General features: G+C 45.9%; 1 protein-coding gene across 2 annotated transcripts; it reads right to left on the reverse strand.

Moving 5' to 3' along the window:
- Positions 1-6,953: 6,953 nt before the first annotated feature.
- Positions 6,954-33,862, reverse strand: HPCAL4 (hippocalcin like 4). Of its 2 annotated transcripts, XM_061597150.1 has the most exons (5): positions 33,683-33,862; positions 15,933-16,027; positions 13,640-13,809; positions 12,396-12,611; positions 6,954-9,815 (listed from the first exon to the last, which is right to left on the reverse strand). In XM_061597150.1, exons 3-5 carry the CDS (start codon positions 13,799-13,801, stop codon positions 9,618-9,620), a joined length of 576 nt encoding a protein of 191 aa, XP_061453134.1. In that variant the 5' UTR covers positions 13,802-13,809; positions 15,933-16,027; positions 33,683-33,862; the 3' UTR covers positions 6,954-9,617. The 2 variants fall into 2 exon arrangements, with proteins under 2 accessions (XP_061453134.1, XP_061453135.1); XM_061597151.1 differs by lacking the exon at positions 33,683-33,862 and having other exon boundaries at positions 15,933-16,149.
- Positions 33,863-72,089: the final 38,227 nt, after the last annotated feature.

Raw genomic sequence — 72,089 nt, forward strand, 5'->3', positions numbered from 1 at the left:
TCATACAGGGCGACCAAGGCTGTTTCGGTACCAAACCCAGGCCTAAAACCGGATTGAAACGGATCAAGATAATCAGTGTCATCCAAGAGTCCCTGGAGCTGGCCGGCCACCACCCGTTCCAGAACCTTGCCCAGGAACGGAACATTCGCCACAGGTCTATAGTTGTTCAAGTTATCTGGGTCCAAGGAGGGTTTCTTCAGGAGCGGTCTCACTACCGCCGCTTTTAGGCAGTCAGGGACCACACCCTCTCGCAAAGAGGCATTGATTACCTCCTTGGCCCAGCCGGCGGTTCCGGTCCTGCCAGCTTTCACCAGCCAAGAGGGGCAAGGATCCAGCACAGACGTGGTCGCCCGCACCAGTCCAAGGATCTTGTCAACGTCCTCAAGCTGCACCAACTGAAACTCATCCAATAAATGAGGACAAGACCGTGGTCTGGATGCTTCATTGAATCCAACTGCTATAATATTGGAGTCTAAGTCCTGACGAATGCAAGCGATCTTAGTTTGGAAGTGTCCAGCGAACTCATCACAACGGGCTACAGATGAATCTATAGTATCCTGAGGGCCAAGATGTAAAAGCCCTCGTACAGTTTTAAAAAGCTCCGCTGGGCGGGAGAGTGATGCCTTAATACTGACAGCAAAATAACTCTTTTTTGCTGCCCTCACTGCTGCTGTATATCGCTTAGAGCAGGCACTTACCAAGGCATAATTGCATTCGTCAGGAGTGCGCCTCCATCTGCACTCAAGCCTCCTCCTCTCTTGCTTCATCGCTCTCAGCTCTGAGGTATACCATGGGGCTGTATGAGCTCTACATAGGAGGGGGCGCATGGGAGCGATCGTGTCAACCGCCCGGGTCATCTCCGTATTCCACAGTTCAACCAGGGCTTCGACAGGAGCGCCAGTCTTCTCAGTCGGAAAATCCCCTAGAGCCCTTTGGAAACCCTCAGGATCCATTAGTTTAAAAACATAAACCATCCTAAATATAGATAATATTAACAGTTTTTAAAATAAACATAATAAAATGAAACATCTGGGTATGGTTATCTGAACAAATAAGGTATTTTAGCAGGCATCAAAATAGTACAACAAAGGCACCAGCCTAACATTAATATCAAAGCCACATTTACCCTTTCTGGGGATACTTTTTTTTAAAAAAACCACCCCTATATATAGACCCATCTGCTAGAAAGCCTGGAAGCCTGTAGATGTTTTAGATTACAATACTCTGCAGCCACAGTCAGCACCACTGTGGAGCTGTAGTCCAAAACTTTAGGAGGACACCAGGCTGGGGAGGCTATTTAGCAGATGCCACTAACACAATTGGGTTTCTTAGCAACCAGCTGTGGGGATTAATCTGTACTGGTTGTGATGAGGTGGCAAAAGGAGGCAAAGGATAGATATAGGAGAGGAAGAAGGCTGTAATATGGATCATATTAGGCAGACCACTGATTCTAGAATAAAATATTGTGTGTCCACAGCCATGTGCTTACGTAGAATCTGGCACTTCCAAAGTGCCTGGCATTTTGCTTTCTAAAATCAAGATTCCAGTCCTCATAGCCAGACAGAATGTCCAGGATTCAAGGAAATTTGGCACACCCAGTGGGACTTTAGGCAGTCCCTCCTGCCAAAATAGTTTATAATAATACTGTGGGACAGTGCTTGCGTCTGCTGTTTAATAGAAAAAAGTCAACCATCCCACAGTTCCTCATACAGCTCTTTGGAACCTGACCAATAACATGGAAACATCTCCATGCTAACTCTCCCCCCTCCCTTTAAAACACTTTAAAATGTGTTAAAATGTTTAAAATGTTTAAAACTCCCTTTAAAATGCCTTACCATTAGGCAGAGTGAGGCAACTGTCTCAGGTGGCAAATGCTGGGGGGCAGCAGAGTCCCCAATCATTCCTCTCTGTTGCCACATGGATGCGCCTAAACTAGCCTAGCATGCTGTCCACCTCAGGTGAGGAGGAGGAGGCTTCCCTGTTGCCTCTGTTGAAGATGACTCAGTCAGCCCAGGTGGCTTCTGTATGGGGAATGGGAAAGCCGTGATATCTTGTCCTTTGCTTCAGGTAGCACAGTGTTTTCAGCTGCCCCTGTTATTCAGGCACCTCTTTCCTTAAGCTCCCCCTCCCCTAAAATGCAGATTTTTGTTCATGACAGATGCTATTGGAAGTCACTGATTCATAGGGTCGCCATAATCGTAATCGACTTGAAGGCACATAACAACAACACTGAGGGCTAAATTATGTTTCACAAAAAGCACAGGTATGCAAGGATGTTGGTTGAACAGAAGGACATTTCACACAGCTGCCTGGAAAGGGTTTGTTTTTCCAATCCAGATCCCTTGCACGTGGGTTCACGCGCATGTGCTTGTGTGTGTAGATGGGGAGTCCTGGGAAACCTTCAACACTGGCATGCCTCAAGTGGTTTATTCTCTGTGCTGGCTCATCTCTATGCTAAATAATGGAACAGCACAGAGGCTGTTGCAAAACAAACAGCTTTGCACTCCAGTCACCAAAACATATAACAATATATATATAACAGTAAGATAAAATGTGTTTAAAAAATCAGTTATGCCTCAAGGCCAGATAGGGATCCCATGTGCAACAGCATAAGAACATAAGCAGAGCCATGCTGCCCAATCAGGCCAAAGAGGGCCCATCTAGTCCGGTATCCTGTCCTCCCAATGGCCAACCAGATGCCGCAGTGGGAGAAGCCCACCAGCAGGACCTGAGTTGACAGCAACTCCTCCCGCTTGTGATCCCTTGTATTGGCCCTCTGCAACTCGGTGCCCTAGTTGGATTTTTCCCTGGTCTCCAGAGCCCTCTAGTGGCTCTCCAAAGCCATGTCCAAAGAATACTGCTGCATGATTTATAAGGGGTTTACTGCGTTTTAGGGTGAAGACCAGCAGCAGTCACAGTAGATGCTTCTTGCCTGTGGAGGCTGGTCTATTTGGGTAAATGGGGCTCTGCCCCACCAGCCTCACTCTCAGCCAGCCCCCACCTGCCGTCTTTCTTTCTTGCACCCATTGCAGGCATGGCCATCGGCAACCTCGTCTCTTTTAGTTCCCTTTGTAGAATTCAGCAGGGAAGAGGATGGGGACAAAACTGGGATTAGTTGGCTCTGCCTATCATTGGCTCTGGCTCTGCCTACTGTCGGCCTTTCTGCCTTCTGCCCTACAGGTCCTAAGAAGCATGATCGTAATTTTTTATATCACAAATATTCTGATCCCCCCCCACTTTTCTTGCTCTATAGCCCACTATAATTACTGAAGCATTGGGGAAACACTGCAGAGCAATTAATAAAGCAGAATAATTCCACCACTAATGCACTCTTCTTGCAATTGTCAAGAACATGTTGCAGCATGCACCTGCACTAACACACCTGTCTGCACTCTGGAGGATCCCTTTGTTAGTTAAGGGATTTCAGCAGGAAGTTACAAGATATGCCCTGACTGGAAATGATGCAGTGCGACCACCCTCAAACTTTTGCAGGCACAAAGAGTATTGAAAGTGAGATCCCATATGGTGGTTCCAATAACACCATGAGAACAAATAATCATGAATGTGCAATTAAAAGGACATCTGGAGGACAGCATACACAGCAGCAAGTCTTAACAGTAAATCGACAAGTTCCTTTCCTCACCAAGGAAAGGTGGCAACCCTAATTTCCTCCTCTCACACATGCAGGGGCTGGTTTTTTAAAATATAGCTATATAAAATATATCTCTATACATCTAAGCCCCCCTCTGGGTGCCTACTCTGAGGGAAGCTCGGAGGATGGCAACAAGGGAGAGGACCTTCTCAGTGGTGGCCCCCAAATTATGGAATGATTTCCCTGATGAGGTGTGCCTGGCGCCAACACTGTTATCTTTTCAGCACCATGTCAAGACTTTCCTCTTCTCCTAGGCATTTTAGCATGTGTTTTCAAATTGTTTTTTAAAAAAATTGAATTGTTTTTAAACTGTTTTTTTCTGTTTTAAAATTTGTGTATTTGTTTTTAATGTTTTTAATTGCTGTAAACCGCCCAGAAAGCTTTGGCTATGGGGCGGTATGTAAATGTAATAAATAAATAGTGGCACATATATGTGCTTTCACCTTTCCCTATGTCATTATCAAAAACAGCTCTGGGGAGCTGTGTGTATACTGCTGGCTTTGAAAGCCCTATCCATTGGGCTGTCATCACTGGCAGCTTTTCCTGGTCTCGAACTAAGCCAGGCTAAAAAATGTGAAGTTCTACAAACTTCACTCCAGTGCAAAATAACTGTATTTGTGCTTGAAGGGTGGCAACAGAGCTGTCCACCACTCTCAGCTGCAGGAACACCAGTTGCTTCAAAAGCAGCAAGAATGTTTTTTCTGGCTGTGTTTAGAAATTAGTCTGCCCTTGGCTGGCCACACACCCCCTCCCCACTGCTGACTTCAGTCCCCTTTCACGACCACGCACAGCAAAATGTTGGGCCAATCACTGCCTCTGCTTGAGCCTACAGCAAAGTGTTTCCATTGGCCACTCCTGGAGGGGCAACAGGTTGATCTACCAATCAGTAGTAGTGTGCAAAAGTAAACATTTTGAAATTTATCATCAGCTATCATGTTCCACAACTGGCAAAATGGAGGCTTGTGTCGTGTTGGTGGTGGTGAATATCCATTTACATTTAATTTTTAACATAGAGGGCTTGTGGAAGAGTGATATTTACCAAAAGGCTTGCACAAGAATGACAAAGGTGTCATGGTCATCATGATCTCATTATTTTAGAAGAACCCAATGTATGTACCACAAATACAGTCTCCGAGGTGATCCCGCACACGGTGTGGAGATCTTGAGCAAGCAGCCCCTTGAAGCCAGGTGTGTCGCAAAGCGTGCAGCATTCGGCAATCAGTGGAAATTGGGGGCTTTCATTTAGTATGAGGGGCCACCAGAAACAAAATGGCTAGGCTGAGTTCAGGCAAGGAGCAAACCGGTGTAGAGGTGTGACAACAAAGACCACCTCACTGAAAGATCGCCAGTGCCACACCTATGACAAAACACACGCTATCAAGCTTCCACACCAGCAGTGACTTTTCACTTGTCAGATTTTCCATGATGAGGGGGCAATCAGAATTACATGTTAAAAATATGGGTTGTAGCATTTTGATGGCAATGAACTCATGAGGATGCTGCAAAGAACTTGCATGCCTGCACATTTCTGAAAACACCCCTTAAAGGTTATGTTACCCCCCTTCTTCACCTTCGAGGCAAGTAAGTGTGCAACAGGTAGGGCAGGTGGGATGGGAGCCTTCAGCCCAGGAGAGGAGGCACAACCATTCAAAGACCTTAAACAGGGCTTGGGCTTCCTTGTTTTGAGAGTGATCTTTTATTCAGGGCCTTGGGTGGAATTGTTTGGCACGGAAGGCAGCTGATGGATGTTATGGTCAAACACTGGAAGAGGCACAAAAGGTTCTCAGGCATGCCTCTGCACTCCACCACAAAAACACAAAGCCCAGCAATTGACACATTACTAAAGTCATGATGAGTCGTCAGGTTTTATGTGGTTGGAAGCATGCAAGAATCTAGTCCTATTGCTGAGAAAAAGCCAGATCACACCATTATGCAAGCAGAAATCCTGATGTGGGTATAATTCCTCCCCCACCCCCCTTTTTTTTAAAGACAGCAGCTACAGGATTTCTATAGCCTGAGCAGGTATGTGAGCTCGCTTCTGAAGCTGCATGGGAGGAAATTTCAGGGATGCATAAAGCAAGGGGGGGGGCTATAGGCCAACTTTTGCAGGTGTCAAGCCTCTGTAAGGCTCTGTAAGGCTCTCTGTTTGTTGCCAAGGACCTGGATAGTTTCTCCCTGAAGAAATATTACTCTGCCACCAACTTCTTCAGATGGTGCCAAGTCCTGTTTCCGCTGGATCTAGAAAGAATACGCATTGTATTTACTGCACACATACCATTATTTGGTGGGGGGTGTTTCAGAATTTGGAGCTGTTCCATGCAATTACTACCAATCACTTAAGTCTGAGCTCTGCCATTCTTAGGGTAGAGACACACCGTTCTGCAGGTTCCAGTGCGTCTCCACCTCTCTTGTTTGAAAATGGGGGCGCAGGATGCTACTCAAACCCCAGCCCTTTGTACTGTAAAACCTTGTCGGATTAGCTTGACTACATTTTTTTTTAAAAATCAGCTTCAATCAGATGTCACAACTGATCGGCTGATCAACCTGTTCCTCCTCCAAATGTGGCTAATGGAAATGCTTTGTTGTAGGCGACTAATGTGCTCACAGCCTTAGTGAGAGGTACTGGGGCTCAAAAGTGCCTGAAACCCACAACTGCTGACTCATAAGCCCTCTCCCTTCTATATATGTTAGGAGTGGCTAACAATGGTCAGTGGCCAGCACATGGACTGAAGGCAACCTTGGCTCCAGCCAGTTTGCAAACGTACAAGAGAAAACTGAATTCATGCTGTGATACACACAGACACTCTAGTACTAAACTTCTGATCCAAAGTAGCATCATTGTACTTCACCCACTCAACAGGCACCAGGGCGCCTTCCTTTTCTTTGTCCTGTATCCCCTCCCTTTGTGAGTTACATATTTTGAGAAATATCACTAAAGACCATTTTAAAAACAAACAAAGGCTTGTATATTTTCACCTCTTGTTCATAGCTATGCAAGAGAAACTACAAGTGCCACACTGTATTGATTCTAGGGAGACAACTGTGATATACTGTTTTCAATGCCAGCTAAAAACATTTTTGTTTAGGCAAGCCCACCCGGGCGTGTAATTTTATCATGTACATTGTTTTTAAAATCTTTTTATTTTATCTATATTTTGATAATTTTATTATGTTTACTGTTTTTTAGAAGTCTGCTATTTTTAATTAATAATTTGTACCATTTTATGTAAACCACTTAGAGATGTAAGTCTTGCTAAAAAAATATTGCATTAAGAAAAAGATGCCAAGTTCTAAACTTCCATTGAGCTGGACACATTTTATTTCCCCCATTCTTTTTTTTTAAAAAAAGACTATGTATGTATATATTTATAAACATCACAGTTTCGAAACAATTATTACAATATTCAAAAACCACAACAAGCAGAGAGGACACATCTTCAAGAACAATTGTCAGTTCAGGATGGCGACAATGAAGGGCAGAGGTATCAGGCAGGGAGATGGGAAGCTTGGCTGTGGGTCCAGGTAGCACCTGCATTCAGACATAATGCTCTGCTAAACCATAGTTTAGTGTTACAAGAATGAGCCTGGGTATGCTTTGGCCTCAAGCACTGTCCCCTCTACTCCAGCTGCAACGAGGAGAGTGGAAATTTCTATTTGAAATTAAGATTTGGATGATGCACTAAACTGTGGTTAGAGTGTGGTTAATTTTAACTATGGTTTGTTGAAATAAGGCAGCTTATTTCAACACTGTATTTTATCCATGTTCAGATGACACAGCAAGCTGCAGTTAATCTAAAGTGGACGCTCCTGCATTGCTCTTTATAACCCCCCAGAGGAATGGGAGGGAGGGAATAGGAGCACGTAAGCCCAAAACTCACTACGGCTCATTCTCAAAAGGCTTAACTATGGTTCAGTACGATGTCTCAACCAGCCCAGCCCATCACTGGTTTAAGGGCTCTTCTCTATGCAATTCCATTGCATTAGGGTGAAGAGTCTTTTGGAGAGCCCAGGACAGCCAACCCTGCCCCCTTTCACCCAGGTCTCTTCTCCTGCACCAAGAGCCCTGCCAAGAGTATTGCCCCAACCAAACCTTTTTTCACTTGGTTCCTCTAGTTGGGAATTATAGAGGGCCCCCACATTCCTTTATCCTTTGTGCCTCTCCTTCTTCAGGGCCAATACTTACAACCACTTTCCTAAAGTGTTTTTCTTTTCAGCCCAGATTGAGTTTTGTCCACATTTTGTGTCTGGAAACATAGGCTGACCAGGTTTCCATCTCAGTGCAAGTTTGCAAAATTGTAAACCTTCAAGAACCGCACAACAGTGCACTCAACCATCCACTCACCCCATGCGGAGAGCTTCACACAACCACTTTGCCGCAGGCCAAACGCAATCTGGAAGAGTGGTGGGAGGTTGCAACAGTGTCCCAGCATTGGCAAAGCTGTTGACAAAACCAGAGACCGTGGGTGCCAGATCCCCACTCAGCTATTCTGATGTAGAGCCATTGTACTCCAAATCAAATGTGCTTTTGCTCAACCTAGGAACAAAAGTAGTTCCTGGCACACACAGAGAAAACCAAAGCCACATTCATCTCTTCCAGAAACGTATCATCATGTTAGGTCAAGAGGGGGGCGCCTGTGGCCCTCCGGGTGTTGTCAGACTGCTCCTCCCATCAGCCCCAGGCAGCATAGCCATTTGCCAGGGACGATGGGAGCTGGAGTTCAGAAACATCTGGAGAGCTGCAGGTTCCCCAGCCCTGCCTCTGCCAGCATTAAAAGTTGGGCCCTAGAAATACAAGATTCTAGCAAGGCTCAAGTCCTGCATTTCAAAGGAACTCCCTCTGCAACCAGATGGAAAATGCATGAGAACTATATTTGTTAAGCAGCCGAGTATCCAAAAACAACAACTGACTCTTCTCTCACGGGGGATGGAACAGAAAGACGAGATCCTTCTTATAGCATTTCCCCTTCCAGTCACTGATTCTTCAGCCCTTTTGAAAAGCATGTGTGTCTCGCCCCCCCGCCCCCCAGTAGCATAGGCTTGCAAGATGGAAGGATTCAGGAAGAGCATGCACAAAACACCCTGCTGTTTTAACATGGTAATCTTAGGACAGTATAACCCAACCTGGTGCCCTCCAAGTGTTACAGATGACAACTCCCATCAGCCACAGCCAGCACCAGATTGAGGAATGCTGCCCTAAGATCACCAAGAAACATTTCTGACCTATGGCAATGTTATTGACTTCAATATCAGCTGGTGCGACTCTCTGCTTTTAAAACAGAGGAGGAGAGAGTCTAGAAGGGAAAAGATAGCTTTTTAAAACCTTCACCTCATCGCTAGAAAATTTTGCTGTTGCCGTTGGCTGTATGATCAGTGAATAAAGGGGTAGGGAAGGGGGGGGGAAGACCCATTCCCCATTTGAGGGGGATAAGCTCTGGAAGTCTGTGTGGAGGAATTTCAGGGCAATGAAGGGAACAGGCTACACGAGCGGTGCCACGAAAGGGACACATTTGAAGAGGGTCACCAGAGGGAAGAGACTTCCCTAACCCTAAGAGCTACGAATGAGGTTAAGGATAACAGACTTTTGAGGACTCTTGAGACCTTGCAGATGCCAAGGGTCACAGCCAGATAGGCAAGCCATCAAAAGGTCCAAGGAACAAAGGGTGGGGGCAAGAGGGATGACAGGTCCCCGACATGGTGGGACCAGAGGACTGACAGAGAAATCCAATCTAATAGGGCATTGGTGAGGTTACAAGAACATTCCCTTGAGAAACTCCCAAGATGTGCAAATAAACTGTGACGTGCTGCAGGCACCTGGGAAGTGCATTTTGGGGTTTTGTTTGGGCCAAGGAGGCCGTGCAAAACACAGCACAGCCTGCCTGAGGGAGTGCCGCTCTCGGGAAGAGTAAAGATGCAAGGTTGGGGAGGGCAGGGCAGGGGAGGGGGCGAGTGGTGCGTCTGCCCCACTCTATTTTTGCATGTCACACTGCAGCAGAAGGACAATGGAGGGATCACTCTTGGCGGCTTCTTTGAACTCTTCCAGGGTGATCTGGTCATCTTTGTCTTTGTCCATCTTCGTGAAGATCTTGTCGACACGCTGCTGCGGTGTCAGCCCATCTTGGTTCATCCTCATCATGATGACCGTGCCCACCATCTTGTAGATTGCCTGCAAGGCAGAGAAGACAGAGAACATTTTTCTGGGGCTTGGGTAGCGCATGCTGCTAGCCCAGTACCACCTCCACCCTTCAGCACAATCTACGTTAGTGTGACAAAGGACTTTGCTAGGGGTAGGGGTGTTAGGCTGTTGCATTCACATTTTAACAAGAAGCTACCTGACTGGGACTTCTCAGGACAATCTGCAGCTACCCTCTCAAAATGTGTAAGTCTCCAAATTTGGTGATACAGTTCTCCAACCAAAATATAAATAAAAATACATACTGGGGGGGGGAGTATGAATAAAAACATTAATGAAAAACAGGTATACTAGGGGATGTGTGCACTAAACTGCTAATGAATTTTCGTGAGGACTTTTAAAAAGGATTCAGAAGTTGAAGCAACAGTATGGAGATCTGGAAAAATGAAAAACTGACAAATTTGTCCATCCCTAAACTTCAGTACCCCAAGAGTACAGGATAGAGGGCTGCTGGGAGACTCCTTTTAATCTGTAAGTTTAGGAAGGCTTTTTTCTGACCCTCCTAGGGTTTGTCCACATGGGAGCATTATTTTGTACTAAAGATGCTGTTTTTACCTCCATTTTCTATTTGCACCATCCACAGTAAGGGCTCAATGCCAGCTGCAAACACGGTGTTTTCTATTCACACTGAGGGGAAGGATCAATCATGCAGTTTCCTAATGACCATGCCGTCTATTTATCATTTCCATTCCCTCTGGTTACCTGGCAACTGAGCATGCTCAGTTTGTTCTATTAGTAATTTTCATTTAAAAACAACAACCCAGAACTGTGATTATTTGTATTTTCACAATACAGCTGAAATACAAATCTTTGAGCAGTGTTATGCTTTTGCACATAACTTAGGGGGAAAAGAAAAATAAGGCACCATTTGCAGCAACATTAAAAAGGCTAAAAGAATGGGGGAGAGCAGCCGGAAGTTGCATTTCAGCCTTCAGGAAATAAAATGAACAAAGGGAGGAGGCATGGAAAGGAAAATGATTGACACAGCCATCTAAAAGCATCGGAGCAAAGCGTCTGCAGGCACTAGAGAAAGGGAGTGAAGACTTTCCATGCCCCCTCCCTGATAGGTTTCCGCCGGGCCTTGAAGACCTGGCTGTTCAGGCAGGCCTACGGGATCTCTGGGGTAGATTATCATTCGGCCAGATAGGCGACTCATAAATAAAATTTTATTATTTATTATTATTATTATTGACATTATCAGAGGACTGGGTTAGTATGGATCTACAGGGGGAAAACTGTGTGATAGCTTCTGTTTGCAGTAATGTCATTTGAACCATACACATTAAAAGGGGATGTGAGTAGTGTGATGTTCCTATATTAATGTATATATGGTAAGTGTTGGTTGTTTAGAAGATACATGGTAAGTGGAGTGAAAGAGGGAGAGTGAATGGGCAGTAGAATGCGAGATGATTGGCTGAGTGTTTAAAATGGCTGAATGTATAAAAGGAAGAGTAAGAGTGGAATCTGGGGGGGAGAAGAGAAAGAGTGGATTGCTTGTTGGGGTTTAGAGAGTTGTTTGCCAGGAGGGAGGTGGAGCTCGGATTAGTATTGAGTAAAACCATATGCTTATGTGCCTTAAGAAGAAACCTTGTTAATCTTGTTAGCTTTGTTATCTGTAATAAATACTTAATTTGGTTTACCAAAGGCCTGATCCTTGGCTGGGGTTTCACAGACCAGAAGGGAGGGTAAGGTAATGACCAAGGCTGAAGGGGAACTGTAACAAATGGTGGCAGCAGTGAAGAGAATAACAATACCAGTATTCAGAGTCTCTGGGAATACTAGTATTGGGACGTTACTGGTGGTTGCCTAGCAGGGGGATCTGTTGAGATCTGTGCTAGAGCGGGGAGAGAAACCATAAGAGAGAGCGGTCCGGACTGGTGGAGTCCCTGGTGGTGCCTAGAGACAGGCAGTAACCACGAGCAGGTAGGAACCTGACAGGGAGAGCCAGGGAAGGACGCATCACAAGTAGCACCAAACACACACTAAACCACCTTGTAGATGAGCCCCTATATTGTTTTGCTTACTGACTGATTTAGGGCACTTTTTGTATTGTATATTTTGTTGCTTTCATGTGGTTCACTTGCTTTGAGGGCATCTGGGCCAAAATGCAATTATATATACCCACACACACATAGACCATTCTTAGCATTTTGCTGGGTTCCTTTGGGATGAAGGGTGGGATACACATTTAATAAACAACAGCAGCCACTGCAGCTGCCACCCACCTCTTATGCAGTCAGCAGCTCCCAGGACAAAGGTAGCCAAACACTCTCGATTTTTGCAGCAGAAGGTATCTGCTTGGGACTAATCTCAGGGCAGGTGGGGACAATTGCCTGCTGTGTGTCCTGCCATCCCAGGAAAAAAGGTTACTAAACCGGCCTTTGCCAACTTGGTGACTTCCAGATGTGCCAGCCATGCTGGGTGGGATTGATGGGAGATGTCGTCCAAATCATCTGGAGGGCACCAGGTTGGCAAAGGCTGCACTAAACTAATCTGACCTGCCAGGACTGCTGAAGAGACAGATCTGCAGAGAATGCCAAAGTCTGCCAGTACCTCAATGATTTCCAGCATCTCCAAGCGTGTTATCTTGCCATCTCCATCCAAGTCGTACATCTCAAAGGCCCAGTTCAGCTTCTGCTCAAAGCTTCCCCTGGAGGTGACTGAGAGCGCACAAATGAACTCCCGGAAATCAATCGTCCCGTCACCATTCTTGTCAAACGTGCGAAAAGCATGCTGGGCAAACTTGGATGCATCGCCATAGGGGAAAAACTGCAAGGAGAGAAGATGGGATAGGAGCAGCCCCAAACACAGAGAGATGCTGCAGGAATCAAGGAGACCAGTAGCAGGGGACAGCCAGGCCAACACACGGCATGGCAGGGGTCTTGGATATGAGGCTTTGTCCAATTGCAGCCCCGGGGGAGAAACTCTATCTATAAACTACACCTGCACCATCAGCAGACAACTGTAAAATAACATCCCAGAAAATATCACAAGTAGGTTGGAGAATCCATGCTATAAATGGCATTCAGCTAAATGATTGGAGGAGTGCAAGGATTTCTGCTTGCACAACAGGACTTCCTCCCTCTCCTCCCCACAGATGCACCCTGCACCATCCCCACATCTGCTCCATAGGGTTGGGGGGGGGGAACCAGAACAGATGTAAGGGGCACACAAGGGGAGGAGAGAGAGAGAACGTTGTTGCACAAGGAGAAATCCTTGCGCTGACTGAATGTTTGCCTTTGTGCTAGTTTGAACACAACCCTAGATCCTTTACACTTGTATGTCCTTTGCATTCAATGTGGGATGTGCCAACAACATAAAAGATGAGTTTCCTCCGGGTCATACCACAAGATGAGAAAACATTTTCAGCCAGAGGGCTGCATTCCCTCCTAAGGAACCTTCCAGAGGCTGCATGCCAGTGGTGGCAAGTAGAGCCAATGGCAAAAGGGGGTGGAGCAAGGGGTATGATTTTACCTTTGTGCAAGAGGCAACATTTCAGCCACACAAACGTCAAGAGGTTTCAACGCCTCCATGTCTCCATCCAGGCCAGCGACAGGCACAGTACAGCCAGGCAGTAGTGCTCAGCGAGGGCGCAGAGGGCCACCGTCCATCTCTGGGCCTGACAGCCTCCACCCTCACCTGTCTCATTATGGGAACAGGTTTTGCTGTGTGCCAGTCTCAGATGGTGTTAGCTCAACAAGGTTCACCAAGTTGCTCATCTGAGTCACTCACTCATGCCGCTGCACCCCTATACAGGCCACAGACAGACAGACGGACGGACCCCACCCCCACCATACCTTGATGTACAGTTGCTGGAACTCTTCCAAGTTGAGAATCCCTGTGGGGCAGTCCTTCAGGAACCCCTTGTACCACTGCTTCAGCTCTTGCTCATTAAATTCAGTGCTCCTCACTAAGTCATCCAGCATCTCTGGAGCCAATTTACTGTTGTGTTTGCCCATCGCTGGTTCTGGGAAAACAGTGGAGTGACAGGGGGGTTAAAAGCCCTGGCATGTGTGCAACTGAAATAAAATGCGCTCGTTCTTCCCAACTGACTCTGCCTCCACTTCCCTTCCTCTTCAATGTTAGATTGCAAGCCCCTGAGGGCAGGGGCCCCTTCCTCTCATTCTTCATAAATCACGATGTATGTGGATGGTGCTATATAAAGCACAATAAAAGGTAGTGTGCTCTCCGACACTGGAAACATTCAAGAGGCAGCTGGACAGCCATATGTCGGGAATGCTTTGATTTGGATTCCTGCATTGAGCAGGGGGTTGGACTTGATGGCCTTATAGGCCCCTTCCAATTCTACTATTCTACGATTCTATGAAATGGAGTCAGAATGCCATTCAGCCCACCATTTACTGCAGTGGGTGGTGCAAGGCTAGAGTGTTGTACTAGGACCTGGGAGACCAGGATTTGAATCCCCACTCAGCCATGAAGCTCACTGAGTGACCTTGGGCCAGTCAATGCCTCTCCACCCAACCTACCTTGCACATTTGTTGTGGGGATTAAATGGAGAGGGGGAGGACCATGTACGCCACTTTGACCTCCTTGGAGGAAAATGGGATATAAATGCAATAAATAAAAAGTAAATACTGACACCAAAAGCAGCAAAAGAGATACATGGCAGAGAAGGAGCAAGTGGTTCCAGATTACTCAAGCAAGCCAGCCAGATAACATGTTCCAAGGCCACAATTAGACTGCATGGTGCTTGCCAACTCACCAAACCCTGCTGTTAGAACAAGGCTTGACTTCCCCCCTCCCCCCCAAAAAAAATTATTAGGCTGCTCAAACTGAAAAAGCTTAGGGAAGCCAGGTGTGAATTTGTGTGAGAATGGACTGTGAGTTCAATTCAGTTCTGGGTGTTTTTTTTGGGGGGGGGGGAAGTACCCTCTTCTGTTAATTCTAAGAATATGTCCACATGTCCCTAGTCACTATTTTGCAGCTGATGGATCTTGGAGGATCTAATATACCCAACAACAATGCAGATTCCACACGTTTGAAGCCTGCCCACCCTTGCATTAGACATTCTGGCATGCAGAGATCAGCAAGTAAAGCTTTTCACAGCCAAGAAAGGTGTCATTGCCTCCTAATCATTACTGCAGATTCCAGAGTTGCTTGAGATAAGGTAGATTAGACCAAGAGGATGTGACTGGTCCAGCGACTGGTGTCTCCCTTGCCCCAGCCAGACACTCTAGCCATAGTGTCACACAGGCTCCCATGGGTGTCAGAACCCCCAAGTATTTATTTTATTTATAAGAATATTCATTCTTAATTACGCATAAATAATTTGTTCTTCCCAGGATAGCCAAGCGGGAGGACTGGGCTCCTGCACCCTTAGTAGTTCTGTGGAAGAGGAAATTTCAGCATGACAGCCACACCTGCACTCCTAAAGGAGTGGCTCTGACTTCTTGTGCATGAGATTGTGTGGCACAGGTGTTTCTAGAGTTCACTTCATCAGATGCATGATGGGTAACTCTAAATCTACAGGGGGGAGGGGGGATATTAAGCAGTGAGGTCCAAAGGACATGAAATGCAAAGAAGAACAGACTATGACATTATGTTAAAGCATAAGTTTATCCCATTAAAAAAATGTCCTTTAAAAGGTGTCACAAGACTCCATTTTTTGCTGCAACAACTAGCACAACTACCAGTCTAGACATTGGGGGGATCAACAGTATTATTTCTGACAAGGTACTGGATTTTATGTTATACAATTTTATCCAGCAACTCCTCTGAGGAGCTCCAGGGGGCCATTCATCATTCTTCCCTTCCCATTATACCCTCACAACAACACTGTGAAGTAGTTTTAAGCCCAAGGTCAGTGACTACTTCATGAGTGGGGGTGGGAGCACTTGAACGTGGATCTCCCCCATCCAAATCCTAACCACCGCATCATACCAGACTGAGCCAAGAGCCTGTTATATAGGCCCCAACCCACTACCCTGAGTGATCCTGAGTCCCCACCATTTGGAAACCACACTGCCATTGTGGAAGATTCTAGTTCCTTTATTGTCATGGCCCAGAGAGCACAGAGCCCATTGGTCCAGAATGCCAGCTGCTAGTGACCATAGCAGTGACCTCACTCACCTCAGGCCCTGCTCTTCCCAGGGCAAACAGCTCCGATTTCTCAGAAGAGGGTTGCTGTTTGGTTTTAAACCAGCCCTTCCCTGGAAGGCCGTCCACTGCAAAAAAGGTGTGGAGAGGAAAGTTTATTGTCTCAACTGACCCAGCAGCTTGGCTTGTAAATTAGCACCAACAGGTCACAGCTGGGAAGTCTTTCTTCCTAGTTAGGTCTGAAGCCTTATGAGGGCTGCGGAGAGGCAGGCAAGTGGCTGCTTATAATGGAAGGAAATGATGGTGGGAGAGCCAAGCACCAATCTCTGGCTTCATGTCCTGTAGACCTGCATTGCACTCTTCCTTGGGGCTCCCTCTGCCTCTGTTTTCCCATCTCCCAGGGCCTCAGCTATCCCTGGTATGAAGGTTTAATCCCAGCCAAACTGACAAATGTTCCCTTCCCTCACAGAAGTTGGACTAAAAATGATAGCCCTCTTCAAATACCTGAAGGACCATTAACACAGAAGACAGCAAAGGCTTGGGCAAGATCCATACACGTAAAACACTCTTTTATACCATTTTAACATTCATGGCTTTTCCCAAAGAATCCTGGGAACCGCAGTCTGTTAAGGGTGCTGACTCCTCACAGACCTGTAATTCCCAGCACTCTTGACAAAACTACAGTTCACAAGATTCTTCACGACTATTAAAGTGATACAAGAGTGCTTCAAATGCATGGTATGGATGCAACCTTGTCCTCTGCTGCTGCCCCAGAGGGCACAACTAGATCTCAGGGGCTTAAATGACAGATTTAGAGCGAACATTAGGAGAACCTTCTCAACAGTAATAGAGCAGTTTGATAGTGGTGCCAAGGACCTAGAGCCAGTGACTCCCAAACTTATTTCTCCCACAGACCACTTGAAAATGGCTGAGGGTCTTGGCACACCACTTAATGATGCGTCTGCCTGCTGTAGTAATTGTAATGTGCTGTGCTAGGTACTCTGTGATTTTTAATTGCATTTTAATTGCTTTTATTTTTTACATTCTATGGGTAGAAACTAGGGTTGCCAGGCTCAGGGCCTGAGAATGATTCTGTATCTTTAAGAGAAGAGAAAATTCAGCCAAGTGCAGGTGTTCTTGCAACACTGTAATGGGAAAAACCACAAGGCGAACTTCTCCCTTCCCCCTGCACAACTTTTAAAGATACAGAAGACCTCTTGGTTGCCAGGCCCAGCCTCCAAGAGGTCTTCTATATCTTTAAAAGTTGTGCAGGGGGAAGGGAGAATTCCACTTTGTGGTTTTTCCCATTACAATGTTGCAAGAAAACCTGCACTTGGCTAAATTTTCTCTTCTCTTAAAGATACAGAATCATTCTCAGTGTCATGGCCCCGTCGGAGGACTCATCAGACAAGGCTGACTCAGGAGTAACAGCAGCAGACCCAGAAGGAGAAACGGAGGAAACTCCTGAGAACCCAGCTCCTTCTCCCCCTCAGCTGCAGAGCCCCCCAGACACAGCTGAAGCCCTTCAGCCAGATGCAGACAGTGAACAGGATACTCCCCCCTCACCTGCAGAACATAGACAACAGAAGGTCAGGCAGAAGAGGGGCAGGCCTGTCCACTTAAGGCCAAAACACTGATGGCTCGCACCTGCTGACAAACCTGCTCCTTAAAAGACAAACCTTGGGTTCAGCTTGTTGCTGACTACAACATCAGGCGTGGCTTCGTGTGTTTCCAGATTCCCTGAACCTTATCTCAGACTGACCCCTTAGCAATTGAACCCGGACCTCTACTGACCTTGCTTCTGGACATCTAGCTTGGCACGTAAGCTTGGAAAGGGCCTTGCCCTTATCACGCTTCATCCTTGTTAGCCTGGCAGATTTACGACCAAGCTGTCAGCTAAGGACTTTCCCGCCCTGGTAACTACCCAGGAATTTCAAGCCCCGCCTGCATTGCTGTCTCAGTGCAGAGCTGACACTCAGGCCCTGAGCCTGGCAATCCTAGTAGAAACACACTAGTTGCCAGGTCAAAGCATTTCTATTAGTCACACCTGGAGGGTGAACAGGCTGATCTGCCAACCAGTTGCAAAATCTCTTTGAAGCTGAATTTTTTTTTAAAAAAGCCCTCAAGCTGCTCTGATCAGGTTTTCCTATAAAAAGGGCTGGGGTGTGACTAGCGTTGTGTGCCCGTTTTCAGAAGAGAGAGGTGGAGACGCACCAGAACCGGCAGAACAGCAAGGGTGTTTCTACTCTATTGTATTGTGTTACAATTTGCATTCCATAGAATTGAAATTGTAATACAATAAATTGTCATACAACAAATAAAATTATCATACAATAAATACAAGCAATTAAAACCAATATGAATATTTACTGCAGACATGTCACAGACCACATGAATGAAGCTGGTGGTCCAAGGACCACAGTTTGGGAAACCCTGACCCAGAGGGCTGGTGGGCATTCTCCCTTGATGGAGGTCTTCCAGCAAAGGCTGGACAGCCCCACTGGGATGGGGAGGCTCTCGCTTTGGATTTTCTGCACTGGGCAGGGGTTGGACTAGAAGACCTCCAAGAAATGTTTAGCAGGCAGGGAAGGGTGTCTTTCCTACAAGGAAAGGGACTCCTTAGGCTGCAAAGGGAAGAGCCTGCTCGCTTGCTTGTTCCGTGGAAGGTCACCTTCTGCTGTGTTGTTGACACAGGTGCTTTGTATTTTGCGTCCTAATTTCCCTGCGGCAGCATAACTGTTTCATCTTGGTTTAATCTGGAGACAGTCACACACACATACATTAATTCAACATCACTGTTCCCTCACTGTTGCTAGTTCTCACCAGGACTCAACTCCCAATCCCAGCGCAATTGATCCTGGCCAGTTACAACCTGTGCTTCCTTTACTAGGGCTGAGTTAAACCAACAACAACCCTGCAAGGTAGGTAGACTGCCACCCCCCCTTAAACCTGGTCCCCCACTCTGGGCCAAGGGGAAACTCAAAGTGCCAGAAACAGACCTGCCAAGGATTCCAACAGACAAGAGCCAAGAATGCACTCTTTGTCTTGGAGCCTTAAGGCAAAATACCCAAATACACGATTGGCCAAGGTGCTGGATTCAGAGCCAATTCCCCCTAAAATGAACACACACTGGTAAATAAGAGATAGCTTTATTAGAATAAAATATAAGTGCAAAAAGTATAGCAGCAAAATAGTTCCTGAAACCAAACACCCCCAAGAGCTAGGTAAAATGCAGAAAGTGTTCAAATCACAAACAAAAATAACAAAGCTGTCCAGCCTAATCTATACTCGCACAAGATTGTAAACCAGCAGAGTAACATCCATCATGGTTCCACATCTCCCCTAGAGATGTACAGCCTGGATAGAAGATGGAACCCCAACATCAGGTAGCACCAAAGAACATTGGGGAACAATGACCTAAGCTCTTGGTCCTATTCTTATGGGGAAAAGTCCAGCAACAGCCAAGAATTAATCAGCCAATCAGGGGGTTTTCTGATGATGAAATCTTGTGGAGCTTTCATGCTTAATGGTCACACACATCTCCAACCTTCCCAGGCCTGTAGCCTTGAAGTACCAGTCTCAGCTGATAAGCAGGTGTTCTTGCTCACTGCCTGATTAACTAAGTTCAGCTGTGAGAACCGACAGTCTCATGTCCTCCCTGAGGCCCTAATTCAGGGAAACCCCCCCCAATTCCTTGCCACAGAACCATTTTAGAAACCAGGCGTTCTTGACACCCTGAGCACACAATCTGGGAAGATTCAGGACAGATAAAAGGAAGTACTTCTTTTGCACAGTGCATAGTTAAAATATAGAATTTGCCCCCAGAAGATGCAGTGATGGCCAATTTGGATGGCTTTAAAAGGGCTAAGACACATTTATGGAGGCTAAAGTTTTTCTGTTACTGTGTTCTGCCTGTAGTGCTGAAGGCAGGATGTCTCCAAATGTCAGTTGTCATGGAGCACAAGTGGGGAGAAAGTTGTCGTCTCCTGGTGAGCCGCTGTGAGAACTGCATGCTAGACTAGGTGGGTCTTTGGCCTCATCCAGCAGCCAGACCCTTCGTATGTTCCCTCAGGTTGGTCCGTCCATCTGTCTGTTTCCCTCTCACATATACACACATCCCTGTATACGTAAGGCAACCAAACTGGCAGGCGATTCTCCCCTCAGTACAAGCAGAAGACGACTCCTCCCTGGCACCTGAGGGCAGCAGCCTAGTTTGTGGGGTGCAGGACAGTCCCTGTGGTGCATGCTGCTACGCTCTCCAACAAAGAGGAACAGCTGGACGGGGGGCTCAGGAAGAACAGCTGGGGTCTGCCACTGCTGCACTGCCCTGGATGTGCCACCTAAGACGGTGGCCTCTCTCTGGCAATGGTAGGGCCGGCCCTGACTGTAGGGCAGAGCATGTCTCAAGGAGAGCCAATGGCTCAAAGGAGGATGTTGTTTGCCCTGTTCTTTCAGATACCGTTTAACAAGCCGCACATTGGCAGAGGCAAGGATGATGAGTCCTCCATCGCCACCAGCTGGGGCTCCCACACAGCCTTGGCACTTCCTTGCTACTTAACTCTGCGCAACAGATGGCCTGCGGGAAGATGATCATGCCTGTGATCCTTGCATAGTGCTCTCTCTTCATGCCCTTCCTTGCAGACACCAGAAGGCTTGAAAGTTAGCTTAGCAAAGGGGCACGGCTGGAATGAGTCTCTCGTGACAAACAGAACCTTTCACGTCTCTTGCAGCACAACCCCATGCCTGCTTACTCAGAAGTAGAACCCACTGTGTTCACTGGGGCTTACTCTCAGGTAAGCAATCATCAGTTTGCAGCCTTAACTTTCAAAGGACATATTAGAGACACTACCCTGAACCCCCCCCCCCACAGATGCTTTGGACTACAAGTACCATCAGTCCCAGCCAGCAAAGGCAGCTGGGGCTGTAGTCCAAAACATTGTGGGTGGGGGCAGGTTGGGAGAAGAATGCAGTACAGAGATGGACGGACCAGCAGGCTGACTTGGGGATTTGAGTCTGGGTTTTGGAGAAGGTGTCAAAAGAGGTTTGGCGGAGGTAGGCCTCACTGCCAGCAGTGTCGGCTGACTGGCAAAGGAGCCCTTCCCAGCCTACTCAAGGAAACAAAAGATGTTAAAATATTGCCTTCTTGCTTAAGTCCTCCTCCCCAACTTCTCCCAGTTGGTGCTAAGCTACTGACAACTAAACACTGAACGTGTTTACCTTTCTCTCATGCTTTTCAAGATGTTTTCTCTACCTTCAGGGAAGTCAAAGGCTGGGCTGAGAGACTCCATTTCTTGTTAGGTTTTTGTTCTTGAAGGCAACTGGGATCAGAGGCGCCTCCATACAGCAATTTATTGTGGGCTGCTCAGGCAGGGCAGTTTTTTGCAGGATTTGCATAGCCTTGTCTGCATCAAAATGCCATCCCATATCCTCATCCCACCATTTAATCTAGGTTTAAGGTGCCCGAGTTTGGTTTTCTTTTTACTAATCAAATTTTCCACAGAAACTGCAAAGTTTGCCTGCAATGGCAGCACCAAGCTCACAACAAACTTCTGGGCAATGTGGAAGTTGCCAAGTTGCGCTGGCCAGCGGTGAGAAACCGGATGCTTTTGCCAGAGACACTGACAGTAATCACAATTCTTTCTTTGTTGTTGGCTAGTTATTATATGCAACATAAAATACGTCCTTCCATACACACAGAGGTGAAAAGGAATGGGATACTTTCTACAGAGAAAGGTTAACGTAAGGCCTAAGACAAGCCCACTGGAGCAGATCAAAAGCCCAGTTCTGCATCCTCTTTCCCACAGTGGCCAACCAGATGCTGCCAGAAAGCCCAGAGGTAACACACTGACAAAAGCCTCGCCTGCTGCTGCTCTCCAGCAAAGAGTATTCAGAGGTCTACTCCCTCTCCACACGGAAAGCTGCGTTATACTACGGCTGTTTCCACACTACGGCATTAATGCATATGTGGGTCAATTTTTCCACGTGCATGGTTGTGCACATGAATGCTTTCAGTTTTATGCTTTTGAAATCTATCTCAATGTTTCCCATCCACACTTTACTGCTCTTGCTAATTCACACTCACAAAGGAATTGTTTTTATTTTTAATACAGCTGTTTTGCACTAGAGACCTTTTAAAAAATGTAAAAATACTGTGAACGCTGATGGAAGCAAAATGGAAGTAGGGATATGGCAATAGGAGACATCCAGTGAAACGTCGCCACATACATTAAAAAACCTACCTGCACAAGGCACTTCAATTTTTCCAAACTGGATGACATCCAATTTTATATTGGATTTACTTCCCTTAGCAGCAGTGTGATGAAGAATTTGGAAGTGCAGGTTCCCATCATGATAGTCACACCACGCCCCTACAGCCCCCTTCTAAGATTATACTATAAAATGAGCTTTCTGTCTCTTACTTTGTTTAGAGTAGTTTCCCTTAGTGATGTACTGCAATGATCAATGCAGTTCTCCATGTGTTGCCATTATTATGATTATATTCCGCCCTTCCTCTCAATAGGACCCCAGGGCAGCAAACAAAAACACAAAAAATATTCTAAAACTCTTAAAAACATATTTTAAAAAAGCTTTTAAAACATCTTAAAAAGCAATTCCAACACAGACACAGACTGGCATAAAGTCTCTACTTAAAAGGCTTGTTCAAAGAGGAAGGTCTTCAGTAGGCGCCGAAAAGGTAACAGAGATGGTGCCTCTCTAATATTTAGGGGGGGAGAATTCCACAGGGTAGGTGCTGCCAAGCTAAAGGTCCATTTCCTATGTTCTGCAGAATGGACCTCCTGATAACATGGTATCTGCAGGAGGCCCTCACCTGCAGAGCGCAGTGATCAGCTGGGTATATAAGGGGTAAGATGGTCTTTCAGGTATCCTGGTCTCAAGCTGTATAAGGCTTTCTACACCAAACCCAGAACCTTGAACTTGGCCCAGTAGCTAATGGGCAGCCAGTGCAATTCTTTCAGCAGCAGGGTGACATGCTGGCAATACCTTGCCCCAGTGCACAGTTGTGCCACCATATTTTGCACCAGCTGCAGCTAGATCAACTATTTCTGTGTACCTACATGGGCAAATGTACTAAGATGCTCTAAGGTAAGGAACTTCCTTTACTGAGTTTCCCTTCTTGATTACCACACTAAGACTCAGAGTAACTGCATTTGTGCAGAGCTTATTAGTTTTAGGAGGAAATGTAAGCATGGAAATTCCTGATTGTAACCTCTGGTGTTGACTGCACCACTCTCTCTCTCTGGCATATTCATTTGCATTTCACCTTACCATGCATGACACACATCATTAAAAGCTGAAACACCATCACACACACACTTTCACCCCTTCCTCACCCCTTGAATGTATTTTTTTCTCTTTCCCTCCTCCAACACCCAACTACTCCTGGCTTTGACTAGAACAAAACCACACATCTTCCCCCTCCCCCCCTTTTTGCTGCTGGGTTGAGAATAAGATCCTTGTTAACAAACAAACAAACGAACTGGAAACTGTGCAGCACAGACAGAGAGACCCAACCCAAATTCCTCCTTCCCTACCTCCTTGCCCACTTTCTCTTGCTTGCTCTCCATCATCATTTCCACACTCCTTAGTCCTTCCTGTGTATGCCTTTTCCCACATCAACAGATATCCCTAGGAGCCAATCAGCATGAAAGGGGAGCGTGTTAGCTACTGAGAAAAAACTTCTCAGTGGATGACTCACCTTCTTTCACTCCAGTTCGCTGCAAAACACGACACTGAAGGCATAAGGACTCTGCTGGGACCACAATCCCCAAAAAGTAAGGGGTCTAAGAGCCCCTAGGGCCCAGGACAACTATACCCCTGCTTGTCAGAATATTCCCAGATTGGGAAATTCCAAACTAGATGAAGAGGGTGTCACATGGAGAATGTCTAAAAAACCTGAGGCATGAGGAGCTTAAAATCCACCTTCACCGACTGTGAATCAGGCCAGTTAGACCCCTTGCCCAACTCACAAAGTATTCTCTACACTGAGTGGCAGCAGTCATTCAGGGCAGGGCCAGCACCGGGCATAACTGGGCCCTTGGGCACCAGCCTGGCCTGGGCCCGCAGGCCCGTAGAACAACACTTCCCCCCAGTACAGGCAGCATGGGACTAAGAAGCCTGCCCGCACCCCCCACCTACCTCTTGTGTTGTGTGAATGATGTGTGTGTGTAGCGCATATGCCTGCCATCACCTAGATGGCAGTGGGGCTTCAGCCCCTTAGGGAAGACTCCACCACCATCTTGGGTGATGGCAAGCATGCACACACAGCAATAACACTGAAGGGACAAGTAGGTGGGGTGTGGATGCGGGCTGACTGAAGCCTGTGCTGTCTGTATTGTGGGGTGTGTGTCTGGGAGCTTCCTCTCCGCAGTCCAAGGCAGGGTTGGGCTGCAGGACTGATGTTCCCGTGGATCATGGAACGAGAGCGCCACCCTCCCACCCTAATGAGGGGCCCTTCAGGGGGCCCCAGCCAGGGCCTAACCTGGCTGCGCTCTGGTGCTGGCCCAGATTCAAGGTGTCAGACAGGGGACATTCCCAGTCCTGCCTGGAGATGCCATTGGGGAAAGGAACTGGGACCTTCTGCATGCAATTCAGATGCCTAGCCACTGGGCCACAACTCCATCCCATGTAGCTGTCACAAGTAGTAGCCACTGACAGCCTTATCCTCCATGAAAATGGCCCAAACAGTGCCGGTTTTCCTCATGATGCAGTTGAGAGACTCCTGGGTAGGGGAGTGAGCCGGGCAGGGTCTAACTGCCAATTCTAGATCAGGCAGCTTGAAAGCTCATGTCCCTTTTGCAAGGACACACACACACACACGTGTGAAGAAAAATACATCTATAGGAGACGGTATCATATTTCCCCCTTCCCTTCTGCATCATTGAGAACTTCCAGGTGGAGAAAACGCTCTGTGTAAGTGAAAAGCTTACAGCTACCTTGCGAACCTTGGCCAATCCTAACAAAGATACTGTTCTACTGCCCCTGTAAATTTTGTACTAATGGGCCAAAATAGCTACCTCTTTTGATTCACAATAAAGAGATTATGAGGAAGAGCTTCCCTTGAAGGCTTTTCTGACTATCTTTTCCTCCCTCTCCAGCCCTGTCTCCTCTGGGGCATTATGCTCAGGTGGGGATTTGGGGCAGAGATGAGAGGGGCAGGCGTCTCAGTACCCAGCCCTGGAACACATAGCAACGGGTGCCGAGGCTGCCATGGCAACAGCTGCACTGTAGTGAAATTGTTCCTAGCAGCAGTGGAGGAGCATGGCCGTGAAGCCACCAGGCAACTCTTTCACTTTTGCACTCCATTTGGTTTCCCCACCGTCGTTCCGCAGATATTTTATTATTCAGCCAAAAAAATCCTCCCTACCTACCCTACACAACGAAGCCATTTTCTTTTGGAGGAAAAAACAGAAATAGCAACGAAGAAGCACCCAGTTCTCCCCCTGCCCAAATTACTTTGACACTCAACCAGTGCATGTCTCCCTAAATTCTCAAACCGTACGGCATCCAGCAGAGATATTTTGTGGGGTTTGTATCACCTGGAAGGGCTGCCCAACAGCTCTATATTCTCTCTCTCTCTTTTCAATAGGGATGGGGAATCTCTGGCCCTCCAGATGTTCTTAGACTCAAACAACAACCAGCATGGCCAACAGTCAGGGATGCTGAGAGTTGTTGTCCAGCAATATCTGGAGGACCACAGGTTACCTGGCCCCGCTCTTAAAAAAAAACCCAGACTATTCAGGATGCGAGTTCAAGTGACAAAGAGGAAAAACAAAAGCACAAGCCTTCTGCAGAAGCCTCTTAATAGTCTGCTTGTGAGATTACTGCATCCCCAGCAGCGTCAACACGACATAAATGGAAGAGAGCACCCACAGGACAGTTTTTCTCCACCTGGTGTCCTCCAGGTGATTTGGACTGCAACTCTCATCCGTCCCAGAGAGACGGGAGTTGCTTGTCTGCTTCAGAGCATTCTGAAGATGAAGTTGTCAGCTTCCTTTCCCCTTTGGCTTCTCGCCACTGTTTCAACCAAGATTAAAATGAAGCCAGTAAAAACCCAGGATGCATCTGCTGCAATGGTCACTGCATTTCTGAATGCAGATGGAAAACGGAAGGTGGAAGGCATTTTCCTTTGAAGTCATGATTCTCCTTTGTTTCTTTAAATTGGTTTGTTCTGTTGGCAAGCTAAGTTCTGCTTCTATGGCAATAACAGATGTGCTGGCTGGGGCAGGAGGGCACCAGCTTGGGGAAAGGCTGATTTAAATGTTGCCAGGAAACTAAAATGAAGGTGAAACTGACCAGAACAAAACACAGCTTTTGGAGAGCACATTTCAGAAATGGAGGGATGAAACTGAGTGTTTTGCCTTCTGCTGAAAATGGAAGGGAAGATGGTTTCTTTAAGCTAGCCTTCCCCAACCTGGCGCCCTCCAGATGTTTTGGACTACATCTCCCATCAGCCTCAGGTTCATACAGGTGTGCTAGCTGCGGCTGATGGGAGTTGTAGTCCAAACCGTCTGGAGGGCACCAGGTTGGGGACGGCTGATCTACACAGTAGGCGAGTATGTGTGTATGTGGGGGGTTCTCGCCCCTCTTTGCATCCTTTCCCAAAACATCTCTCTCCCGTCTGCACTCATCTCTGGAAGCCAATCATGCTAAACCTCCAGAGGGCCATGTCAGCAGACTGTACAGTGCCAGTCCATGAGACACTGCTGGTCAAAGGACACACACACACACACACACTCCCCTTTTGTCCGGGCCAGCACAATGGCTGCACCACCCAGACGCCAATGCCTACCTTCCTCAACACCCCACCCCACCCCACCCCCATGGTGGCACCTGAAGGAGACAGCTTCACCTTGTTGCATGGCAGGTCTGACCCGGAGAAGGTAACACCCACATATCTGGACGGCAGATTGGGACGCCGTCTTACTCCCCAAATTAGAACCACCTGGATGCAGCCAGTTTTGCAAAATTCCTCTGCTGTAGCAGACAGCGGCTACTAGATGCTGCTACGGTTTTCTTTTTTCATGCTCTTACCTTGCTTATTGCCACACGTGCCTGGATCTGTTTTCTTATCTCAATGCACCAAAGTCTCTACTGTGAACTGAAGGCAGAGCCAACAGCTGGGGTGTGAATGCAGATTTGTGGTTGGACTCAAGGAATCTCTGTCTAGTATGTGAGCTGCAGAAATTTGCCTCCCCTTCTGGCTGACACACAAGCCTTCTGTGCTGACTGGGATGGGGAAAACATTTTGCATAAGAGAACAGAAAACCTGTTGTAAAAGAGCTGCCATTTGGGTGATCCTCCCAGATGCAGCACTGGGGAAAGGTGGCTTTTCAAATTACATTTAAAATCCTGGTGCCTTTAGAGCAAGGATGGGGAACATGTGGCCCTTCACTGAACTCCAACTCCCTGGATCAGAGATGTTCCCCACCCCTGAATAGGGTCAAGTGGCACAAGTGGACTTCAAAGGGACTCCCTCTCAACACCCATCAGCTGAATGCACCTTCAAAAGCTGACCAGCACTGAGACCACCCCCACTGGTTGCCCTAGGGCATTCTCGATGGGCAACTCCCTGCAAGTGCAGCCAATTCCACACTTGACATCCCATATGATGTCGGGTGTTGGGCAGGGGTTGCCATGATTTGGGGAAAACAGTCTCACGGGCCTAGTTAGGCCAATGGGCTGGAAGTTCCCCACCGGTGTTTGGGAGGGGCCAAAGCAGCTCAGTGGTAGAGCATCTCTTTTATTTTATTTATTTATTATTTTATTTATATCCCGCCCTTCCTCCCAGCAAGAGCCTATTGATGATTTGCACACAGGAGGTCCCAGGCCCAGTTCCCAGCAGCATCTCCAAGTAAGGCTCAGAGAGACTCCCCATCTGAGACCTTGGAGAGCTGCTGCCAGTTTGGGTAGGCAAAACTGAGCTAGATGGACCAATGGTCTCATTCAGTATAAGGCAGCCCCTGTTTTAGAAGGAGGCGGGGAATGACACCCTTTTGAACAAAATCTATTTCTGTTCTTCAATCAGGGATTATGTATCCTAGTCACAGTGTACACATATCAATCACGGATGGGTGATGTAGAGAGGCAGGGTGTGTTTGAGAGTGGGTCTGGGCAACTGTCACAGGAGCTGGCTAGGGAGCCCACACCCAGGACAGAAAGTTCTGTGAGGTCCAGAAGTTTTACACCTAACCATTGAACATCCTAACTAGGCCTCCTCGGAATCTAAGCCTTCACCTATTACGCACTTTCTTTGCAGTCATGAGTGACAGGAACTTAAAAAGAAAGAAACCACCAGACACTGAGGAAAGTGACCTAGCAGGCTGAAACCTTGAGGATGGAGAGAGCAGGTCAGTGAAGTTTCCAGCTCGATCTTCCCAATATCCCCAGACAGAAAAAAGAAGCCCCAACTATGGTGGGTTATAATTTCAAATCAGGCTGGAGGGACCTCAGCACACAGAGATTGACTGTGGCAATGCTCCCCAAATGTTTTCCCCCACAGACCACATGAAAATTGCTGAGGGTCTTGGCAGACCAATTCATGAATATTCTGCCTGTTGTAGCCTTGGAAATGTACGATTTTTAATTGCATTTGTACAGACACGCCATGGACCACCTGAATGAAGCTCCCAGACCACTACTGGTCCATGAACGACAGTTTGGCAACCCCTGGTCTGTGGAGGCACATTATGGGTAATCAAGAGATGCAAGAGGTGTATACTTGAAAACCTTTGCCCTCAACAAGCTACACAAGTCAATCACAGCAAAAAACAGAAGGAAACACTAATTGCAATGTCAGATGATAGTTGTGTATAATGCACAGTTCTCTGCCAGCCCCACAAAAATTATTTGATGCATCCAGGCCTTCCCTTTCCATAATTAAGACAAACTCAGGAGGACTATAAACTCCAGATAAGCTACATTGTTTGAACATGTACCAGTATTTTGCTACCTCAAATGCAGATGTAACTACCGCTTGTGGGGGGGGGGACCCTCAATGACAGAATGGGTGTGTTGGAGATCAACGATTGCCAAACAGACACGGTTAATGCAGCCTACCCTAACCTGGTGCCTAACCATCAGCACTGGCTGGGGCTGGTGGGAGATGTAGTTTAAAACAGCGGGAGAACACCAGGTTGGAAAAGGCTGGCTTAGAGAAACCACTCTGCCCCATCTGCAACAGCAGAATAACACCACTGATCAGGACCGGCGCCAGCTGGCAGCCAGGTTGGGCAATGGCAGGTTGGGCGAGGGCCCAGGAGCTCACAGGGGCCCACCACTCACCAGCGCTGGGCCTGGCTCTCCTCCCACCCCCCATCTTTGTTGCTGCGGGGACCAGCAGTGCCACTTCCACAGTGCTCGCTCATCCCTTCAGATGAGCATTGCCTTGCAGATACTGTAGTCGCCGCACAAAGCACCACAGGAGAGTGAGGAGAAGTTTCCTGCGCCACAGAAGCTGCTTCTGAGGGGGCGGGGCCTGATGTGTTTCTGGCAGCAGTGGGTGAGGACAAGCAGAGCGCCCAGAGCCTCTAACAGCTGAAGGGATGAATGAGCAAGCGAGCGAGCATGGAGGAGGTGGAAGTGGTAGCAGTAGACCCCTGCAGACCCCCACAGCAATGAAGATGGGCGGCAGGAGGAGGTGAGCTGGTGACCCCTTAGAGAGGGGTCAAGGGCTCCACTGTGTTCAAGGGCCCCCAGAAACCTGGAACTGGCCCTGCCACTGATCTACCTTGCAGAGCAAGACAATCCATGTGCTTTGGGCACTCTAAATGTGCACTACAAATACCAAGAATTATGCTCTCTCTACCTCTTTGGCAGTTGGACACCCGAGGACCCCGTTCAAGAGGGAAGAGAAACATCTTCCACATCCACCTATGCCCACCTGTGGAGAAATAATTTATTGAAGGGAAATAATTTATTGAAGCCCTTCTATTCTCCTTGCTCATCTGAAGGGCTTATGTGAGAGGGAAGAGCCCCAAAATATTGAGAGGCTCCTTCCCTTTTGCGGGGCTTCCAGATGGGTGTTTACTGTGGGATGGGTGCTGTTTGTGCATGCAAATTTTATGCGGTATCTACACAAAGTCATCAAAATGCCAAACTGTATCTCCCCCACCCCTTTATCTGGATTTATTCTTTGGGGGGGGGGAGGAAATCCAGTAAATTTTTAAAAAACAAACACATGTTGCCAATGACCCACCTGCAGTATCTCAGCAACCTATTTGAGCACCTGTCTGGAAGACCCTGGTCCACATTTCCTCCTGCTTAACCCCACCCCCCATACACACACTTGCTTGCTCATTTTCCTCCCCAGTTGCTAGGTCATCAAAGGACTTGGGACTCAGCAGGCCCACGACACAAATCTGCATATGCTGATTTTTATGTATGGATGCACATTTAAGCTGACTTTCAGAGGGAAAGCTGCCCTGTAAGCAAAGTCATAAATATACAGAGTTTAAAAATGGGAGGGCGGGAGCAGACCTTGAGTCCCAGTGCAAAACACCCAGGGCTCAGGGCCCCTGGGCCAGCCCCTAATCACACCCCAGCCACTCCCGCTTGATAGAGTTTTTAAAGCAAAAACACTTGTCTTGCTTTTCCCCCATAAGGTGGACTTTGCAAACTGGAGTGTTTTTATTCTGAAAACTGCAGTTTACCTCTCTGCTGATCAGGCAGCCAAAGTAGGAGAAGTCTCCCCATACCATTTTCTCTTGTGGGAGGGAGTCCGCCTAAGGCAGCCACCCTAAGCATACTTACTTGGAAGACCCACTAAAATCAGTGGAAGTTTCTTCTGAGTCAACTTGCTGAGGACAGCTTATTAGCAAAAGAAAAGGTTTCAGGGCTCTAGAAGAATGTCAGGCCAACATTTGGTCAATACCTCTTAACACAAAAAACCGACAAACAACACTGAAGGTAGGAAATCCAGATAGGCCCCATTCATATATTCTATTTATTTATTATATGATTTATATCCCGCTCTTCCCCCCAGCAGGAGCTACGTGCTGATAAACATGGGCTGCGCTACCCACAACACAGTGGGAAATTCTTCTGCGCAAGCCCCTTCTAAATAAATGGGAGCAATTGTGAGCCCAGAGGCATCCTGGCATTTCTTCAGACATGAACCCACAGATCCAAGCCCCGAACTGCTCTCCTTCACAAAAGAATTTCATACCTTACAAGACCAACCACTTGGGTGACCATGTGCCCTACTTTACAGGGGACAGTCCTCGATTTCATGGGCTGTCCAATTCAATTTAAAGATAAAGAATGCAGAGCGGGAGGGTCCTTGAAGTTGCCCATCCACATTTCGCACCTGGGCAGCAGACTGAGCAGGCACACAGGTCAGCTGGGTACAGTCTCCCCTACTAGTTGTTCACTTATTATTACATTTATACCCTGCTTTTCTCTCAGCATAGAACCCAAGGCAGCATACATGTGGTTCCTAGGCAGACTCCCACCCAGGCACTGACCCAGACCTGATTAGCTTCAGCAAGGTGGTGGCCTCATGAGCCTTCAGACCATAGCCTGGGACCAGGAACCAAGGTGAGACATATTGTATGTCTCTGTAAATTACAGTTTTCTAAGTTTACAACCCTACATATAAATTAGCATATGCATTTTTTCTGCAAAGCTGTGTCCTCTTTTTTGAGGAGGGCAGGGGAGATATGTAAGCGGTCACCTTTCCAGCCACATTGATCCACATTATTCCTCTTGATAGATGACGCACCTGCCTGCAAAGACGGGTTGGAGGAGAGCAGCACGCGCGTCCCAATGAAATTTGATCGCCACTTTTTGTTTCCAGTTAAATACGGACTTGTGGGTTGGCCAATGGCAGAGAAATAATGCTTGCCCAGGAGTGAGAAAGGGGCAGAATGTCTTCCTTTATCTGTGTCATGGTCCTGCCACCCAAACGGCAGTTTTCAAATCAGGACAGGAAGTAAAGGCTGCTTGCCACACTATTCTTAGCTCAACTGGCTGGTAAAGCCTCACCTGTGGCAAATAAGAATAATATCTGGGAGACCAGAGCTGCTTCCAGGCAGAGAAGTGTTTTGTGACCTAAAATAGAGTTGTTTCTTTTCCTCTTCTTTTCAGGCCATTAAGGTAACACAAATGGCTTCAGTCAGCCCTGCATTACCTAGCGGGCTTTGTAGACTTGTTTGCAAGGTTAGCCGGCTCTGTATTTTCATGGAGGACAGAGAAGGAACCGTAAAGCCCCCAACAGCATGTCCATGCTACAAAGCATAACACTCTACTGACCTCTCCATTCATTCATTCACTCTTCTCATCCACAGCGCTGAGGCTTTAGCTACCAAGAGATGATCACACCAACACCAAGGGTCCCTATTTCAGTGCCCCAGTTTTCTGCTACTTCTCCCTAATAAATCATTGGCCCTACTTAAGGAGCTGTTTGAGTTTGCCTTTTTTAAAAAGAAGTGCTTGTCCTGCTCACATCAATTACAATTCGTCAGAGTTCAGCCCTTCCTTTATGCCCATTAGAAGTGAAATCTCTGAATGGGAGATGTAGGCCTTTTGACTCAAGTGCGTATGCACATGTACATGCATGTGCGTCGACCCCAAATGCCAGGACTCAAAAACCACGGATCCACATACCTGATACTGCTGAATGTGTACATGTTTGGCTGCTGTTCTATAACAAGTCCAACCAGATCCATCCCTAAACTAACTATTCCACTGCATGTTCTGTTGCCAGGGTCACTTTGCTCATAGCCCCTGCTTCAGAAGCTCTGACAGGAGAGGTCACTGCAGAGTGAATAAACGCAGCTACGGCACGAACAGGAGCGCCTTCAGCGGCGACTTGGGGGTGGGATGCTGAAGTAGTGCTCCCCCGTGTGAAAGGACGGGTGTTGTAAATACAGGAGAGAATCCCTATTTTCATCTGTGCAGTGTTGGGAAGCCGTTGAAAATGAGAACATCTTTGGAGAGCAGTCAGACTGCAGGACTGAATTGCCAATTCTGTCTCCCTGCGAGAGGAGACCACATCACACGCCTCCCTCTCTTCCTCCCTCTCCCCATCTGCTGGCTCCTAAAGGCAGGAACGCTCTCCCTCTCCTCTAACAACCCCCCACAATGTCAGCCACTTTTTAAATTTTATAATTAAAATTGTATAAGATCAGCCACGGAATTACCAGGGTCTGTTTTCTTTTGGAAACGGGTGGAGAAGAGGGACAGACAGAGATAGACATATGAGGGGGGGGGTCAGCCAGGAGCTTGTATGGAAGCCCAAATGCAAGAAGGGTGAAAAGGAAACACTCGTTCACACACACACACACACACACCCAAAGTGGACTGGGCTTCATCTTGCAGAGCCCATTGTGAAGTCCCCAAGACAGCCCTAGAACATGTGACAGAACATGAAGCCACGGGTGGCTCCGAGCATGTGCAGAGTGCTTTCTCTCCCAGCCGAAGAACGCCATCCCACCCCCTAGGAATTTGGGATTAGGCTGACAGGGCTTCCCAATGACGTCGACCCCCTCCTTTCCCTGCGTGTTTTAAAAGCAGGCGCTCTCTTCCATCCGTTGGGGGAAAGCCACAGTCCCCTGCCTGATTCCAGCGAACCAGCGGGGCGCAGCCCGCTGCCCGCTGGAAAGCGGGGTGACCGCGACATCCCCCGAGTGAAGGGCCCAGGACTGAGCCGAGCAGCTGGCCCTGGAGCTCCGCGCTGCGGCTCGTCCAAGGGCAGGGGCGGCTGGGCTCGGCCTTTCCCCCCTCGAAGCCTGCGGGGCTGCTGGGGTCCCCGGGGGGCTGCTTACCTCGGCGGGTCTGCGTGAGCCAGGGGCACTCTCGGAGCGGCAGGAGGGCGCCTAAGCCATCCACCGGAGGAGACACTGCCCGCTCTGCCGACTCCTGCTGCCTCCACCTGCACGGCCGTCGGACTCGCTTCTCCGCCTCCTCTCGCAGCCCTGCGCGCCCCGCCTCGCTGGGAGAAGGGCGGGCCCCCGCTGGCCTGCCCCTCCGCCTCATTGGCTGCCCCCAGCGCCCGTCACCACACCGCTGCTCCAGGTGGGGCCGACGTGCGGGCGCCCTTCGAGTTCGTCGCAGCCACACCCTTCCCTTTTGCGGCTGGGTTGAAATGAGACTATTGTTCATGCCTTTTCCAACAACAACAGATGTCTCCAGGAGAGTGTTGGCTAAGGGGCAAAGGAAGGAGTCTGAGACCCCCTGAGACCCTGGACGACTGCACTCTTGCTGCCTGGGCATCATCAGGCAAGGCCCGTCCTGCTTGCCTCAAGGGTTCCCCCAGCCCGCCCCTTGGTCTCTCCACTCCAAGTGCAGGCAGTGGAAGCGGGCAGAAAAGGCACTCCCTGCAGCAGGTGGTTAGCCCAGGCAGAGAAGTTCCTTCTTAACCTACGCCCCCTGTGTGCAGGAGTGTAGTCCTCCGGGGTCTCAGGGGGTCTTTGACTCCTTACCTTTTGGGGAGCAGGGTCCCTATGTCTCCAGCATCCTACAAGCCAATCAGCATGAAAGGGGAGTGTGTTAGCCACTGAGAAGAGTCTTCTAACATGCTTCCTTATCCTTTCCTGCTGATTGGAGCCAATCAGAGTGAAAGGAGGTGAGCCAGCCACTGAGAGGACTCTTTTCAGTAGCTAACACTCCTCTTTCGTGCTTATTGGCTCCGAGGGACATCTGTTGTTGTGGGAAAAGGCATTCACAAGGAGCTCATTCTCAACCCAGCAGCAAAAAAAGAGGGGTGGTGGCTGTGACTATCATGAAGGGATTTGCCGCTACACTACTGCCTCTGCCTGCCCCAGAAGCACTTAGCCAGGGCTGGAAAGGAGTCCTCTAAAACCCCTAGCTAGCTGTCTCTGGCTGGGAGTCTCTTGGCCGGCTTCTCAGCAGCAGTGGCAGTTACAGGCCACAGAAAGGAACCGAGGAAACTGCTTCATACCGAGCCTGACCGTTGCTCCATCTGGCTCAGTCATGTCCACACTGACTGGCAGCCGCTCTCAGCCAGGGGTCTTTCCCAACTCTATCTGGAGATGCTGAGGATTGAACCTGGGACCTTCTTCACCGAAAGCGTGTGCTCTATCACTGAGCTACAGCCCTTCCCTTAAAGTAAAGACATTCTCTCTGCACATGCTCAGAGGCACTTTTGGCTTACATTCTTCGGTGAATCGCTGGCATGGCAAATATACGATGGGGTGACTCCTCTCTCTCAAATTAAACTATTCTTGAAGATGAGCAACTCGTGAGATCCTCCTGCTGTTATCTGTTTGGAATATGTGGGCAACAAACGGCAGCAGAGCAAATAAGGGTGTTGGGTGGCATTGGTGGCAGAGAGAACAGGATCGTCCCAGAAGACGGGGGTGGGGGTGGGGGCGGTGGGGGGAGAGAAGCAAAGACAGTCTGCCTGCTGGACACGTTTGACAGTGTTTGGCAGATGTGGGCCTGCAGGCTTTTGAGCACGAGCTGGAAATGCCGGTTTCTTTCTCCAAAATGGAAGCTGGGACTCACGGTTCTGCAACAAACTCTGAATTCCACAAAGCTGAACTATAGACAACAATCAGCAATACCTTTTCCACAGGAGAAGGGTGTGTAAGGGGTTGTGTGTAAGGGGGAAGAGACTGAGGGAAATGGTGGTGCAGGGAGATGAATGTAATATTCACTACAGGATCTAGAGCAGCCTCCCCCAACCAGGTGCCCTCCAAATGTTTTGGACTACAACTCCCACCGTTCTGTGCTGGCTGGGGCTGATGGGAGTTGTAGGCCTAAACATCTGGAGGGCGCCCGGTTGGGGAGGCTACGTGGCAGGATCTAGAGCTGTGCTCCTGCACACGGTACTCCCTTGCTTTGTTTCTCCTCCTTGTCCCCCCTATTGCTGTTTTCAGTCTCAGCATTTGCACTGTAAAATGTACATTGAATGGACTATATATGACAATAAGGAACAGGGTCAGTAGAAGCAGGCCCTGCACGCATGCAGTGCTCTGCCGGCCAGTCGGTGGGAAATGCCTCACCCCTTCTTCAAATCAAAATGGGAAACTGCCAGGCCAGAGTGATGGATTAGTCCTACACAGAAAGAGAGAGAGAGAGCAGCTGTTACACAAGCGGTGTAGCCCTCCCCTGTGAGACCAGCCCACCCACTGCTCAGCCCTTGGCTGGACTGAGGCCTCCCTGCCCCACCAGAACATTGCACAAGGCTTAGCAGGAAGAAGAGGAGGCTCCTTTTGTGGCAAATCCATCATCACGACCCTTAAAGAGAGGGGGAAGCAGATTTCAGAAACAAACGTGAAGTGTTTCCATGACAACCATCCATGATATGGAGGATCACCCCCCACACACTGCCGCCACCGCCCCTGCTTCATTGCAACTTCCTATTCTAAAGGTTGCTGAGGCAAACTGTGACGGGGGGGGGATTCTTTTACAGCCCCAAAGGCCCTGTTTGAGCAGAAGATGCAGAGGGTGGGGCTGTCTGAGGAACTGAGACAGCAGAGATGGCAAACCCAAAAATGGCATCTGCCCCAGCAAGGACAGCCACTGATGCTCCATAAAGGGAGGGAGGCGGGCAGGGTGAGGCCCACAGCTCAGTGGCAGCAGAGCACCTGCTTTGCGTGCAGAAGGCGCATCTCTGGCTAAAAGGATCAGGTGGCAGGGCATGCAAAAGGCTCCTCCCTGCCTCAGATCCTGGGAAGCGGCTGCAACGTTGGGCAGGGTGGGCCCAGCATCTGGAACCTTCGGATGGTCACCAGGAGCTCAGTGGCAGAGCCCGAGCTTTGCCCCCAGAAGGCCCCAGTGCAATGCCTGGCATGGGAGCAGGAAAGGCCCATCTGAAACGCTGGAGAGGAGGGATGGGAGAGCATTTCGATTCATAGAATCATAGAACTGTAGAGTTGGAAGAGGCATATAAGGCCATCAAGTCCAACCCCCTGCTCAATGCAGGAATCCAAATCAAAGCATTCCCGACATATGGCTGTCCAGCTGCCTCTTGAATGCCTCCGCTTCGTATTTCAAGCAGAATTTCTCAAATTAGCACTTTCCGAAACAACATGAGACCTGCAACGCAGCCATCCGTTGAAATCTGCACATATTAGAATTCTGGGATGCAGTTCACCAACTAAACAATATTTACAAAAATGCATATATTAGGGGAAAGTGTGGATAAAAATGAATATATAACATGCAAAAAGGCATGATGTGATGAGAAATGGCTTGCAAAAATGTGTCCCTTAGTCAAAACTGCCTACAAAAGTGTTTATTTGGAGAATTCGCACTAAAATGGTGAATTTTCAAGAGGATTTAAAAAAAAATCGCAGGTTGCTGCAGAAATGTAGAGGGCTGAATTTAACATTAGAAAAGTGAGAAACTGAGAGAACTGAAATTGACAGATCTTTCCATCTCTACTGGAGAGGAGGGGCCGGTCATTCTTCAGTCTTAAGTCTCCAGATGTTGTTGGACAGCAACTCCCATCAGCCCCAGCCAGCTTAGCCAGTGGTCCAGGATGATGGGACTTGTAGTCCAACAACATCTGAGGACTCCAGGCTGGTGCAGACAATCCTGAGCTAGACGGGACGAGGCTCTGACTCAGGGGAAAGACGCTTCCTATATTTCATTGGTGCTTTGCATGCAGAAGGTCCCAGATTTGATCCCCAGCCAATAATAGCCAATATGTGGATGAATGAATGAATGAATGAGGAACTGTGGAATGCGCTCCCCAGTGAGGTCCGCCTGGTGTCTTCACTGACATTGTTCCGATTCCAGGTAAAGACTACTCGTTTCCCCCAGACTTGGGAAAGATGAAGGTGATACTATTTGTTATTAGTGTGCTGCCAACGTTCCCTGTGGCTGTATGGGAGTTGCTGCTGTTGTTTTATTTGTTTTGCTTTTATTATATTATATATTCGTTTGTGTTTTGAACAAAGCCGTGTAAGACGGTTGAAAAAGCTTAGGTAACAAGTGACTAGTCTAATAAATAAGCGAAACTAAGCAAATCAAATAAATAAATAGTAACTGAGGTAGTGTCCTATGCTAAAATGTTGGGTCATGTCCTGGTGATGAAGATGTATGATCTAAGGTGGCCCAAAGCTTAGCTGGGGATGCATACTCCAATTTGTCCTCAACCTTCAAAAAGGGCAACAAGGAGGAACCGGGGAACTACAGACCAGTCAGCCTGACATTGATTCCTTGAAAATTCATTGAAAATTCATTGAATCCATTGAAAATTCTGGAGCAGATTGTAAAGCAGTCAATCTGTAGGCAATCTTGAAAACAATGCAGTGATTGCTAGAAAAGCTAACATGGATTTATCAAGAACATATCCTGCCAGACTGATCTCATTTTCTGATTGCATAACCTCCCTGGTAGACTGTGGGAATGCTGTGGACATAATATATCTTGACTTCAGCAATGCTTTTGACAAAGTGCCCCATGATATTCTGATTAGCAGGGTAGCTAAATGTGGGCTGGATGGAGCAACTATCTGGTGAATCCACAGCTGGCTACAGAATTGTACTCAAAGAGTGCTCATCAGTGGTTCCTTCTCAAACTGGGGGGAGGTAATGAGTGGGGTACTGCAGGGCTCGGTCCTGGGCCCAGTGCTCTTCAACATTTTTATTAATTAATTGGATGAGGAGGTGCAGGGAATGCTTATCAAATGTACAGATGATACAATTGGGAGGGATAGCTAGTACTGTGGAAGACAGAAACAAAATTCAAAGGGACCTTGATAGGCTGGAGCAATGGGCTGAAAACAACAGAATGAAATTTAACAGGGATAAGTACAAAGTTCTACACCTAGGAAAAAGAAACCAATGCACAGTTATAAGATGGGGGATACTTGGTTCAGCAATACTATGTGCAAGAAGGATCTTGTGATTGTTGTTGATCACAAGCTGAATATGAGACAACAGTGTGATGTGGCTGCAAAAAAGGCAAATGCTATTTTAGGCTGCATTAATAGAAGTATTGACACCAGAGAGCAAGCTGGATAGCTATTGCACATTAGAGCACATTGTTCAGATGCTTTTAACTGGAAAGAGAATGTGTATGATCTTTAAGAGGAGGGGACAGTTTCCTCGTGATGGAAATGCACAATGTCAGCTAGCCCAAAACTTTTTTGGGATGCAGGGGAGCATATAAATGTCAGCTCCTTATTCATCTCTGTATTTTTCAGAGGGTTGAGTGTAATTTGAAACAGCTCAAGATGTTTTGCTGTTTGAACCTCCTCTGTAGTCAGAAGCAAGCACTACTGAGTTCAAAGGTGCTTCAGCTTACTCTAAGGAAACCATGCATAGGATTGTAGTCATGCTGATCCTAAAAAATAGGGTATTCTGTTTGCGGGGTTGTATAGTGGATTGAGAGCTGCCTGCATTTTTCAACTCTCCTTGGAGGAATGGCTACAGATCTTGTCATGATAAGTTCCTGAACTTCAAGATTTACACTATAGCACTGGACAAAAGCATGTCCCTGTGTCTTGGACCCTTGCCCCTCACAGCTGATAAAATCTGGCAGGAAGAGGACAGCTGGATGAGACAGGGATGTATTTAATGTTTCTCTTCAAAGAGTGATTTCAGGCTGCCTGAAAATGGTAGATGTAAGACCTCTCCTGAAGAAGCCTTCCCTGGACCCAGAAGATCCTAATAATTTTAGACCAGTTGCAAATGTCTCTTTTCTGCGCAAGGTTCTTGAGAGAGTGGCTGCTGCCAACCAGATCCAGGTTGAAGGAAATGCAGCAGAGAACTGGAGAAGATGGAAGCAAGGGTTTGAATTGTACTGCATTGCAAGTGTAGCAGATAAGAAAGATGAGAGACTCCAGTCAGCATTATTTCTGCATGTGGCAGGTGAAGAAGCAAGAGAGGTATTTAATACTTTCCAGTTTGATGATGATGCAGATAAATATAAAATTCAAGTTTTGATGAATAAATTTGAAGCTTATTGTGTGCCCAGAAGAAATGTTACTTATGAAAGGCACAGGTTCTTCACTAGAACACAGAATGAAGGAGAAAGGATAGACCAATATGTGACTAATTTGAAGCTTTTGGCTCAGACCTGTGAATTTGGGGAGCTGTGTAATTCTCTTATTAAGGATCGCATAGTGTGTGGCATTCAGAAAGACAGATTGAGAGCCAAGTTACTGAGAGAGTGTGATTTAACCCTTGAGTGTGCAGTGAATATATGCAGGGCAGAAGAAGTGACTGCAAAACAGATGAAAGATTTTGGGGCAACAGAAAAACAAATGGATGCCTTACAGGGCAAAAGTACCTTTGAAAAGCCAAAAGTAAGCCAGCCTCAGAGCAAATGGAGCCCTGGCACTACTACCAGCCCCCAAGAAAAGGAAATGCCACAGAGGCCTGTAGAAGCAACAAAGTCCTGCTACAAGTGTGGTATCAGTCATCATGACATAAATGCTTGTCCTGCAAATGGGAAGGAATGCAGAAGATTTTTTTAAATTGTTTTTATTGATTTCATAGTAATTTAACATGAATAATATAATGATACAAAAAGACATCAATTTAACTTTAATACCCTCCCCCCTCCCCCCACTTTAGAGCCAATTCCTGTTTTGATTCGGTTTATGTGCCATGTTGTGGAAAGTATATTGGTAAGTATTGGTATACAGGTGATTATTGTAGTGAATGAAAATTAAATACAATATTAACATGAGATGGTTTAAAATGGTAGGAGTATTATTATTCGTTTAGGAAAACCAGATAGTTTTTGCAGATGAAGAAAGCTGGGTATGTAGGTCTCGTTGTGAGGTGTATTCCATGTAGTTCCACCATACTGACGTGAACAATTCCGGTTTTGCAGCACCTCTTAGAAATCGAAGATGCAGCGTGATTTTGTCCAATATAGCTATCGTCCATATTTTGTTGAACCAAATCTGCAAGTTAAGTCCATCTTGATTTTTCCAGTATTGCAATATTGTTAGTCTCGCTGCTATGAGTAGTTTACATAGCAGATGTTTTGATTTTAATGTTTTGTTTTCATCTTTGAACAAAGATAATAAAAATAGTTCCGGTGTTGAGTGTATTTTTTCTTTCGTAATGTTGTTAAGTTCGGTATGTACTGAAGTCCAAAATTTTTTGATCTGTGGGCAGCTCCACCATAGGTGGAAGTATGTTCCTTTCTGATTGCATCCTCTCCGACATAAGGGAGATGTTGATGAAGATGTGTGAGAGAGTTGTCCTGGTGTATAATACCATCTGTGAATTGTTTTCAGCATAGTTTCTTTATGTGCTGCAGAAATTGTTTTGTTGTGTTTAGAATGAAAGATTGAAGACCATTCCGATGTTTCTAGCTGATATCCCAGATCTTTTTCCCATTGGTTTTTCAGACCTGTCAGTTTTCCCATATCAATTTCTAGTCATATTTTATATAGGTTAGAGACTATTCCTTTACCAGAGCGACCACTCTCTAGCAATATTTTTTCAAATTGTGTGATATTTTTAGTAGCGTATGTTTTGATTTGAGGGTCCTTTAGGGTAGTTTGTAATTGGTATGTATGTAACCAATCTAAGTTCCAAGATGGAATATCAATTTTTAGTTGTTGAATAGTGATTGGGTTACCTTGTGGGAAAGGAATGCAGAAGATGTGGCAAACTTAATCATTTTGCTAAAATGTGTAAAACTAGAGATGGAAAACTTCAACGCAGAAAAATGTTCTCAGTAGCAGATACAGCTAAAAATGCTCATGATTTCTTCATTGGCACATTGAATTCTACAGCTCTGGAAGATGAATGGTGTGTGGATCTTCTCATAAATGATCACAAGTATGTGACCTTTAAGATTGACACAGGAGCACAAGCTAATGCAATGTCTTTAAAAACATACAAAGCCTTGCAAGCTAAACCACTTCAGCATTCAAATACCAGATTAATAACCTACTCTGGAGAAAGACTACATGTGTCTGGTAAATGTAACCTGGATTGCAAATATAAAGATCAAAGAGCTGAGTTGGAATTTCACATAGTAGACTTTGATGCACAAGCTGTACTCGTCTCTGGGCTGTGACTAATTTAAATTTGGTGCAAAGAGTTAATTTAATGAAAAGAGCTCCAGTAGATCAATGGGATGTTGCATTTGAATACAAAGATGTATTTGAAGGCTTAGGTTGCTTACCAGAGAAATATGCCATCAAAATCAACCCACAGGTTCCACCTGTAATTCATGCACCTTGGAAGGTTCCAGTGGCACTAAGGCATAAAGTCCAAAAGGAACTGACTCATATGGAGCAATTAAAATAATAATATAATAATAAAATTTTATTTATGAGTCGCCTATCTGGCCGAATTAACAGCCACTCTAGGCGACGTACATCAGTACAATAAAATACAATATAAAACAATGAGAGCCACAATCAATAATTAGACTAAACACTACAGTTCTGATTAATAACAGTATTAAAAGCTAACCCACCCCAGGGATCCCATAGGCCTGCCTGAACAGCCAGGTCTTCAAGGCTCGGCGGAAACCTATCAGGGAGGGGGCATGGCGAAGGTCGAAAGGAAGGGAATTCCAGAGGGTGGGGGCCACAATCGAGAAGGCCCTCTCTCTAGTCCGCACCAGCCTCGCTATTTTAACTGGTGGGACTGAGAGAAGGTCTTGTGTGGCTGATCTCGTCAGGCGGCATATTTGTTGATGCTGGAGGCGCTCCTTCAGATAAACTGGGCCGAAACCGTATAGGGCTTTATAGGTCAACACCAACACCTTGAATTGGGCCCGGTAAACAACTGGCAGCCAGTGTAGATCTACTAACCCTGGAGTGACATGATCACAGCGACGGCTGTTCTTAATCAATCGTGCCGCCGCATTCTGTATCAGTTGTAATTTCCGGACCGTTTTCAAGGGTAACCCCACGTAGAGCGCATTACAGTAGTCTAAGCGGGAGGAGACCAGGGCATGTATCACCCGTGGGAGCAGATGGACAGGAAGGTAGGGTTGCAGCCTCCTTATCAGATGTAATTGATACCAAGCTGCCCGGCTCACTGCTGAAACCTGAGCCTCCATGGACAGTTGGGAGTCAAGAATGACCCCGAGGCTGCGGACCTGGTCTTTCAGGGGTAATCTTACCCCATTAAACACCAGGTCTATTTCTCCTAACCTTCTCTTGTCTCCCACGAGCAACACCTCAGTCTTATCGGGGTTTAGTTTCAGCCTATTCCTTCCCATCCATCCACTTACGGATTCCAGGCACTTGGACATGGTGTCCACAGCCAACTCTGGTGAGGACTTAAATGAGAGATAGAGCTGAGTGTCATCCGCATATTGGTGGCACTGCAGCCCAAATCTCCTGATGATGGCCCGCAGCGGCTTTACATAGATGTTGAATAGCATGGGGGAGAGGATAGAACCCTGTGGCACTCCACAATTGAGAGGCCAAGGGTCTGAAACCTCATCCCCCAATGCCACCCGTTGATGTCTGTCTGAGAGACAGGAACGGAGCCACCGTAAAACGGTGCCTCCTATTCCCAATCCCACCAGGCGATCTAAAAGGATACTGTAGTCAACGGTATCGAAAGCTGCTGAGAGATCCAGGAGGACGAGGAAGGTATATTCTCCCCTATCCAACACCCTCCTCATATCATCCACCAGGGCGACCAAGGCTGTTTCAGTTCCATGTCCAGTCCTGAAGCCCGATTGGAATGGATCTAGATAATCGGCTTCATCCAAGTGTGTCTGTAACTGTTTGGCCACCACTCGTTCAATCACCTTGCCCAAGAACGGTAAATTAGAGACTGGGCGGAAGTTATTTAACTCTTGGGGATCCAAGGAAGACTTTTTCAAGATGCGCTTTATTACTGCTTCCATGAGGGCTGATGGCAAAGCACCCTCTTCCAAGGATGCATTTACCACTGCCTTGATCCCTTCGCTCAGTCTCTCTTTACAGCTCATAATGAGCCATGAAGGGCAAGGATCCAACAGACAGGTGGTTGGCTTCACAATAGAGAGCACCTTGTCCACGTCCTCAGAGAGAAGAGGCTGAAACCAATCCCACCGGACCGGAGTGCAACTGGCCGACTCTGGCTCACTTCCTGCGTCCACGGCGTACGGAATCGTGCTCTTCAGGCGCTCGATTTTATCGGCGAAGTGTTTAGCAAATATGTCACAGGAGTCTTTAGAGTGCTCCTAGGGTTCCTGAACAACTGGACCGACCAGGTTTCGGACCACTTGGAACAACCTCCTGGGACAACACTCTGCGGGCACAATAGAGGCAGCAAAAAATTCCCTCTTTGTTGCCTTTGTTGCCACCTGGTAGGCAGCTATTGCTGCTCTAACCAGTGTCCGATCGCCTTCAGAGCGAGATTTCCGCCACCGGCGCTCTAGTCGTCTCACCTCTGGTCTCAGACCCCGGAGCTGTGGTGTATACCATGGTGCTATCTGAGTTTTCAGGGGGAGAGGACGTTTCGGAGCCACCCGGTCTACTAAAAGTCATAGTTAAGGTAAAAGCAGCAGCGTCACTAGCGGGAGTGCAGGGGGGTGTGGACCTCAGGCGTGTGCCCTCCCAGGTGCATGGATGGGGGTGGCTGGTCTTGCATGCATGCACATGCATGCACGCACACACACACACACACACACACACACACACACACACTCACCACGCACTCCAGGCTGGCAGTGGGAGGCCTGTCCTGGCTTCACCGCCAGTGAGCGGGCACCTGCTTTTGGTCTTGCCCGCCCGCCTCCGAGGAGTTGGCACAGTGAAACGGTGCGGGGCAGGGCACCTCTGGATGTCACCCCCTCAGGGTGTCACCCGGGTGCAGTCCACACCCTCTGCACCCCGGTAGTGACACCCCTGGGTAAAAGAACCTACAGAGTGGGTGAATTCAATTGTGGTTGTAGACAAGCCTGGCCAGGACCAGATAAGAATATGTTTAGATCCAAGAGATATGAACAAAGCAATTTTAAGAGAACATTTTCAATTGCCTACTGTAGAAGAAATTACCAGTAAGCTAGCAGAAGCAGAATTGCTTACTGTTCTTGATGCCAGTAGTGGATTCTGGCAAATTCAGCTAGATGACAACAGTTCCAGGCTATGTACATTTAATACACCTTTTGGCAGGTACCGATTTACAAGAATGCTATTTGGTATCTCTTCAGCTCCTGAGGTCTATCAGAGGATGATCCAACAGACATTTGAGGGTATTGATGGGGTCACATGCTACATAGATGATATCCTGGTGTGGGGGAAGACCAAACAGGAACATAATGAGGAACTGAAGAGAGTTCTGGACAGGTGCCGAGAGAGGAATCTGAAATTGAACAAAGTGAAATGCAAATTTGCCATGACTGAAATAAACTATCTAGGACACATCTTAACCAAAGAAAGACTAAAACCTGATTCATCTAAAATAGAGGCCATCACTGAAATGCCCAGCCCAAGTAACAAAGCTGATCTTCATAGATTTCTAGGAATGGTGACTTACCTAGCAAAGTTTATCCCAAATTTGTCAATAGTAACAACCCCTTTAAGACAGCTGTTGGCCCAAGATGTTGAACTTTGCTGAATGTCAGTTCATGAAACAGCATTCACACAGTTGAAAGAACTATTAACAAAAACTCCTGTTTTGAAATATTATAATGTGAAAGAACCTGTAACTCTGTCAGTGGATGCTAGTTCTACAGGCTTAGGTGCTGTACTGTTGCAAAGAGGTGCACCTGTTGCATATGCTTCTGAAGCAATGACTGCGGCCCAACAGAACTATGCTCAAATAGAAAAGGAAATGTTGGCAATAGTGTTTGGATGCACAAGATTCCATCAATTTCTCTATGGCAAAAAAGTGACTGTGGAAACGGACTACAAACCATTGGAGGCAATTTTCAGAAAACCTTTGCATAATGCACCTCCAGAATCCAAAGATGGCAGTTAACACTGCAGAAATATCAATTACAAGTGCCCTATAGACCAGGCAAAGAATTAATCATTGCTGATACCCTGTCCAGGGCATATCTTGAACAGGGTGAAGGAATAAGTTCTGAAGAAGCTGAGGTTACTGTTAACCTCATGTTCTCTTATTTACCAATCTCCAAATCAAAACTGAAAGAATTTCAGGTGGCTACTGAAAATGATAGCATTTTGCAAATCCTAAAAAATGCCATTTTGCAGGGGTGGCCAGCTAGAAGAGTAGAAGTTCCAGAGTGTGTAAATTTTATTGGAATTACAGAGAGGAATTAAGTGTTCATGATGGACTCATTTTTAAAAGTGACAATCGTAGTACCACAAGATTTGAGGAAAGAGATATTGAATATTATACATGAGAGTCATCTGGGTGTTGAATTATGTAAAAAGCGGACACGAGAAGCTGTATATTGGCCAGGTATGTGTGCCCAAATTGAAGAATTGGTACTGTCATATACCACATGTCACACCTTCAGAAATAAAAACCAAAAAGAACCAATGTTACCTCATGAAATTCCAAGAAGACCTTGGCAGAAGCTAGGAATGTACTTGTTTGAATGTGAAAGAAAGGACTATCTACTTTTGGTTGATTATTATTCAAAATATGTGGAAATATGTTTGCTTGAAGACACTACAAGTAGATCAGTAATTTTACACTGCAAATCTATATTTGCAAGACATGGTATACCTGAAGAGGTTGTCAGTGATAATGGCCCTCAGTTTTGCTCTAGAGACTTTAAAATGTTTGCCAAAGATTGGGACTTTGTTCACACAACATCCAGTCCACTATTTCCTCAATCAAATGGAATGGCAGAAAGAGCGATCCAAACAGTAAAGAGGATTCTTAAGAAATCTAGTCTGAATAACACAGATCCTTATCTTAGTTTATTGGATTACAGAAATACGCCTACAGTAGATACAGCCTCACCTGCACAACTTTTAATGGGGAGACATTTAAGAACCAGGTTGCCTACCTTAGCACCGTTGTTACTACCTCAGCAGGTAAAAGGTGACATACAGACACATCTGAAGAGAAGACAAGAAAAACAGAAGCTTTACTTTGACAAAGGTTCAAAGTCTTTACCCCCTTTGCAGGTTGGTGATTCTGTTAATGTTTGGCAAAATGGAGTGTGGAAACCAGCGAGAGTGACTGGACAAAACATGACTCCAAGATCATATTCGGTTCAGACTGATGATTTAGCTGTCTACAGACGTAACAGAAGAGATCCAAGTTGTGAACCAAAAATGGATGAGACTACTGAGACTGCAACTGCACCTCCATCAGAGGTAGACCTATCAGAGTCTCAAGACAACAAAAGTGGAACAGTTGTAGCACAAAGTGTCAGTGATATACCAGAGAAGATTTTGGACTCTGAGTTACCTGTTACTACATCATGAGGCAGAGTGATCAGAAAACCAATTCAATATAGACAGTAGTTTCTATCTTTTTCTTAAAAATAAAAAAGGGAGATGTAATGTGAGTAGGAACTCAAGTGAATTAGAAGTAATTGTATGGGGGAATCAGTTGGGGGTGGGACCAGTAGGAAAATGAAAGTAGAGTTTTTGGTTATGCAGCAACACCCTGTGAAGTAAAGTTTGTTCCTTCTAACCAGCATTTGTGGTTCATTTCAAATCTTGCAGATATTACACATTTCAATAGGTTTTGGTACAGAAATTGCCTTGGTCGCCCTGTACGATGACCTGTGATCAGCTTTCTTCAAGGCCTCATCTCTCCGAGCCTCTGACAGAGACTCTCGCAGTTATATGGAGAATTACACTCTAAATGTCAATTTATATTTTAAATGCCATCTGCCCTGAGAAGAATTGAGAGCAGAAGGAAGTGAAAAAGAAATAGAAACGATTCAGACGATATTTGAAAGGAGATAAAGATAAGCGATTCATTGAGCTGCGGGGGTTCCCAACTGTTTTAACCCACAGACTCCCAGATAATGCCCTGCCGCACTGAACTCATTCTTCTCCTGGAATCTCTTCTCCTGGAATTTCCTCTCCTTTCTTCCTACGCACTTTACACCGTGCCCTTCCTAATTGTGGGACTTTAACACCTCCCATTACCATGGTACTCACAAGGAAGAGATGCAAGGACCTAGGTATAGTGCCTCTAGCAGAAGAGGCCCCTTTAAATGAATGGGACCGACAGGCAAAAATTACACAATTTTTCCTGCCCAAACAAAACGAACCTGAACTTAGCGAGGTACCCCCGGATCCATCTTCACCTTCGCATCTTCTGCTGGATTGGTCCCTGGATTATAAAAGTGACATCTATGGGCTAAGAGAAGGCTCCCCTCTAGTGAATTTAGCAACGGAACTGGCAGCTGCAGAACATCAAACCCCCATTCGGACCAAGGAGGATAAACTGCCAGAGGGCTCAACAATAACAAACCCTCCAACCCCAAGGGGACGCTCGAATGAGGAGGAACCCAAAAAACCACCGGATTCCCCCTCCTCTCCTATCAATAATGCCCCCCTAGTGGGCTGGACCCTCCTGATGCTAGAGGAACTTGAACTTATTAAATCTTTCCTCTCGGAGTGTAATAGCCTGCTAAGCACCTTGGTGAACGTTTCTGGGAAGGCAAACCGAGAAAAAGGCGATAAAGGGGACGATCCACCATCTTCGAACAAAAAAAATACGGACCTCACAACATCTAAGTCGACAGCATACCACTCGCAAATGAGTAAGCGCGCCTCTAAGAACAAAACTCTTTGTGGCCCACGAAAGACCATGTCAAAGAAGACTAGGAACATTAAAAATCCAAAATTCCTGCGCTACAAGAAAATGAATTTTAATCAACTTTTTAAAATACTTGATTCTCCTTCCCCCCAGACCACAGAGCCACAACCAGCAGAGGCCCCTAAAAAGGTAGCAAAGGAGAAGGCGACAATTGAGGTTCCTGCCTCTATTAGCCCTGCCCTACCACCGCATGCTTCTGAAACTTTCCCTTCGCTAATTGAGCATTCAGTATGGCAGCCCCAGGGCCGTAGCATCTCTGCCACTACAGGATTGCACAAGGATGCTGACCAGGGGAATCCAACAAAAACACACTGGAACCTGGTTCTGAACCAGAGTAAGCTGGTCCTAGAAAACTACCCTAAGCCGGTTGGCTTTTTATCCCAACACAACCGGAAACTCCATTTCTTGGATATGCTGGGAACTGCTCTTCCCGGCCAGATACGCATATCGCACATCAACCACATTGGCTATTTTTTTCATAACTATAAGACTGCACGGGCCATAGTCTCTTTTACGGACGCAAGCTATGCTAGAGTGGTCTACGACAATAAGGACATCCTTTTTGCACATGGGGTCTCAACTGTGAGATTTTTTGAGAACATGGCTCCCCCACAGCCCTTGGGCCTTTCCGGTCCTGTGACCAATAACAGCAGGGGAGGTGTTGTCCCTAAAGTTTCCACCTATTTGACACCTCCTGTATTCTCCTCAGATCCTGCTCCTTTTACCCCTTCTTCACAGGCAAGAGCAGACCTTCCTTTGCTATCCCAGGACGCGCCACTGGAACCAGAAGAACTGCAGTTAATTGAATCCTTTTGTGGATTACCTCGGGAAGAGCAAAATAAAATCATGACCAGATTGGATCGCCTTAAAACGCTTTTGGGAAAACTGCAAGCTGAACATAATAATCCTTCTTGCGTCATGGACCCACGCAGCACTCAACTTCTCGGAAAGGACTTCTGCTCTCTCGGCTCCGCTGGCCCGAGCCACACTAAACATCAGGTAGCGGCTGAAATAAATTTAATTCCTCCTGATAATGCCACCCACAATGAGAAGAGCATTCCCATCCCCAGGCAACTTAGAAATGACTCTAAGCCACCTGGTGTCCCCTCCTGGATCGACATGTGTTATCTGGAGACTGATGAACTAGGTTCCCCCGGGAAGACTCTGCCTCCACCAAGCACCTCTGTCTGTCAAATCGGCCCAATTATCTCAAACGTCAGTACCTGGAGCCCAGCTATTGAGACAATTACAGCCTTAGGGGACTCTCCGAGATGACGGAATATAAAACCCTTCTATACAAATCTTTCTCCAACCGGAATTATTGAGCCATCATCGCTCACTAAAGAGCCTGCTACAAGATGCAAAGCCCCAGCATGCTTACACACCAATCTCCTTACCTGGAACATTGCCGGATAGAAGAACAAGCTGGTCGACCCAGACTTCATCTCCTTTTTACAATCCTTTGATATTGTCTGCCTTCAGGAGACTTGGCTCCTGAAAACCAACTCCCTTTTCCTGCAAGGTTTCAAGGTCTGGGTGAAACCGGCGAAGAGAACGTCCCATCTGGGGCGAGGCAGTGGCGGCTTAGCTATCCTGATCTTTGGATGTACACATCACCGAGCTCTCAGGCTCGACCCCCAACTTTTGCATGGCCTTAATGTTGCATGCCCACAAGACTCCCCCCCTTATATGTGTCAATGTTTATCTGCCTCCCCAACATCCAAGTCTCGTGGCGACTGCTTGGGTCGATTTAGAGAATTATGTGGATGGTCTTTTGCATGACTATCCTTCTCATCCCTTGCTCATCTGTGGCAACTTTAACGCCAAAATGGGAGCCAGCTATCCCCGTATGGAGAAAGATCTTTGGATTATACCGGGCGACACGGATATTCTTCCTTGGACGTCACGAGACAAGACAGTCAATAAGAATGGACATGCCCTTTTCCATCTGATTGCCAAATCTCAATTAATTTGTTTAAATGGGTCCTACTTGGATTCCTCCAATGGATCCTACACCTATATCTCAGGGAAGGGAGCCAGTGTCGTAGACTATATCCTCGGGTCACCTTCCATTGTCTCTTCCGTTAAAGAAGTCACAGTGGAAGATAGACCGGATAGCGATCATCTCCTGCTTAGACTTACTTTCCTTGTTTTCCCCTACCACTCTTACACACGCACAAATGCCTTGATGTCTGGCTGTTTGTATGGAGTGAAACATCTCAAGTGGTCCATGCAAATAGGGGCCGACGTAGGTCAGTTATTAGAGTCGACCGTATTGACAGAGCTCCGACAGTCGGCCTTTACAACCCCGGAGGCCATCTTTAGGATGTATGAGGACACCATTAAAGCACTCAAACCCTTGGTGACCTCATCCGCCATAGACAAAGTCCCAAGCGGTTGCAGGTCATGGTTTGATAAGGATTGTAAAACAAAGAAAAGAGAACTGCGCGCCCTAACTAGAATTATAAGGCGAGATAAATTGGAAGAGGCTACTTTCCGCCTGCTCTCATCTAGAAGGGCATATAAGGCACTGCTTAAGGAGAAAAAACAGGCCTTTTTTGCTAACAACTGGCGGGCCATGGGATTGGCTTTATTTCAAGGGAACGACTCTGAATTCTGGAAGCTAATCCAGGGGGGCCTTGTCGAGAATTACTTTGTGTCAGTTCCTCCCATTCTTCCGGAAACTTGGGTTTCACATTTTCGCTCCATCTTTGGGAGCACGGTCTCAGTGCTCCCGACCCCTCCCGATGACATGCCCTTTCTTCCACCCTGCTCCCCCATTACCAGTGCAGACATAGGGGACCTAATCCTGACCCTCCGTTCTGGTAAAGCCCCTGGGGAAGACGTGATGCCCCCAGACCTCTTCCTTTCAGAGATTAACTGGTGGGCCCCCCTTCTAGCTATCCTTTTTACTTACATCAATTCCACCAGTAATATCCCCTCAGGGTGGCGTACCAGTATAGTGATGCCTATCTTCAAGAAAGGAGATCCTTCGGACCCCCGTAATTACAGGCCCATCAGCCTATTAGATGTGGCTTCCAAATTGTATGGGCGCTTCCTTTTGAACAAACTACTAGCATGGGAATCTAAGCATTCCATCATCCATGAAGAACAGGCTGGGTTTAGGAAAGGCAAGAGTACAGTAGATCACACATTCGTTCTCCATCATTTAATAAAAAAGACCGTAAAGGGGCCAAACAAGTCCCTGTACGTGGCATTTGTAGATTTTACCTCGGCCTTTGATTTAATCGATAGGGATCTGTTGTGGCATAAGATGGGCTAGACTAGCATTGACAAATGGCTGCTGTGGGAAATTCAATCTCTACATCAAGCTAATTCTCTTCAGGTCCGCCTAGGCCTACATGGCGCACTCTCTCAAGTAATTCAAGTTGAGAGAGGTGTTAAACAAGGATGCATATTGGCACCATTCCTGTTCAATTTCTACATAAACGATATTATCCCGTCAATGGCCTCTCCCGCTTTTTTCCCCCCATCAGTTGGGAATAGGAAGATCTTGTCACTACTTTACGCTGATGACTTGGTCTTACTTTCCCTAAACATAATTGGTTTAAAAAGGATGCTGACCCTGTTGGGGGAATTTTGTAACGAGCAACGTCTACTTGTTAACCACTCCAAAACCAAAATAATGATCTGTGGGAAGCAGTTAAAATCCATCTGGATCCTTAACAGGCAACAACTTGAGCAGGTGCATACCTTTAAATACCTGGGCCTGTGTTTCAGCGATAACCTCTCGTGGAAGCATCACATAGAGGTCACCAAATTATCGTGCGCCGGAGTCAGTGGTCAAGTCAGGAGGTTTTTCTATTCCCGAGGCGGTCAACTAATTAACCCAATGCTTAAAATCTTTGTGGCAAAAATTGTGGCAAAAATCTTATACGGGGCAGAGTTGTGGGGGAACTCAGCTAAACACCAACTTGAAGTCCTTCAAAACATATTCATGAGGCAGATCCTGGGGCTCCTTCAAGGTGTCCCTTCAGCCCACTTAAGAGCAGAGCTTGGCCTCCCTTCCCTGTCAGCAAAAATAGATCTTGCATATCTTAGATATTGGCGAAGGATATCTAATATGGAAGATTGTTCCCTCGTCAAACTCTGCTGGGATGAACAACGACGGATTGGGGGTTGGGCCCAAGGGTGCCAAGAAATACTAAAAACTTACAGTCTCACCCTGGGAGAGTATCTAAGCCTCAACCACCTCAAGCTCCGTTATTGGGTTTTCGATCATGACGCAAACCAAGATCGGGCAACAATCGTTGCAGCGCCCTTCTCCCCTTGGTTCCCTCTATTTAAACCTAACCATGCCAAACCACAATATTTTGACATATTAATGCATCCCTCCCTACGAAGATCATTTACTGAACTCAGGTTTCAAACGATGGCCTCAGCTTATCTTGACGGGAGATATCTGGGAATCCCGATTAAGGAGCGCAGATGTGTTTTTGGCTGTAAGCAGATAGAGGATATTGTTCATTATCTTCTTTTCTGCCCCCTGTACAAAGACCCTAGAAACAAATTTCTGACCACTTATATCTGCCCCCGCCGGAGGGTAGCCCCCGATGCCCTGGTGGTAGAGCTTCTGGCTGACAATTATAAATGGGTTACAATTGCAGTGGCTAATTTTACCTTAGCTGCCAAAAAGCTAAGGGCAAGTTATATTAAATCTTTAACAGACACACGTCCGCTGTAATATTATTTTTTTTAATTTTTTTATGGTGTTTATATGACTGTTTTTTGTACTGTGCAAAGGCCTATGGCTAAATGCAATAAAGTTGATGATGATGACCTGTGATGGGAGAGAGATGGGGGGGAGTGTGACTCTTGTTGATCCTCCTTGATCTTTCAGTGGCTTTTGATACCATCGACCATGGCATCTTTCTGGAGCGACTGTCCGAGTTGGGTACTGGAGGCACCGCATTGTGGTGGTTCTGTTCCTACTTAGATGGCTGGCTCCAGAAGGTGGTTCATGGGGAGCACTACTTAGCTTTGTGGGTCCTCCAGGATGGAGTCCTGTGGGGACTGGTTCTGTCCCCCATATTGTTTAACATCTACATGAAACTGCTGCGTGGGGTCATGCAGAGTTTTGGACACTCAACCCTATTTCTCCTTTTCGTCTTCTCCAGGTGAGGCATGGATGTGCTGAATCAGTGCTTGGTAGCGAAAATGGACTGGATGAGGGCCAATAAACTGAAGCTTTATCCAGACAAATCTGAGATGCTGTTAGTGGGTTCCTTTGACTGGCTGAGTGGTGTGCGGCCTGCTCCTGATGAGGTCACACTCTCTCTGAAGGAGTGGGTTGTAGTTTGGGAGTTCTCCTGAATCCATTGCTGTCACTTGCAGCACAGGTGGTCTTGGTGGCATGGAGTGCCTTCCATCATCTTAGGGAGTGGCTGGCAGCTAGGGTTGCCATATTGCCCGGTTAGCCGGGTTTTACCTGGATTCTTTGCATGCCACCCGGCGCCCATTTAGCCCCTTAGGTGGCCTGGATTCTCAGCTTTAATTTAAAAAAAAATTAAGTTTCTAGGTGGTCCAGTTCTCGAGATATACATAAAAACGTCAGCTATCCCCCGACTGTTAAATCTTTCTTTAAACAGTACTGTATAGCACTTCATAGCTTTAACCCCACCCGTTCAGGATTGCAGCCAATCAGTGCAGCCAGGGATGTGTTTCAGTTTCATTGACCTGAGGCAGTGTCTAGAAAACCTCATTGCAATGCCAGAAAATGGTGGTTTCCCCCCTGTTTATCTGAAAATCTCATAAATTGGGTAAGTATATACATTTCAGGTGTTTTTCCTCTTGTGTGCAGGAGTCAGATCCTGGGCAGTGTTTTGAAAACCTTCCCAATACTTGCTTTTGTAAAAGCAATGCTAATCCCATATGCCCAGAGTAAATCCCATTGAATTCAATAGGACTTACTTTTGAGTAGACATGGTTATGAATGTGCTGAAAATCAATGGGACTTTGGAGTGAATGTAAAAAAGAATTGTGTTTGTGTTCTAACTCTTTCTGTCCCTTCCTTCCAGTCCTATTTTAAAGCAAGTAGGCAGGGCTTACTTAGGTATTACAGTTTTTATTCTGTAGGAAACTAATACTGATTTCTTTAAAACTAATACTGATTTTTCTGCAATGACCAACTGGTTTGACAATAAACTGTTATATGGGCTGTATGTATTTATACATCTGCAGTGTGTGTGTGTGTGTGTGTGTGTGTGTGTGTGTGTGTGTGTGTGTGTGTGTGTGTGTGTGTGTGTGTGTGTGTGTGTGTGTGTGTGTGTGTGTGTGTGTGTGTGTGTGTGTGTGTGTGTGTGTGTGTGTAGTCTTTCCAACAACCCTGTGAGGTAGGGTTGGAAACCAAGGCAGCTCACAACAAGAAATAAAGCCATTTAAAATCCAATAACCATAAAAACAAGTATAAAAAGTTGCAAAACAGGATAAAGTGGCATGATTCAGAATTTTGGGTTGTGTGAATGAAGTTGCTTATCACTTGAGGTTGCATGTCTGTCCCTGTTTGAGTAAGCCCCATTGAATACACTGGGACTTGCTTCTGAATAAATAAACCTAGGATTGCACTATAAATATCTTTACAGTTTGTGTAAATAATAAATATATTTGATAGTCATGCTTATATAAATATTTCTTCATTTATCATAGTTTTGGTTTTTGGTTAGGAATCCTGACTGGTTGTGAGATGCTTAGTTTTCTGCCTTACTCATAGGAATTTTGTTGTGGTTGGTATGGTATTACATTTAGGAAAGTGTTACTGCCTTCTGTGTTTTTTTTTCCTATTTGCATTTCACTTATCTTTAACCTCACTCCGTTACAGCCATGGAAGCAACAGCAGCATATGCAAGATAATTAACTCCCATTAGTGATAAGAGCAAGAATTTATAATTATTATTTTAATTAAAACAAGAGGCTTATCAGTACTTTGAAGAGGACCAGATATTTATTTTCTTTCTGAGCCCAGGACTGGGTCTTTCATGATGCCCGGGGGGGGGGGGAGCAGGAGAGTAGTCGATAAGACAGACATCCTGGCATTGGTAATCTAATTAGCAAGGTATGTGTGGGGTTGTTGCACACTTCCAGGCCCAGTTTCATTTTGAGTATGGAGGTGGAACCTGTGTAGATGTGGTTGATCAAAGGGAGAAGAATTTTTGAGTTAAGCAAAGCTCTGCTTTTATAAAACCTAAGAAACATACAGATACTTTGAATGTCTGAGTGCCTGCACCAGTGGAATACTGGAGGAACTTGTAAAACTTGCTGCAACAGTATTTAGAACTGAGCATGTGGCGTGAAAGACTCCTTTTCTAACATGTTGGCTTCTTGTTTTTCTCCACCCACCACATCTCTGAAATATATCGTATATGTAATGGTTAACTGTACTGCTGCCCTGACTTACTTTATGTATTTTGCTATTTTGTGTTTTTATTATGTTTTTATATTGATTGTGCATTTTTATTGCTTTTATTATATTTGTAAGCTGTGCTGAGCTCTGTTTTTAACAACAGAAGAGTAGGATATAAATCCTCTTAATCAATCAATCAATATTCCATAGTGTTGGAAACTAGAGCCTAGGCATTTAAGGCTGAAAATGTTGCTTTTTTAAAAAAAGATTTCTCACATCTTTCCCCAGTTTGTGGTGTTAATTCCTTGGCACAAAAACAAAACAACTGGACAATCCAAATATTAATATGCAAATAATTTGCATAATATGCAAATTAGCCTGCCCGGATTTGTGGAACTGGAATATGGCAACCCTACTGGCGGCGCAGTTATGATCCTATCCAGACAGCGATAACCTGGCTAGAGTAATTCTATGCTCTGGTAACCTCAGGGCTGGATTATTGCAATGCACTTTACATGGGGCTGCCTTTGAAAATGGTTCAGAAAGTTCAATTGGTGCAGAATGCAGCTGCCTGATTGTTGACAGGTTTGAGGTGAACAGATCATATAACCCCAATTCTGTTCCACTTACACTGGCTGCCTGTACACTTCTGAGCCCAGCTCAAAGTGCTGGTTTTGACCTATAAAGCTCTTTACAGCTCAGGACCCCAATGTATTTGGAATGCCTTTCCCAGTATGAACCTACCCAGATCCTTACATCTTCAGAGAGTGTTCTCCAGGTCCCCTCTCTATGGGAGGCTCGGAGGGTGGTGACAAGGGGAGGACCTTTTCAATTGTGGCTCCACATTTATGGAATGAGCTCCCCAGTGAGGTATGCTTGGCGCTTGCATTATATTTTTGGCACGAGGTAAATGTTGCGCTGTGTGTAATTGTGTGGTTAAATTTGTTTAAAAGCAGCACCACAGCGGCAGAGTAACAGCAGATGTTGAAATGCGAGTGTGCCAGCATGTGTGTGTGTTTGCCTAAGAAAGCAGGCTTTTACCCTGCATCAGCATCACTGAGACTTGAGACTTAGTAAAATAAGAAAAGCTACTTTATTTATCCTCCATGGCACAGAGTGGTAAGCGGTGGTAACGCAGCCAAAGCTCTGCTCATGGCCGGAGTTCGATTCCAACGGAAGAAGGAAGTTGAATCTCCGGTAAAAGGGGTCGAGGTCCACTCAGCCTTCCATCCATCCATGGTCGGTAAAATGAGTACCCGGCATACGCTGGGGGGGGTAAAGAAAGGCCAGGAAAGGAACTGGCAAACCCACCCCATATATACGTTCTGCTTAGTAAATGTCGCAAGACGTCACCCTAAGAGTCGGAAACGACTCGCACTGTAAGTGGGGGACACCTTTACCTTTACTTTATTTATAGAAATACATAGTAGATAGAAAAGCAAACCTAGGTCTAACTAACTAGCTAAGTTGGAGGCATAACACCCAGGTGCAGGAGTTATCCCCATGCTAGGAGAGAGAGCAGAGACAAAGGGATGTCTCCTCTCTCCTGGACAGTCAGAGGACAAAGGAATGGAAAGGGCCGAAGGAGGGGGGGCAGGTAAGCTTCCCTAAAGACGTCATAGTCTAGCGACAGAAGGAAGTCAGTCAGAGCATCACAGGTAAAGGTAAACAAGCCTGTCCATCTGGAGGACTCTAGCTCTATCTTCCCTATGGAGATCAAACAAAAGAACAAAACAGGAGCTGCTCTTGCCCCACTTCCAACAGTAAAGACTTATCTTTCCCCCCAGGCTTTTGATATTTATTTATTTAATTTAATTTATATACCGCCCTAAGCCAAAAAGGCTCTCTGGGCGGTGTACATAAGAGATAAAACAAGCACAATATATAAATACAATAAGTATAACAAAATCAAAAATCAAAACAAACAATAACAAAGAACCAACAACGTCAAAATACAACAATGATGAAAATACTGATAAAATACACTATAAAATACAATTTAAAATACACTTTAAAATGCCTGGGAGTATAAAAAGGTTTTCACCTGGCGCCGAAAGGATAGCAGCGTCGGCACCAGGCATACCTCATCGGGGAGACTATTCCACAGTTCGGGGGCCACTACCAAAAAGGCCCTAGTTCTAGTCACAACCCTCCGGGCTTCTCGATGGGATGGCACCCAGAGGAGGGCCTTAGATGTTGAGCGCAGTGTACGGGTAGGTTCATATTGGGAGAGGCGTTCCACCAGGTATTGCGGTCCCATGCCATGTAGGGCTTTATAGGTCAAAACCAGCACTTTGAATTTAGCCCGGAAACAAACAGGAAGCCAGTGCAGATGAGCCAGAACAGGTGTTATATGAGCAGACCTTCTGGTCCGCGTCAGTAATCTGGCCGCTGCATTCTGGACTAGCTGTAGTTTCCGAACTATCTTCAAGGGCAGCCCAACGTAGAACGCATTGCAGTAGTCCAGCCTAGAAGTTACCAGAGCGTGAACAACTGAGGCGAGGTCGTCACTGTCCAGATAGGGAAGTAGCTGGGCTACCAGTCGAAGATGGTAGAAAGCATTCTGTGCCACCGAGGCCACCTGGGTCTCGAGAGACAAGGAAGGATCGAAAAGAACTCCCAAGCTACGAACCTGTTCCTTCAAGGGGAGTGTAACCCCATCAAGAACAGGATGAACATCCTCCATCTGGGCAGTGAAGGCACTCACCAACAGCGTCTCGGTCTTGTCAGGATTGAGCTTCAGTTTGTTAGCCCCCATCCAGTCCATTATCGCGGCCAGGCAACGGTTTAGCACGTTAACAGCCTCACCTGAAGAGGATGAAAAGGAGAAATAGAGTTGCGTGTCATCAGCATACTGATGACAACGCACCCCAAAACTCCTGATGACCGCACCCAGCGGCTGCATGTAGATGTTAAAAAGCATGGGGGACAGTACCGATCCCTGCGGGACTCCACAATGGAGAGTCCAGGGTGTCGAGCAATGTTCCCCAAGCACTACCTTCTGGTGACGACCCACCAAGTAGGAGCGGAGCCCCTGCCAAGCAGTACCCCCAACTCCGTGAGTCTTCCCAGAAGGATACCATGGTCGATGGTATCAAAAGCAGCTGAGAGATCAAGGAGAATCAACAGAGTCACACTCCCCCTGTCCCTCTCCCGACAGAGGTCATCATACAGGGCAACCAAGGCTGTTTCAGTGCCAAAACCGGGCCTAAAACCGGATTGAAATGGATCAAGATAATCAGTGTCATCCAAGAGCCCCTGGAGCTGGCCGACAACCACCCACTCCAGGATCTTGCCCAGGAACGGAACATTCGCCACAGGTCTATAGTTGTTCAAGTTGTCTGGGTCCAAGGAGGGTTTCTTCAGGAGTGGTCTCACCACCGCCTCTTTTAGGCAGTCAGGGACCACTCCCTCTCTTAAAGAGGCATTGATTACCTCCTTGGCCCAGCCGGCGGTTCCGGTCCTGCCAGCTTTCACCAGCCAAGAGGGGCAAGGATCCAGTACAGACGTGGTCGCCCGCACCAGTCCAAGGATCCTGTCAACATCCTCAAGCTGCACAGACTGAAACTCATCCAATAAATGAGGACAAGACTGTGATCTGGATACTTCATTAGGTCCAACTGCTATAATATTGGAGTCTAAGTCCCGGCGAATGCATGTGATCTTATCTTGGAAGTGCTCGGCGAACTCATCACAGCGGGCTACAGATGAATCTATAATATCCCGAGGGCCAGAATGTAAAAGCCCTCGTACAATTTTAAAGAGCTCCGCTGGGCGGGAGAGTGATGACTTAATAGTATCAGCAAAATATCTCTTTTTGGCTGCCCTCACCGCTACTATATACTGCTTAGAACAAGCACTTACCAAGGTGTAATTGCATTCATCGGGAGTTCGCCTCCATCTGCACTCAAGCCTCCTCCTCTCTTGCTTCATCGCTCTCAGCTCCAAGGTATACCATGGAGCTGTATGAGCTCTGCATAGGAGGGGGCGCATGGGAGCGATCGTGTCAACCGCCCGGGTCATTTCCGTATTCCACAGTTCAACCAGGGCTTCGACAGGAGCGCCAGTCCTCTCAGTCGGAAAAACCCCCAGAGCCCTTTGGAAACCCTCAGGATCCATTAGTCTCCAGGGGCGGACCAATTTAATAGGTCCCCCGCCCTTGCAGAGGGAAAGGGCTGCTGTGAGCCTAAACTTCAGCAAGCGGTGATCTGTCCATGACAAAGGAATAGATGATAGACGAAGATGATACTGTTTATCAATAGTGTGCTGCCAAAGCATCCTTTGGCTGATGAGGGGTAGTTATTTTATTTTAATGGTATGATATATTTATTTGTGTTTTTAACAGTGTTGTAAGTTGCCTTGAAACCTTTGGGAAACAAGCAACTGATACATTTAAATCAGAGCTTGGAAAAGTTGCTTTTTTGAACTACAACTCCCATCAGCCCCAGCCAGTGCCATGCTAGCTGGGGCTGATGGGTGTTGTAGTTCAAAAAAGTAACTTTTCCAAGCTCTGATTTAAATAATATGTTTGCGTGTTTGTGTTCAGAGGAAGTAGAGCCTCTCTCAAACCCACTGGGAACTGTCTGCAAGGCACTTTGAGGGTAAAGTTGCCTCCATAGCAATCTTGATGCCCCATTCACATTTACTGTAGTCCTCAGTGAGGTGTTCAGACAGTGCAATGCCTGCTGCAACTTCTTGGGATCAGTTACAGTTGATGTGGCCCGATGATATGGACAAGGTGCTTGTGACAATGCAACCAGCAACATGTCCTCTTCACCCTTGTCCTTCTTGGCTTATTAAAGCTTGCTGAGAGGGTTTGACCAAGTGGATCCAGGGTGTGGTCAACGTGTCATTGTGGGAGGGAGTAGTCCCAGCCACCCTGAAAGAGATGGTGATCTGACTGCTTCTGAAACCCATTGGTTTGTGACAACTACTGCCCACCGCAAATACCCCCTTTTAGAGAAGGTGATTGAGAGGTTTGTGGCACAGCAATTGTGAGTACTCTTGGATGAAACAGATTATCGTGATCCATTCCAATCTGGGTTCAGGCCTGGTTATGGGACTGAATCGGCCTTGGTTGCTCTTTATCAGGAGGACAGGGGAGTGTGACCCTGTTATTCTTACTTGATCTCTCAGCAGCTTTTGATACCATTGACCATGGTATCCTTCTGAGCCAACTTGGTGAGATAGATATTGGCAGCACTGATTTACAGTGGCTCTGATCCTTCCTCCAAGGTCTTTTTTGGAGAAAAGCATTGGGTGTTGCCTTTCGGGCCCCTGGTAGTTGTGCTGTGGAGTGCCGCAGGGTACCATCTTGTCCCCAGTACTGTTTAACATCTACATGAAGCCCTTGGGAGTGGTCATCAGGACATTTAGGGCAAGGTATCAGCAGTATGCTGACAATACCCAGCTCTATTTCTCTGTCACATCTGAATTACAAGAGGCTGTGCAAGCCCTGGACCACTGCCTGGACTCTGTGGTGGGCTAGCTGAGGGCTACTGAGTCTGAATCCTAGCAAGATGGAGGCGCTGTGGGTTGGTGGTTCCCAAGTTCAGATAATTGGTCAGTTGCCTGCTTTGGATGGGGTCGTACTCCCAAAGAGCACGTTCATAGTCTGGGGGTGCTCCTGGATTCATCTTTGTCACTAGAGGCCCAGGTGACCTCGGTGGCTAGCAGTGCCTTTTACCAGCTTTGGCTGGTAAGACAGCTGCAGCTGTTGCTGGACCAGGATCACCTGACTGCTGTTATCCATATACTGGTAACCACCATGCTGGATTACTGTAATGCACTCTGTGTGGGGCTGCTGGTTGGTAATCTCAGTATCAGGTTTCATGACAGTTGAAGTAGATGATGTAGATGTTTGAGGTTTCTGCTCCTGATGGTCAAGTCGATTATTATCACCCTTGCCCTCAGCAAATGAAGCTTCTTTTATCACAGTGAAATAACTGTCAACTTTAGGCAAACTGGATGTTTGAGCTGCCAGTAACTGCTTATTTTTCCTCTTTTGGTATCCACTTTCAAACCTTCTCTTCATTTTTAACCTAAATAATATTTATATTAAATATAAAAAATCTAATTTGGCCAGCACATAATTTTCTTATACGCAATGAAAATTAAATAAGAAACAAAAGAAATGGCTGGGATACTCATGTCCTTTTATAAGCCTTTAGTTAGTCACAATTTTTTATTGAAAATGAAATGAATGCGAATCCACAAGGATGAGAAATGAATAGAGGATGATTAATGAATAGATTATTTTAAAATATCAGATATAATAACATAAAAGGAACAGCAGTATCGATTTAACAAGTGTAAAATCGATTTCATGATAAAATTGCTTCAAAAACGGTGTAATAGGTACATGAGCATTGCAGTCACTGGTTTAATTTGTATAATAAGAATATAATACTATTTCTAACTACAAAACATAAGATAAGGAATGTACCTTTTTACTTTTATTGCAAGATGCAAAGCTCGTCAATACTTCACAACAGTGCACAACAGTGGTTCACGTTTGGAAATAAAGTAAATTGTATTCGTAATTGACTCGGATTCACGTATACACACTACACACATCAAACCACTGACCACATGCGCAACACTTGGCTCCACATACGTGCATTACTTATAGGGCTAGCTCAGTCGATGCCGCCGCTGACACGCAGGATGTTTTCTGCAAGAATCCAAAAGGCCGCACGTGTACGACGTTCTATAGAATTGCCTACTGTTTACTGTTGTCGGCAAGCAAGCCGCAACAATGAATTTAATACCCACCAAAAATTACCTTCATTTTGTATGATGTTTATGGTTTTCTGGTGGCAATGTTGTAAACTTTTTTTAATCTTTCTTTCTTTCGAACGCGAGGGCCCTTGTAATGTGAGGCCCTAAGCTGTAGCTTGTTTAGCTTGTATGTAAATCCGGCCCTGAGACACACACAGTCTCAGTCAGCAAGCATAATCTTTCTCACACAACCACCTCCCAGACGCTGCCCTGCCACCAACTAAGGGACACCCACCCAGGCAAACATTTCTCCCTGAGATGCAAAAAAGTTAAAACACTGCAAATGCAGCAAAGTAGCCAGGGAGGGCAGTGGAGGTTGCTTTGTGTGCCAAGTGCAAACACAGTATTCACACACTAACAAATACATGTTGTCATCTTTCACCTCCACAGTTCTTTATCTCCATTCTGCTGCTGCCTTCTTCTCCTTTATCCACATTCTTGCCCTCCAGTTCCTTTCTCCCTCCATGCCATTCTTCTCAACACTATCCATTTTTTTAAACAATTGCTTTCTCCACTCCACCCCGTCTCTCTCTCCACCTCCTCCCTCATTGCCTCCTACCCACCCACAGAGCACAAGGGAAGAGCAACGCTGTGCAGAAGCACATGATTTTTATCAACGAATCAGAGGAGCAGAATGTTTTCCCTGTTCCTCCCCCAAGTAATGCCCAAAAGTAACTCTGGAAACATTAAAATTACTCTTCAAGAGTAATAAAATTACTTCTCAGTTCTATTACAATCAAAATGTAAAGGAATTACCCACTTGTTCCTCAGAAAAGTAATGAATTACAAGTAATTCGTTTTTTGTAACTAATTACTTCCAAGCTCTGGGTGTAAATATGTATCGATTGTGGGACAGACCCTCCAACAATTGGGTGATTAATTTGAATTAATTAATGGTAGCTTATGTGGAGTCAAATGCCACCGATAAAGTATTTTTAAAAACAGTTCCCTATTTCTGGCAGAAATTTATTCATATGGAGGTTTTATCCACTGCAGCTTCCAATACCCCAGGTCTATTTCTATCTGTAATTCATGTTCCCAATATATTTTGAATTTTTTTGTGGAACTGTAAGATGCATTTAACAATATTTTATGTATACCAAGGTTAACCCTTTTGAGTCACCTTCTGTGGACATCACTAGTTCCTCAAAATGTGTCGTCTTCTTGTTGCATTTACTTTTCTTCCTTAGTCCTTGAGAAAGTTTGTAGTTGCTCCCATAATAACCATGGAAAGTCAATCTCTCTCACTCTTTCTTATTTCTCCTTCTGAAATCAGATTGCCGTTTACATAAAAATCTTTTATACAGCGAAGTCCCGAGGCGTACCACCCAGTAGTATGGTAGGCTCAACTTTTATTGTAAAAACTGGGTGGGGTGCCACAAGAATTAATTGTGACATTGTCGGTGTTAATGTGTTCATCCTCATTTTCCAGCTACAGTAGGGTCCCGCTCTACAGCGTTCTGCTAATGCAGCGGTTGTCAATTGCAGAAAGGCCCCGCTCTTACAGCGCTTGTTCCGCTTTCATGGCGTTTCTTTGCCATCGGGCGCCATTTTGGTCAGTGTTAGTCAATGGGTTCCGCTTTACAGCGGTTTTTGCTTTACAGCGGGGGTCCAGAATGTAACTCACTGTATGAGTGGGGCCCTACTGTATTGTAATTGTATGCCTTTAAGCTTTTACTTAAGAGGTATGAAGACAATGGGATGCCATCCACTTGTTTATTTTCCATATTTATCCACTATTTATTACTATCAACATAAATGAGATCACATGGCTAATTTGATTAGACAAGTAATACAATTCTAGATTTGGCAAACCCCATCCACCTATTTTAGCCGAAGTGTACAAATATTTCTTATTAATTCTATATATTTCTTGTGCAAAAATAAAGTAATTGATTTTTTTATTGCCATGATTTTAGTTATCGAGATGATATGCAAGCTGGAAGGGTTCAAAATAAAAAAATAATGTAGGAAGAGTTATCATTTTAATAATAACCAATCTGTCCATAATGGTAAACAATGTCTTGCTCCGCCTCTTCATCTCTCTTGCAATCTATCTCCATGTAGGGCCATGATTATCTACAAAGAGTCTATTCACATTCTGAGTTACATAAATCCCCAAATATCACATTCTAGTGTGGCACTGCTTTATATTCAACTGATGTGAAAATAATTTCTGCTCTGTCGGGGGAATATTAAAACAAATTGCCTCTGATTTACTGAAACTAACTCTGAGGCCAGCAACCGCTTCAAATGCATTAAGTTCCCTCTGCAATGCTATCACAGATTCCAATGGCTTAGAAATTGTAATCATCTTTTCATTTGCATATAGTTCTAATTTGTACTCTTTGTCCTTAATATGAATTCCAGCAATATCCGCTGCCTGCCAGATGCATATTGCCAATGGCTTTATTGCCAAAATAAAAAGAAACTGAGACAGAAGGCAACCTTGTTTTATTCATAGAATCATAGAACAGTAGAGTTGGAGGGGGCCTATAAGGCTGTCAAGTCCAGCCCCCTGCTCAATGCAGGTCGCCATCTTAAAGCATACCTGACAGGTTGCTCTCTGGCTGCCTCTTGGGTGCCTTCAGTGTTGGAGATCCCACCATCTCCCTAGGTAATGGGTTCAATTCTCATACCATTATAACACATACAACATTTTTCCTGATGTTCAGTTGAAATCTGGCTTCTGTTCCTTGCTGATTAGTAATTGGTTCCAAATCTACACCATTAATTCTAACTATTGCCTTAGTATCTTAATAAATCTGGTTCACTATTTGTACAATTTCTTCCTCAAAATTCATTTGTGTTAGTATTACTTTCAAATATTTCCATTCAAAACAATTCAAAGCCTTGAAAATATCCAAGGCCATTATTATTAAGTTGGATTCAGACCTTTGACTAAATTCAGTAATGTTCAATAATTTCCTGACTGGGTCAAAACAAAATTCAAAGGGACCTTGATAGGCTGGAGCATTGGGCTGAAAACAACAGAATGAAATTCAACAGGGATAAATGCAAAGTTCTACACTTAGGAAAAAGAAACCAAATGCACAGTTATAAGATGGGGAATACTTGGCTCAGCAATACGACATGTGAGAAGGATCTTGGAATTGTTGTTGATTACAAACTGAATATGAGCCAACAGTGTGATGTGGCTGCAAAAAAGGCAAATGCTATATTAGGCTGCATTAACAGAACTATAGTTTCCAAATCGCGTGAAGTATTAGTTCCCCTTTATTCAGCACTGGTTAGGCCTCATCTTGAATACTGCATCCAGTTCTGGTCTCCGCACTTCAAGAAGGATGCAGACAAACTGGAACAGGTTCAGAGGAGGGCAACAAGGATGATCAGGGGACTAGAAACAAAGCCCTATGAGGAGAGACTGAAAGAACTGGGCATGTTTAGCCTGGAGAAGAGAAGACTGAGGGGAGATATGATAGCACTCTTCAAGTACATGAAAGGTTGTCACATAGAGGAGGGCCGGGATCTCTTCTCGATCGTCCCAGAGTGCAGGACACAGAATAAGGGGCTCAAGTTGCAGGAAGTCAGATTTCGACTGGACATCAGGAAAAACTTCCTGTTAGAGCCATACGAGAATGGAACCAATTACCTAGAGAGGTAGTGAGCTCTCCGACACTGGAGGCATTCAAGAGGCAGCTGGACAGCCATCTGTCGGGAATGCTTTGATTTGGATTCCTGCATTGTGCAGGTGGTTGGACTTGATGGCCTTATAGGCCCCTTCCAACTTTACTATTCTATGATTCTATGTTTCAGTGAGGAGCAAAAGCGGCCTGATCAATCTCCACTAATTTAGCCAGAAAACCCTTTAAATGATTTGTCAAAAATGATGCAAAAATCTTATAATCCTGATTAATAAGGGAAATTGGATGGTAAGATCCAAATTTCAAATGATCCCTATACTGTTTGGGAACAGATAAATATTTTAGATTCCAGCCATGTTTCAGGAATTTCAGCTCTCTCCATTATATCTCTGAACATATAAGGGAGGAGACTATCTTTTAATTTTTATAAAACAATGAAGTGAAACTGTCTGGCCATGGGACCTTACCTAATTTTCTTTATAACCTGATCCATTTCTTCCACTGCTATTGCTCTTCCACCATGTGTTTATCAGTTTCTGAAACTCTTGGGAGATAAATCAGATGCAATATTTTCTTACATCTTCTGTTGGGTTTTTTGACTAATATAAAGCAGAATAGATTGATGCAAATTCCTTATTAGTATTTATAGTAGAATATAATCTGGTTCCATCCTGCCTCTGAATTAAGGATGGAAAGATCTGTCGGTTGCGCTTCTCCCAGTTTCTCATCTTTCCAATCTTAAATTCAGTTTTTTAAAAAAATCCTCATGAAAATTCTCCAGCATATTAGTGCAAATTTGTCCTAATAAACATTTTTTTAGGCAATTTTGACTAATGTACACATTTACAAGCAATTTCTGAAAGTGTTGTTTTCACTCATATATTTATTTTTTGTGCACACTTTCCCCTAATATGTGCATTTTTGTAAACACTGCTTTGTTGATGAACTGTATTGCAAAATTCAAATACGGGCAAATTTTGAAGGGTGGCTGTGTTGCAGTTTTCATTTCTCGCCCATCCTTACTCTGAATACAAAGCACCCTTTTTTTTTATACCTTATTGCCAGTAATTTTAGGCCCTTTCTGGGAGGAAGGGCAGTATATAAATTTAATAAATAAATAAATAAATTCCTCTATATTTATAATATTTTTGCTTATAAATTTACTAAAGTATTATTCCAATAGATCCACTTCCTTCCTTTTTTGTTCTGTCAACCTGTTTATCCTTTTGGAACCAGTATCTTTATATCATTGCATTAATAAATCTGTCTCTTTTTCCAGTTCTTTAACTTCTTTGTCTGCCTTTTTAAATAAATCTTTTCTTTAATACAAACTCCTCTTATCATAGCTTTCAGAGCTCCCCAGTATGTCTGCCTGTGCAAACTTTGATCTAATGTATTCATTTTCTGTCATGTGCCGATCCCAAATTATGCATCAATGTTGCTGTGTCAGATATGGAGGTAAATCTTGCTGTAATCTCTGTTAACTGTCCTTCCATCAGAGTAATTAGTTCTTTCCATGTATTTGTTAGCAATGTTTTGTCTGTCTCTAATTGTGCCTTAAATTCCTCTTGAAGGTGAGTCTCGCCTTCTTTCCAAGAAAGAGGCTCTGCGGTCATCGCTGCTCATTGCCAATTCTGTTTGGCGGCATTGGTACATTTTATTGCCTTGAAAAAAGTTGTGAGGTCTACCATTTTCACAGTCCCTGAATGTACTGACATCCCCCTTTACTTTCATCTTCTTTACATCAGAAGAAAATTGTTTTTTAATTTCCCAAAAGGGAGTAATTCAGGTGCTCATCTCCGGAGCTCTTGTTCTAAGTGGCCACCTCTTCCATGCCCCCCCCCATGTATGCCTTTATTAAAACTTAACAGATACATTTAATTCCCTCTCTAGATAGTGAAATATGGGCACCTGATGTTGCTAGCAAAAAACCCGGACTGAGCTGCTCCCATGTGGTGAGCTGCATGGCATGCATAGTCCAAGATATGCTGAAATTCACTTCAAAATAAGCATGTCTCCCAAACACAGCAGGACATGTTCACATTGTGCCTGCACATTTAGGATTAATGAACACCACGTGGCCAGCGCCAGCCCAAGACATTTTGCAAACTGCTGTGTGAAAATTGGGGGGATGGACTGAAGTTACGGCTGCTAGGAAAAGGTGACACTGACAGATTCGTCCATCCTTAGCCAAGGAGGAGGGACTGACCGCAATGTGCTCAAATTGCCTCACCACTTCCCCTTTAGACCTTCTTGACCCCCTTTTTTGTAATTTTCCCTTGCTTCAAGAAATTACGCGCCTCCTTCTAACTCACCCTCTTCAGTATCTCTCTCTCTACCACCCCATATTGTCTGCTGTGTTGCAAATGTTGCCAGAGATTTGGTTTTCCAAAGGAAGTCCTTCTCTGCGCGCACCTCTCTGAATCCTTCTTTCTCTTTTTTCCAGGACATACACAAAGTTAACTTGTATCCTGACCAGGGGCATCCTATTCCAGGTACGTATGGGGGAGAAATTCAATTCAGATCACATTTAAAGCCGAATCTATCAAATGTGCACTTTCTGAAACAAATACGAGAAGCAAAACACAGCCATCCTTTGACATGCGCACTTCTCTGAAGTTTGCATTGCAGTTCTCCTGCCAAGCAGTGTTTACAAACATGCATGTATTAGGGGGAAGTGTGCTAGAAATGAATGTATTTGTGAAAAATAACATACAAAAATACATTATATTAGGAGAAATTGCTTGCAAAATTATGTGCATAGTCAAAATTGCATCCCAGGTCTTTTCACTGGCCCTGCCACACAAAAATTAAGCAAGTGAAGCTTTTGCAGGCAAGGAGGGTTTCAAACGGCAGGGAAGCCCTCACATACTATAGTTCTGTGCTAGAACAGGGACAGGGCCAGTAAAAATGAGAGCATTTACCTTCTTAGTGGCCTTCAGGGTTTATTGTTATTGTTATCATTAACTCAGCATATGTTAGTTTTGTTCTGTTTTGGCAGGCACTAATTCGGGTTCTTCATGCAATATTAAATTGATGGCTGCTTTGAAATAATTCCTGTTCTGAATAGGATGTAGGAAAAAGCAAGACTGAACATCAAAAGTGCTAGGAAGTCATGCAGACGGAAGATAGTCAGGGATAGAGGTGAAAGCACTAACCCTCCACCTCAATCTATCCGCCCTTTTGTCTTCACAATGTAGCATCCCCACCACTACCACATTGCTGATTATTCTTGATTATTATCTTTTTTAAAAAGCTCATGGGCTGAGGCTGGGGTCCACACACTGCAGCTGAGATGTATTTATTTAATTAATTGTTATGGCATTTCTATCCCACCTTTCCTCCAAGTTGCTCAAGGTGGTGCACATGGTTTTTTCATTTTATCCTTAAACCAACACTGTGAGATAGGTCAGCCCGAGAGACTGTGTCTGGCCCAAGGTCACCCAGCGGGCTTCATGGCTGGGTGGGAATGTTAACCCGGATCTTAGTCCAACACTGTAACCCACCGGTATTGGGAGACAGGACTGTACATCTTCAGACTGGGGGGGGGGGAGTATACCAATTTGATTGGACCTTTGCATTAAGAAAGCAACACCTCCCTGTCTGCAAGGAGCTTTTAATGGAAAGGGATATCTAGAAATGTGATTTTGCCACGCACCATTTTTTCAATTAACAGAGACTAAAATCACAATTATCATGGGGGGGGGGTGTCACAATTTTATTTGAGCTTACAAAGGGAGTCCCATACTCATAAAGGTTGGGAACCACTGATATACAGTGTTGTATTACATAGAACCATATTAATTATCCTCTGAGACACTGATTTTAACATTAGATCAACAGTGTCAAGGTGTTATCAAAAAAGTAAAAGTAGCCGTTTGGGCCCATAAGAAAAGAAAAATGTCAAAATATATATTAGGGCACAATGCCTTTATCAAGTCAACCAAAATATCAGAAAATAGTGTGCAAGTTTTCAAGTTCTCCAGAACTCTACAACAGGCTAGCTGGAGGTGGGGGGGGGGGGAGAGAAAATAATTGGCTGGTGATGAAGCCAGTGAGTCTGCTGCATCAGAAGTGCCATAATCTATTATTTGATATGAATATAGATAATATCAGTTATCAGGTAAGTTTTTAGGCTGGGTGGGAATGTTAACCTGGATCTTAGTCCAACACTGTAACCCACTGGTGTTGGGAGACAGGACTGTACATCTTCAGATGGGGGGGGAGTATACCAATTTGATTGGACCTGCTGTAGAGATTCTGCAGTTGCTTGTTGGCCTTGTGCTGGAGACATTCCTGTCTTTTATTTTGCTAACACCCAACCGCTACAAAAGAGAATCTTAGACTAAGGCAGCGTTTGTAAAGGCGATGAGCAAGGCAAGACCAGCAGAGGGCACAGGAAGATGTATTTGGAAATGAAAACAGCTCTTCTTGTCTGCTTTTTAAAAAAATTTTGATTTCTCTGGAGTGAAGCAAAAAGTGGTGGCATTCTGATCCACCTGTTTCCAGACTTTTGGAAGCCAGAGGGCACTCTCTAGCCCTTTGTTCTTTTGGGACTGCAGGTAGGCAGGGTGGCTGGCTAAGGCATTTTGGTGCCTACAGTCCAGCAGGCCCCCTCTCCCGGTGATTAACATGGGGCACAAGCCTTCAAAGCAGTCTCTGCAGCAAGCAGCCTTGGAGCGAAAGGGAGCTGCACCAGGGCATCCTGTTCTTTCATGGGTGTGCCCAACCCGGCTGCCTCTTGCTCCACTGCCAAATCCTCTGCTTGCCTCCTAATTGCGCTCCTTCTGCAAGGGAGCCACGCTGATCGGCTGGCCGTTGCTTGAGCACCTGTAAGCGGATGCAGGCCTGGCCTTGGTGAGGCCCACACCTCTCACAAGCCAAGCCTTAGTAGGAGAGAGCCCATCACCTGCACAGGCATCCCTGTCACACCACAGGTTGCTTCAAGCCTGGAAGACTGCCAAGCATTCCTTCTGCATCAGCTGCAAGGGCTCTGTGTCCCAACTCCGCCTCTTTACACTGCTTTTCCTGGCCCCACTGTTCTGCCGGTTCCAGTGAGTCTCCACCTCTCTCTTCTGAAAATGCTAGTCAAACCCCACCTCTTTTTACTCCAAAACCTGGTGGAAGCAGCTGGAGTGTTGTTGCTGTTGTTTAAATTCAGCTTCAGAGAGATGTTACAAGTGATCAACCCATTCCCCTCCAGGTAGTTGCTCTGGCGACTAGTGTGTTGACCGCCTTTGTCTTTTTATCTTTCTCCTTTCACTTAGGACCTCAGGAAGCTCCCTTAGGGGGAGTCAGACCCTTGATCCATCTAGCACAGTACTGACTCAGCATTGACTAGCCATAACGATGTTCTACTTCCCCTGTCGGAGGCAGTATGCTTCTGAATACCAATTGCTGGGAGTCACCAGCGGGGAGAACGCTTGCTGCACTCAGGGTCTGCTTGCGGGCTTCCCATTGGAGCATCTGGTCAGAACAGGATGCTGGGCTGGAAGGGCCATTGGCCTGACCCTGCAGGCTCATCTTATGTTCTTCTGTCTGCACTGACCAGCAGCAGCTTCCCAGGATTTCAGGCAGGGCTCTCTCCCAGCTCTAAAAGGCGACGCTGGGGGATGAATGTGAGGCCTTCTGCTCACAAAGTAGATGCTCTGCCAGCCCTCCCAGCTCTATGAGACGTTTATATACTGCCCAGAGTGTAATCAAAAGGTAATTTTCTCTGGCTGAGAATTCTATTGGGTCATCGTGGACACTAGTGAAAATCACGGCTCTCCAGCTGAAAAGCTGTGAGACGTGTACAAAAAGAAACCAGCCGAGTGTGTATGGAAGCATATGT

The sequence above is a fragment of the Rhineura floridana genome, chromosome 15 (genome assembly GCF_030035675.1).
Source record: "Rhineura floridana isolate rRhiFlo1 chromosome 15, rRhiFlo1.hap2, whole genome shotgun sequence".
Lineage (NCBI taxonomy): Eukaryota > Metazoa > Chordata > Lepidosauria > Squamata > Rhineuridae > Rhineura > Rhineura floridana.

Coding starts and splice junctions, on each gene's coding strand:
- HPCAL4 (XM_061597150.1), bottom strand. CDS start 13,801: ATGGGCAAACACAACAGTAAATTGGCTCCAGAGATGCTGGATGACTTA. Junction 12,612..13,639: donor TCCAGCAACTGTACATCAAG/GTATGGTGGGGG, acceptor CTCTCCTTGCAG/TTTTTCCCCTATGGCGATGC. Junction 9,816..12,395: donor AGATGCTGGAAATCATTGAG/GTACTGGCAGAC, acceptor TCTGCCTTGCAG/GCAATCTACAAGATGGTGGG.